Raw genomic sequence first — 52,524 nt, forward strand, 5'->3', positions numbered from 1 at the left:
TATATATATATACACATATATATATATTGACCTATATGCAACATTATTTGTATGCAAAAAGCCTAGACGGAGGTTGACATAGTTGTAACTATAATTTTTACAGAGGGTTGGAACCATGTAAAATTGAGGGAATTAACAAAAAATTAAATATGTCATGTCTTAATAAACGTTTTTAATGATGATTCTTGTTTAGGTTAGGGGTTACAGCAGACAAGCAACAATTCCCATGGAAATCTAACCAGACAAATACAAACAATACACATGCAGCTCAACAGTTTAAAAGCAAATTCACTCACCCACAGCCAACATCAGCCACCACTGCTGCAGGATCATGGTCACGGAGTCAGGACCGGCCAAGCAAGGAGTGAGTATTTATCAGTCCTGGGAATGTGAGAGGAGTTTCCCACGTTCCCAAGCATCACTCCCACTGCCACACACCTGCGTGTAAAACATATCCCTCTGCCACACAAAGGGCTCTGGGAATACAGGACCTTTATCAACATAATCATCTGCCACTGTAAAGCAACAGCACTCAAGGGGGCTGTTGCCTGCAGCTGTGAGGTGTCGTCAGCATCATTTTGTCAGGGTCCCTTAAAATACTTAGAAGCCAAATTATAAGGGAAAAGAACAGAATAGCTTACATATTAGAAACAAGTCAGAATCATGATATATTATGCCATAATCAGGATGAATTTATTAAATCATGACAAACTAAATTGAAATTAGGATTTTTCAATCTAAATAATGCAGATTGCCAAATCAAAAATTATGAAAATGTACAATATTTTGGTTGATGATCAAATAACTGATGCCATTCCAATTTGCTGAAGAAAATGCAAAGCACACACACTTACACAAGTTATTATGTTTAACAGAACAATAAATACTTTTAGTAAAGAAGCAACCTACAGCTGTGATGTTTTTTTGTTTGCTTTGTTAGTAATATCATGCTAACATGATGTAAGATAGGGCATGTGCAGCATTGTTGTTGTGAGAATGATGATAGTTAGCTCTCAAAAGGTTAAAATGACCACTTAGAATCTACTGGTTTTGATTTACATTTCGTTTTGTGAGTATTTGTTATCTTTGAAGATGGGTCTCCTTGAACACAGCTTTGCTTACACACCATTAATGTAAAGTTCTACCCTTGTATATTCTGTCTATGTTTCCTCTACTGACACACACACACACACTTACCTTTGCTGTGACTCAATTCATGCCAGGTCTTTTTATGAATATATTTTTCAATTTGCTTGGAAAAACTCCTTTTTGCGTTCATTTTATCACGACAATATTCGATAGTACAACTTTTTGAAAGTTATCAGTCACTCAGGCAAAACATTTGTGTCTTGAAAGGGCGCACGTTTTCATCATAATCTCCTCCCTTTAGGGCGGAGTTAATAAGTGATAAGGTTCGATACTTCATTCTGTGCATCCGTGTTGCTCTGAGCTTCAAAACAAGCATCTCTAGTTTTCAATCAGATTAATGAAACTGGTACCTGCGCGGCGGGCGGGCCTAGCTAAACTTCAGGAGCTAGTGGGTCACGGTTTTCAAGAATAGATATGGTAAAGTAACTTATTATTATCACGTTAAATACAAACTATACATGGTTTTATAAATTGTTAACAACGACATTTGTTGTGATATTTTTGCATCAGACAGGCACTTTTGGGATGAAGGCCGTCACAAAAATACTAGCGTTAACCGATGTTTTCGAGGAGGACTCAGAAAATGAGAGAACATTTTACGGCTATTCTGATTCTGACAGTGAAATCGACGTAAAAGACTATTAGTGACTTTTCCTAAATATACTGCAAGATCCAGCATCAGATTGAAAACAATAAATAGATTTAGTAAAGGCAATTATTGGTTGTTTAACGCTGGCAAATTAGGAATATTGTCGTACGATAATGTTACCCTGTTTGAAAACAGAAATGCAGCAGTTCTACTTGTCTTTAACGAGAGGTTGTTAAAATCAGATCAATTTAACTTTGAAAACTTTGGTGTAAGAGATGTATCAGCCAAAAAGAAATTCCATTGGATTTTAATTTGTTTTCCATCAGGATTCACATTTGGAAGATGAAGACCAGCCTGACCTTTCACCCAAGAAGCAGAGGGCCACATCTAAACCATTTTCTGGGCCCCAAAAATTCCAGTTGAGAGTGGCACTTCGCTCCACTCCCTCTACCCAGCAGTCCACTGATGAAGAGCAGGCAGAAGATGAAGAGAAGATGACCAAGAAAAGATTGCTAAAGCGGGCAGGAAAGACCACTCCGGCAAAGAAGAGGAAACGTGTTTCATGTGAAGATGTAGAGACAGCCGTAGAGACAGCCGTAGAGACAACCCTAGAGACAGCCCTAGAGACAGCCCTAGAGACAGCCGTAGAGACAGCCCTAGAGACAGCCGTAGATCCTGAGAAAGATCAAGGATCCGATTCAGCAGAAGATGTACCTGGCTCCTTCCTGGACAAGAGAGAACGGACCATCAAGGCCAACAAAGCAATGGTAAACCAGAAACTATTTACAGTATTGTACTATTTGAAAACTGCTTGATTTAACAGTGGTTCCCAAAGTAGTGGCTAAGTTAATAATACGAAACAGATAATAAAGGTAGAGCTGTTGGGCCAGGGCCTGGATATCATTTAAGTATATGTCCTTAGATTTGACTAATGAATGAAAGTTCATGAAAATGTAATAATATTTGAATGTAGTAAAAACTGTATTAGTTTTTAGTGCTATAAAAATATCCCTGCTACACTGACTTGAGAAACTTCTAATTTGACCTTGTCTATAATTGTTCACTTCATGTTTTCTAACAGTTGGCTCAGCTGATGTCGGACCTGAAGAAGATGCCAGGAGGTGCAGGGATTCTGAAAAACCAAGCCGGCCCAGAGATGAAGAAAGAGAAAAATTCTGTGAGCTAATTTAAGAAAAAGTATCTCACAATAGAGATGTTTTTGCAGTTTTTAATAGAAAGAAAAGAGGAGGTGGAAATACAGTTAGAGCATTCATATCTTGCTTGAAAGTGTAAACTATAGGAGAAATATATTTAGATACAGATAGATGGCTACATTTTTTAAACTGAGAATTGAGAAGATCTCTGTTTTTAATAGTTTTGTTCCGAGTTGATTTTATTAACCATCTGCTGCAGCGTCCCCCTCGCTCTGCTGCAGCTGCAGGAGAGACCAGGAGGAACCCAGAGCGGGTGTCTCGCAGACAGACTCGCTCTATGGGGGGATTTGAGGGACCTTTATCCCCTAAGAAAGAAGAAGTGGAGTGGAGCTTGGAGGAGGAGCTGCTGGAGGTCAGCAGCACATTCATTTATCAAGGACAAGTGGAAAATGTTTAGAAACACATTGTACTACAGCACTGGATGTGTCGTGCTGTAGGAGGAGTGTGGGTTTGTTTAAAACTACATGAGTGTTGTATCACCCTTCAGCAACATTATACAAGCGTGGACATGCTACATTCCATTTGATCTTTGTAATATGTACTGTAAAGTGGTTAAATAGCTGAGCAGGTGTTGGTCTTTTTGTAGGGCTAGCTAACCTATTTGGTGTCTTGTCATTTTCTGGGTTAAACTTAAAGGTGTCCTATTATACTATTTTTAGGCATATATTATAGGTCTCAGAACCTGTTTTGCTCAAAATACCAAACGGATCACCCATTCTAGCATTCCTCATACCCCTCTATCCCAGCCCTGTTAGAGAAGTGCTGATTCTGGGTCCGTAGCTTTAAAAAGAAAAAAAGAGGAGAGCTCATGCAGGAGGATTCTACCCAGATACTCAGCTAAATACTGCCATGATTAAACGCCATATTATGCTCCAAACCACATCAAGGATTATTTCTGAAACAGTTTGGAGCTCAAATGTTTTCTCTCTCACAAGTTTGCCACAAGGTGGGTACCTTTTTATATCCGTTTTTTTTACACATACTCTCTCCAGTACAGCATTAGCTCTCAGTGTTAACGATGCTTGCTAATGTAAACACAGACCATGGCCGTTTCTCAATTTTGAGTACACATGCTGCAGAGCCACTATTTCAGGTAGACTACGTCATAGAGTGACGCAGAATGCTGGGCATTTAAACAGTCCTTCGGCGCCACTCGATGACGTAGTATACTTGAAATAGTGGCTCTGCAGTATGTGTACTCGACATTGAGAAACGGCCCATTTAACTTCCAAAACACGTCGTGCATTGTTTCTGATAGGGCCGCGGGCGTAAAGCCAGCCCACATTTCCGATATGTCGTCACGACCGCAGCAAATCTGGATCAGCTCCGTTGTTCCCCCGTTTTTAGAGATGTGGGTAAGGAGGAAAAGAGAGGGTTGTGTTTTCGGACACTTTGTGAGTCTCCTGACACACCGGGGACACATATTTATGTAAAAAAGACATTAAAAAGTGAATTTTGCATGATGGGTGACCTTTTTAAAGCTTAATAACTTATAATCGTCTTTTTTTCAGGTACGTCAAGCCCCACGGCGTCGTGCCCCGCGGCCTACTGCGTGCAAGCCTCATTGTATCCGTCCTGTGGAGGACATCACAGAGGAAGAGATTGAGCTGGTGGCAGACATCATGACTGAAAAAGTCTACAACAGAGACACAGTGAGTTTCCCAGCTCTACTCTACCTGACATGCTCTTTTTTTAAATATGTGTGCCCACATCATGTGAGGTTGTAGCCAAAGCTAAAGACAATGCATGACATGTTGTAGAATGTCAGCGTACCTGTCGACTTGTTTGTGTGTTTTCAGGGCACGACATGTCATCAGTGCCGTCAGAAAACAGTTGACACCAAGACGTGCTGCCGCAGTGAGGACTGCAGAGGGATTGTGGGTCAGTTCTGTGGGCCGTGTCTGAAAAACAGATACGGAGAGGATGTAAAGAAGGCTCTGCGCGATCCAGTGAGGCTGCTAACACACTAATACACACTTTACACTGTTGTAGATGCACCAAAGATAATCTCAGTTTTTAAAATGGGGAAATTGTTATTTACCAAAAATATCAAGTGAGATTTTGAGGCACGTTTTATACACATTTAAAATGGCTGTTTTTACAAGTGCATGCCGATTTTAAAATCCTGGTGTGGACATTATTGGTCAGTTAAAATAAAGTCCCAAGTATATTAGACTTTTTAACAATTGGATCACATGGGTAACAACTCTGTATATTTACACGGCCTGAAAAAGGCATTTACTGTGACTAATTGTATTTAAGGGCAAAGTAAATAAACTAACTTCCCTTCCAGATTTGTGGCATAATGTGAGCCTTATTATTTCTTTGAATTACAAATGTTTTTGTGGCATTCAGACTATGTTTTAAATATGGACATTTGTGTTAGTGTACCCTTTCCCCCTATAGTAGCTCTACACTTCTAGGAACCCTCCATTAATTAAGTGGCAAGACAAAAAATAAACAATATCTATCAGCCTGCTTCTAAACACCGGGTTGTTCACAGGCCACGTCTCTCTGATGTTCATTTGCAGCCCCTGCAGGCACCTCAAAGTATTGGCAGACTAGTGTTGTCATTAAATACTGATATATTTGTACATTTGTTACTTTCTCTCATTCTTAACCCAGTCATTTAAATGTTTTACTATCTGGTTATTTTCCCAGGATTGGAAGTGTCCTCCCTGTCGTGGCATTTGCAACTGCAGCTTCTGCCGGAAGCGTGAGGGCCGCTGCCCGACCGGCATCCTCTTCCCTCTTGCCAAGTACCACGGCTTCTCTGACGTCCACTCCTACCTCAGCAGGTGGGGAACTAATCGAGATTTCATTTGATACGTTTTAGTGATCTCAAGTTGCTGATCAATGTGAAAGAAACATCCCTTTTTTATGAAAGTGTTTATCTGGAATCTGATTTTTATATTGCTTTTCCATCTTAATAGTTACAGTGGGGCAAAAAAGTATTTAGTCAGCCACCAATTGTGCAAGTTCTCCCACTTAAAAAGATGAGGCCTGTAATTTTCATCCTAGGTATAACTCAACTATGAGAGACAAATGAGAAAAACAAATCCAGAAAATCACATTGTCTGATTTTTAAGAATTTATTTGCAAATTATGGTGGAAAATAAGTATTTGGTCAATTACAAAAGTTCATCTCAATACTTTGTTATATACCCTTTGTTGGCAATGACAGAGGTCAAACGTTTTCTGTAAGTCTTCACAAGGTTTTCACACACTGTTGCTGGTATTTTGGCCCATTCCTCCATGCAGATCTCCTCTAGAGCAGTGATGTTTTGGGGCTGTCGCTGGGCAACACGACTTTCAACTCCCTCCAAAGATTTTCTATGGGGTTGAGATCTGGAGACTGGCTAGGCCACTCCAGGACCTTGAAATGCTTCTTACGAAGCCACTCCTTCGTTGCCCGGGCGGTGTGTTTGGGATCATTGTCATGCTGAAAGACCCAGCCACGTTTCATCTTCAATGCCCTGGCTGATGGAAGGAGGTTTTCACTCAAAATCTCACGATACATGGCCCCATTCATTCTTTCCTTTACACGGATCAGTCGTCCTGGTCCCTTTGCAGAAAAACAGCCCCAAAGCATAATGTTTCCACCCCCATGTTTCACAGTAGGTATGGTGTTCTTTGGATGCAACTCAGCATTCTTTCTCCTCCAAACACGTCTAGTCGAGTTTTTACCAAAAAGTTCTATTTTGGTTTCATCTGACCATATGACATTCTCCCAATCCTCTTCTGGATCATCTAAATGCTCTCTAGCAAACTTCAGACGGTCCTGGACATGTACTGGCTTAAGCAGGGGGACACGTCTGGTACTGCAGGATTTGAGTCCCTGGCGGCGTAGTGTGTTACTGATGGTAGCCTTTGTTACTTTGGTCCCAGCTCTCTGCAGGTCATTGACTAGGTCCCCCCGTGTGGTTCTGGCATTTTTGCTCACCGTTCTTGTGATCATTTTGACCCCACGGGGTGAGATCTTGCGTGGAGCCCCAGATCGAGGGAGATTATCAGTGGTCTTGTATGTCTTCCATTTTCTAATAATTGCTCCCACAGTTGATTTCTTCATACCAAGCTGCTTACCTGTTGCAGATTTAGTCTTCCCAGCCTGGTGCAGGTCTACAATTTTGTTTCTGGTGTCCTTTGACAGCTCTTTGTTCTTGGCNTGAGCGGAGCAAAACACACACTTCAAGTTGGAACAAAAATCCCTCATCATGAAATGAAAGCTTTATTGTTTTCTGAGGTCAGCTAATCTATCTATGTACAGTGGGGCAAAAAAGTATTTAGTCAGCCACCAATTGTGCAAGTTCTCCCACTTAGAAAGATGAGAGAGGCCTGTAATTTTCATCCTAGGTATACCTCAACTATGAGAGACAAAATGAGAAAAAGAAATCCAGAAAATCACATTGTCTGATTTTTAAAGAATTTATTTGCAAATTATGGTGGAAAATAAGTATTTGGTCAATAACAAAAGTTCATCTCAATACTTTGTTATATACCCTTTGTTGGCAATGACAGAGGTCAAACGTTTTCTGTAAGTCTTCACAAGGTTTTCACACACTGTTGCTGGTATTTTGGCCCATGCAGATCTCCTCTAGAGCAGTGATGTTTTGGGGCTGTCGCTGGGCAACACGGACTTTCAACTCCCTCCAAAGATTTTCTATGGGGTTGATATCTGGAGACTGGCTAGGCCACTCCAGGACCTTGAAATGCTTCTTACGAAGCCACTCCTTCGTTGCCCGGGCGGTGTGTTTGGGATCATTGTCATGCTGAAAGACCCAGCCACGTTTCATCTTCAATGCCCTTGCTGATGGAAGGAGGTTGTCACTCAAAATCTCACGATACATGGCCCCATTCATTCTTTCCTTTACACGGATCAGTCGTCCTGGCCCTTTGCAGAAAAACAGCCCCAAAGCATCGATGTTTTCCACCCCAATGTTTCACAGGTGTTCTTTGGATGCAACTCAGCATTATTTCTCCTCCAAACACGTCTAGTTGAGTTTTTACCAAAAAGTTCTATTTTGGTTTCATCTGACCATATGACATTCTCCCAATCCCTCTTCTGGATCATCTAAATGCTCTCTAGCAAACTTCAGACGGGCCTGGACATGTACTGGCTTAAGCAGGGGGACACGTCTGGCACTGCAGGATTTGAGTCCCTGGCGGCGTAGTGTTACTGATGGTAGCCTTTGTTACTTTGGTCCCAGCTCTCTGCAGGTCATTGACTAGATCCCCCCGTGTGGTTCTGGGATTTTTGCTCACCGTTCTTGTGATCATTTTGACCCCACGGGGTGAGATCTTGCGTGGAGCCCCAGATCGAGGGAGATTATCAGTGGTCTTGTATGTCTTCCATTTTCTAATAATTGCTCCCACAGTTGATTTCTTCATACCAAGCTGCTTACCTATTGCAGATTCAGTCTTCCCAGCCTGGTGCAGGTCTACAATGTTGTTTCTGGTGTCCTTTGACAACTCTTTGGTCTTGGTCTTAGTGGAGTTTGGAGTGTGACTGTTTGAGGTTGTGGACAGGTGTCTTTTATACTGATAACGAGTTCAAACAGGTGCCATTAATACAGTTAACGAGTGGAGGACAGAGGAGGCTCTTAAAGAAAAAGTTACAGGTCTGTGAGAGCCAGAAATCTTTGTTTGTAGGTGACCAAATACTTATTTTCCACCATAATTTGCAAATAAATTCTTTAAAAATCAGACAGTGATTTGTTTTTCTCATTTTGTCTCACATAGTTGAGGTATACCTAGGATGAAAATTACAGGCCTCATCTTTTTAAGTGGGAGAACTTGCACAATTGGTGGCTGACTAAATACTTTTTTGCCCTACTGTACATGAAGTGATGGCGCTGACCTCTGCATTGTTTTATTTCTCTCCTTCCAGCCTCCGGAGTAAACTGAAGAATGAGGACAACGATGTAGAGATGTGATAACACTAGGTGGAGTGTTTGTTCAGTTTTATGGTTCAGTCTGTTTTAATACAAATAAATCATAACAAAGCTGTGATTTTAAATGAATAAAGTATTTTATAATCAGCTGATTGTTGTGCATGTTTCATTGAGACAAGATGGAAAAAAAGACAAAATATATTCATAATTTTAATCCAGCTGTTGGCATTTGCAGTAGTTGTTTACATACAATATAAAATCCAATATTAAAACGGGGCTGAAAAATAAGGGCACTTGTTTATACTTTGTTTATAGAGTTTCAAAGGAAAGTTATAAACATACAATTCCTGTCATAATAGAAGGATATTATTTTTCCAATAAAGCAGATTCCTGAAACAATGAAACGGGTGAGAATGATCTTTTCAGAAAAAATGTTGACCCTTGTATAATTACATTGCAACATTTTTTTTTTAATTCCTTAACCAAGGGATTTGTGTCTGGTGCTGTGCCTCAAGCTGGATAGTTTCCAGTTAGACCTTTAACATCTGCATACCACAAGGACAAAGTATTAGAAAGTTGACGGACCAAAGAAGGATTCCCTAGTTTTGCTTATTAAATGAGTATGAACCTTTGGTTTTGAGCTTACATATTTATGCTGTCTGGACATAACAAAATACTTCACTCCAGATATGACTAAAAAGAAACAGTTTTCCATCGAAAGAAAACAAACTGACACGACTGCAAGGCAAAGATGATGAGTATACCACAGGGGAAATCTCTTGGAAGATCTGTACTGTATAGAACACATTATTCTATGGCAGAAAGGCTCTTAAATTTAAACATGTAATCTACATATATATATAAAAGTAATAACAGAAGATTAAGATTTGATTGTGCATGAGGAGTTCATACAACGGAGAGGCAATCTCCTGCAATCATGCAAAGATGATCCGGCCCAAGCTGAGAAATTCTGTAGCCTTTACATTTCCAAAAGATATATACATAAAAAAAATCAAAATGTTTTGCTATGATAAACATGTCAAAGCTTGATGGCTTGAATAGGTACCTACAAAAGAGGTTAAAGAGTTATTCTCAGGATTTCAGTGCCCTGACACACCTACATCCTCACATGATCATAGCACTCCTGGCTCTGACCTGCACTCCTCCTAAAACGCTTTCCATATTAGCCCCAAGACACTGATCGTTAGTTTGAACCCAGAAATGTGAGAGAAAAAACAAAATGTTTATTGTTCTAAATTGTTAGGATTTTTAGGGATGAATTTAGCATTATGGGCTTTCAAGCCAAATACAGCAGCCCCGTCTGTCGGCTGGAACCACCTGATGTTTAGGAGGGCAGGCAGCTAAGCCCACAGCCTTGGAAACAAGTGAGAGTCCCTTAGTAGTGTTTCTCCTTCCTAAAGAAGCTCGTGGAGAGGGTATTACCAGCTGCCAATTTAATATCAAGCGTGCCAGTGTGTGTTACTGCAGTCCCACTATCAAGCAGGACTGAGTGCGTGTGGGTCAAATCTTGGTGTAGTGACATGTCATTTTAGGGGAAATACAATTTCATGATGATTTCTTAAACCAAACATTTTCATCCAACTCTGACCCTTAAACGCTACAGGTATCTAAATACAAGATGGAGCTTATTATTCCTGCCTCAATTGTCATAATCAATAGTGTCCGTGTGTTGCATTTGAGACCGCCTCTCCCGCCGGACAGGTTCCGTGTCTGCAGTCCCACATGCCCTTTTTTACCCCAAATGTCCAAAATGCATCATCCACTAGCGCCTGTCCTCCTGCTCCAACACAGTCCTTAGTAGCTGTTTCCGTTCATATGGTGAAGGTCCACCTGCATCATGCTGATCCCGCTGCTGGCTAATCGAGCTATGCTTTCTGCGGATAAGGTCTCCATGGTGACAATGGTGTGCTGTTCACCAGATGACACGGTGCCTGTGATGACTTTTGTTCCTGTAGGGGATGCTGGGTCGGTGGAGACCGTGCTGCTGCTGGTGGGGACTGCTTTCTTGTTCAAGTGGGTCTTGATGTGCTTGGAGAGGTGATCGCTGCGCATGAAGCGTTTGGGACACTCCGTGCAAACAAACCTTTTTTCACCTGAAAGAAGGGAGGAACAAAAGTCAATATATAAAAATACTGCAGCGGGTATTACCAGACTACAACAGACCATTTAAGAATGTTATACAATTTTGTATCTAAATCTAAATATTCTAATGAGAAGATGCAAGATAAGATGATATTATGCAAGATTGAAGTGGATCAGAATTGCATTATCCATTTTTATGTGATTTATTATCTTTAGTAATTTTCTGGCCTTTAAAATGTCAGATATCAGAAATCTCCCAAAGCACCAAGATGACACACTGAACTAGGGATGCACCGAATATTCGGCCGCCGAAAATTATCGGCCGAAAATGGTCAAAAAGGCCCTTTCGGCCGAAAGGGTTTTAGCACCGAAAAAATATCACCGAATGTCAGGGAACAGGGTTACGTTGGTAAGCTAACGTGTTGTTGTGATGACGTAATCAAAACGCGGCGACAAGCACGGCGCGCGACCATGCTCGCGGCTGGCTCACAGCTTGATTACGTCATCACAACAACACGTTAGCTTACCAACGTAACCCTGTTCNAAGGATTCTCTCTGCTTGTGTATTTATTGCTCTTTTAGATGGTGTGTGTGTGTTGGTGTGTGTGATGTCTGTGTGATGTTGGGTGGTCTGTGTGAGCATTAATTTAAAGGATTTGACAATTCATGTGCACGGTGGATTTTTGGTTTGTTGTTGAATTTTCTGAAGATGCAGGTTTATCTTGTGACCTCTTAAACTGGAGCGTTGACAGTTTAATCATTTGGATATCATTCATGACCTTTTTTTACTGAGAGTCAGATTTTCTTTGTTTGTTTTTGTGTTGTACTTTGCTCGTTAAGATTGATATTCCATCACTTAGGTGTTAAAGGAAGGCCAATAAACTACACTTACACAGGGTAACAAAACAAATGTCTAATTTAGGAAAAGGAAAATGAAACACACACAATTTATCCCAGAAAACGGGCTATGAATATGAATGTTGCTGTTTGAGCAACATGTCCCGTCTCAGTCTGATGAGGATTTCCATTTCACACATCTCAGTTTTTAATCATGCAATGCAATTTCACCCAAGCATGCCCAACAAAAACAAAATATGAAATTTGTCAAAATTGTCCTATGAGTTAATTAGGGGAAGAGAAATATTGATTCTTATCATATAAATACAATAGAGTTCTGTTTGTGTTAAAAGCCAAGTGCAGCATTAAATGTAAAAAATCCTACCTTTTTATTTTAGGATTCTGGTTGCTCTCATCACCACTGTGTTCAAAAACAAAAAGTAACATTTAACAATGTATTGGATAAAAAAAGAATGTCTATTTTCCATAGCTAGAATCAAAGCTTAAGTGACCCTTTCATGCGGTTTGTAAATCCAATGTTTGGTTATTTTGCGTGCCTTTAGCATTATTACTGCCACTGGCCCGAGTCTGACCATTTTTCAAAGCGTTGCAAGCTATTTTTCTGATGAATAATGTATTCATAGTCTGGAGCTGCAGACACGTCTCACTGTGTGTTCAGAGCCGCTTGACTTTCACACGTCTCTGCTGAAACGAGGCTGAATCAAGAGCCTGTCTCAGAGATCAACAGATGTGGGGAATATCCTGCTATGATTTCAAGAAACAGAAACTATCTGTGATGTTGAGATATTTCTAAGGCTACACGAGGAGGCTTTGTAATGGCTAGACTTACATATTTTCATGTGTGCGTTTAAATCATGAATTTTCATTTTATAAATATAAATGGAGTGTTCTTGTGTTTGCATAGCAAGTAGACTAAAATTAGTTGAAAATGTGGTGATTGACAATATTATCTCACTATATAAAGCAATACAATACACTAGTTTAAAGTTAAAGCTTTCCATTTTGTTCATCTGTGTCAGAGGAATGTTACATTAAATCTATAGCAATTTTTATGCCGTATTTCTTGTTCTTTTTAAATAAAGACACTATGAGTTAGAGGAAATCGACCAACAATTATCAGAAAATAAATTATAAGTAAGGCAAGGCAAGGCAAGTTTATTTATATAGCACTTTTCAACACAAGGCAATTCAAAGTGCTTTACAAAAAATGAAAGACACTAAGAAAATGGCATTTAAAATCAGTCATTAAAAAGAAAAGTTAATAAAATAAACATTAAAAGAAAAAATACATGGATAAAAGTTACAGTGCAGTCTAAGATATGAATAGTTCAATTAAAAGCAAAGACTTCAGAACAGGAGTGATGTGATCCACTTTCTTAGTGTTAGTGAGGACTCGAGCAGCGGCGTTCTGAATCAGCTGCAGCTTTCTAATATATTTTTTAGTGAGACCTGTGAAGACACCATTACAATAGTCCAGTCTACTGAAGATAAAAGCATGGACAAGTTTTTCCAAATCCTGCTGTGACATTAGTCACACATTTAATCCTAGATATGTTCTTTAGGTGATAGTAAGCTGATTTAGTAACTGTTTTAATGTGACTGTTGAAACTCAGGTCAGAGTCCATGACTACTCCAACATTTCTGGCTTTATCTGTTGTTTTGAATATTGCAGACTGAAGCTCAGCGCTAACTTTTATACGTTCTGCCTTGGCTCCAAAAACCATTACCTCAGTTTTATCTTTGTTTAATTGGAGAAAGTTCTGACATATCCAGTCATTGATTTGTTCAATGCACTTACTCAGTGCTTGAATTGGAGCATAGTCTCCTGGTGAAATTGTTACGTAAATCTGTGTGTCATCTGCATAGCTATGGTAACTTATTTTGTTATTCTTCATTATCTGAGCCAGTGGTAGCATGTAGNACACAAGCAGAGAGAATCCTTGCTCTGGTTCCTTTACAAACTGTGTGTCATGCTGTTTATCTCACTACAGAGTATGATACAGTAACATAAACCAGATAAACAGTTATTTAAATACACCAGTACAATTTTATAACAGCCACAAAATGAATTGCATCCTTGTAAAGCTTAAATGGTTCGGTTTTGGGGAAACTGTCACGGAAGTATCGGTTCATTTGTAATTTCCTTGCATTATATTGTACTAGTTAATATTTGTCCACCACTATTTATACACATTAAAAAAAAAAAAAACCGGCAAGTCAGATAACACACAGTTGTGATGTCTAGTAAGTATTTATCCTGTAAAACATTTGATGTTAACTGTCTTCTAAGATAAACAGATCATGAAAATCAAATCAAATTCTTGAGTGTGTGCCGTGTGTTTGCCAAGGTTCTCCGAGCGGTTATATAAAGAGGATTATTACACAGAAACTCAAACACGACCCTGCCTCAGCGCCATAAATCCAGGTGGCCTGTCAGGCGGTCGCAGCAGGAACGTGACGGACTGAGCGCTGCACACCGGCGTGTCTGCGGCAAAGTGATCATGACCACTTTAATAACTATCAGGAAGATTTGTACTTGTCACAGGCTCCTTAGATATAACATCCCATTCTCCGTGCTCATAAGCTGGGAAATAAATCTTTCACTCCCCGGCCTACTACAATAACAGCAATATATCAAAACAGAAACGACCTGTGGGACTGAAATTGATTTCCTTTTTTTTCTAGTGCTCGTTTAAATTCAATCAACTTTGGATGTCAAAATGCAATATCTACCACAGATTATTAAAATCCATTAGAAGTCAGAGCGCTATCTGGACCTAAAAAAACAGTATTAACTGTATTGCTGTTTATGCCAACATTGTAATTCCCCAAAATGTAGATCATTTATTTGTTTGCCTATGAAGCTCCACCTTCATATTGCTTCTTTAAGAAGGGTGATGTTTTGGTTCCAACTGACAATGGCTATCAGGAAAATTACCCTTTATTTTTTTTTTTATTCAAAATAACAAGATGTCAACATTCAAAAACCAACGACACCAAAAGCAACAGCAAAAATGGCCAATATCGAGGTTTCAAAACTGTGTTCCACAAACCAACGAGTCACAAAACAGTTGCTTCATCCACTTACTTTATCCATTATAAACTTCCAACTCTCTCATCGGATTAAAAAACTTTACAGGACACAGGGAGCTGTCAAATGTGGACAAATAGTCAGATTTTACAAATCTTTATCAGTACATAATTAATATAGTATGGGCTTGTTGAAAAAAGTGTTTCTTGTATTAGTCAGTAAAGCATTAGAAGTTGACAGCATGTCTCCTAGCAACACCGGGCCTCAGATGTCAGTCAACTGAAAACCCGCTCCCAAAGGCCTGAACTTAAACATTTTTACAACAAATATGTCTGAAATCGGTTTCAGCCTCTTATATGCAACTTCATTGTAGATCCTACACCAAAAGTGAGAAGAATTTAGATCTCTCTTCATCTTGAAAACGACAACACAGTTGTGATTTTCGTGTATAAATGTACAGTTACATTTAAATGTCATACTATCCCATCTAAACTAGAATGTAAACAACAATGTAAACAGTACACATGGACTCATATTTACCCATGGCCCTGTGCCAAAGTGTAAATTATGAATTAAACATCCTGATGTAAATCTAAGCTGTTTTTAAACCAAGCCAAATGTGTAGAGCGGGATGGGGCGTGCTGGAATATGCTTACACTGACTGAAATTGTACTGAAATGTACAACTGGCCGACGCAATTCAACTTCATCATAGCTGTCAACAGAGATAAGCAGTTCTTTCATGTCCGCTCAAATGTAGATTTTCTTCCACCTCGAACACACGCAAATCCAATTATGATCTAATTGAGTGTTACAAGGCTCATTGATTATGACAGAGGCAGTGCAGCAGACTGAGCCGGAGAAAAATATCCACAGTAATTAGCCCCCTGCACCCAGGAGGCCTTCAGCAGGCATGATTTAATAGTACTGAGGCAATAGTTCTCGATATTACTCAATTTGAATTGACTTGACCAACAATGAAATGCCAGGATTTCAAAGCAGATACACTTCCATCTTAAATCAAAGCTTGACTGCTTTTTGAAAACTATTACAAGCTCTGAAGTATAGTTCTAATAATGTCTATTAGACTATTTCATTGTTCTCTGAATAAAGAAAGCTGTGTTGGCGGATTGCTAACTCAGTTTTCAAAAGAGAAACCGGAGTCAGCTGGTTAATAACAATGATGATGTGTTTTTCCTCATGGTACTTAGCTTCCTCAAGAGTTATGTTGAGTCCATATACCGAAATGCTGGGAAACAGCAATAGGATGTACTCACTTAAGTAAGTCATGAGAAGGTGATCTTTGGTTGCTGTGTGGAGGAACTCTTGATAACGGATAAAAGCTTGCACTTGAGATTCCTACTCCAGTGTCCCTGGCAGGAAGCTAGAAAAAGAGAAGAATAACAAACAGGTCTTAGATTCAAACTATTGGACACACCAGCTCTGTAACCCCTAAGGGTAAATCCTAAAATACAAATTGTTGTGTTACGATGAACGTAAACAGAATCTAATTTGAATAGAGACACTGTTGCACTAATGAGACAGTATAAAATGCTATTGCAGGAGACCAATGTGAACAAATTGTTGATATAATGATGTCAATTTTAAGAGCGACATTTTTACTGCTCACTATTACTGGAACTGGATTTGAGGGAATGAGATTGTGAGTTTTGTTGTGAAACTCACAGCTGTGTTTTAGCTGTGTCTTAATGTTATTTGTTAACAGCTTAATAGACAGTTGCAGTAAAGCCAAAATAGTTTTCTCACCAGCTCGAACATCGACCTCTTGATCTGATCCCCTCACAAGCACAGCTTCTGCATTCAGATGATGATTCCTCTTCTTACAGAACAGAAGAAACACAAACACATGTAAATAAAGGAATCTTAAAATCAAAGAAATTATGATAAAGATAAGGACAAATCAGTTTTTTGTGATGGTGCAAACCTAACCCATGCTGGTCTGCACAATGATGTTCAGTGCATCAAGAATTGGGCTTAAAGAAGTCTCCACCAGAAGGTTGCACAGTGTGTACCAGAAATGTTCCATTGTTGAACTTTAGAGTCACGTTCTCAGCCTTCTTATATTCCACCATGGTGCGAATCCCTTGTTGTAAAAAAACTCCAGTAAAATCAGAATTATGTGTCAGTATATAAAGTCAATGTTTTCTTTGTCGATGCAATTATGGCAGGAACAATCCCCTCTTTGACCTGAAATGTCAACAGAGCAATAAAAACCAGCAGGTTGTCACAAAGTTCATCGAGTACAAATAATATTCACAGCATAACTTGATAGATGATTTCACAAGCCTATAATATTTGTCATACAAAAAAAAAGTTTTGCTTAAAATCTCATAAATCATGCATTACAAAAATCCAGTTTTCTTAGTCTTGCATAAAACTTGAACCCATTAGTCACCTCTACATGTTTCACAACACTGATTCCTCAGTTAGCTTGCAGCAGAACGGTTATGGTTCATAAACAACAAGATAGAGATGGGTCAAAGTCCCAACCATACTGCATTTGAAGTGTCCGAAAAAAAAGAGAAGTTGCACTTGAGATTGTTGTTTCTATATGGGAATATTGATCTCCTCTGAGGTGGATGTAAAGTGGAAAGAGATTTAAACTCAACTCATTTTAAGTTCCCCAAGCCAGGAGAGCACAAGGTAAGATGTTCAACTATAGAGCATCTTGTATGCTTTAGTGTGCATGTTTGGGGTAGTTAGTTTTAGAAATGGTCAAGTAGGCCTGAAATGCAGCCTTGACTCAGTATTTTAGTTTTGGCGCTTGATAAAACGAACTGCTGGTGCTTGCAGTCCTGCTTTGACTTCACTCCACCTTGCACGCCCACATGGCGCTGCAGCACACCTGCAGGCGGTCGGTAAGTAGCCTAGCATCACAAAGTGCAGAAAACTGATTAGCCTGTGGTGCTCATATTAAAAATAAACTTACAGTAAAACATCCATGCTGTATGTTTCCCTCCGGAAGTGCGCGTCGGTCAATCATATAGCTACGCGTAAAATACACATTTAATTCGCAGCGTCCTATAGTCCTGCAGGCCTCCACGAGAAACAGAGGCACAGGTGACTCAGTTACCTGCCGTGGCTCTCAGGCTGAAAGTCTCTTTGTTGTCAGAAGATCAAACTCAGCTTCAAAGAGAGGAAATGTGTCCACGATTTCTGTGTGAAACAAAATCCAGAGGACCCAGCTGCAGCTGCCTCCACAGAGACAGCATGCTCAGCTGTGGGAAGTAAAATAATGTCTGCGAATAAAATTAAGTGGCATTTAATTCAATCATTTAACAGACAACTGTTTCAATGTATGACAAAAAGGGATTTCCCTAAGAAGCGTTTGCGTTCCTCACAGTGAATTAAAGTCAGTATGAAAAGAGCGAATCTACCGAAAATGTAGTTGTTTTAGCAGTAGGCCTACTAATAGTCATGGAGGGGTGGGATAAAACCTTTTAGGGAGAGTTAGCATTTTTTATATCTGCATTATATTTGATATTGTCTTAATATATTTGTTAAGCACTGAGGTATGTCTTAACTGGGTCTCTTAAACTTTTATCTTCTTTGTGTGTGCTTGACTTGTCACCGTTGATGGTGTTTCTGTTTGAATAGTTAGCAATGGATTAGTAAATCAATTATATTTGTTTTCACAAGGCTCATGCTTAATATATTTCCAACCAGAAGGCTTTAAAGCCGACTTCCTAAACCTGAGACAAGTAAACTGTCTGGTTAAATCAAAGTGCGGCTCTCTGATGTAATTATAACTGTTCAAAGCATTCTTTGTTCAGTGACCCTTTTTTTTGCAGGGCTGCTTTTTCTTTGGGAACACATTTGATTTGGTGGCTTACTATGCTTGAGAAACTGTTTTCTCAGGAGTGTTAGGAGGAAAGTTGTGTTGTTTTTTTAAAGTTGTGTGACTGTAATCCCGGCATAATGAGTGTATGCTGACATGGAGGCAGTGTTGCAAAACGGATTTAGTCTCACCCGGCTGCAGCTGAATGCAGGAATCTCTGCAGACTTATTATAGATATGTACAGCCCTCTGTGTATATATTTGTGCATATAAAAACATAGGAATGTCATTGCATTGGCTGATGCCTTATTTAACTTGTTGCTTATAGAAAATTACTTGAGCTACTGTAGGTGTTGCAATGACCCTTGACCTCATCCTGTCTGATTAGCACTCACATTCTTGTGCTTTACTAACGTTGGAGGCTCTTTGTGATAATCTTGCCAGACTTTATGACTGTTTCATCTCATACATTTTCTTGGGTTCAATAGGAAAATAACTGCTTATCAAAAATATGTAAAATTAACCCAAGAAAAAAAAAAATGTTGGTGAACAATGTGCTGCTGGACTGTGATTAATAATATAACAGAGATTTGTCATGACTCAAGAGCTGGGTTTCTGCTCAGGCCAAGATCCAAGGATGAGAACAGCTGGGTCACACTGACATAAGACATGTTAACAAACTCCAATAATTTGTAACTGTTGAAACCAAAAAGGTTGCAAAATCTGCAAATCCTCATAAACTGGAATCTTAGGACATTTGGATTGTTTATCTTTACATGATAATGAATGAATTACATTTATTATGATTGAGACAGCTGCAATGATTAAATACTGTAGTCATCATACTCCTTTTTAGGTCCATACAATGGAGAGTTGTCGATGATTATTGTGGGATATTGTTTGTGTTTTATAAGCTGACACCACAGGAATGGGGAAAAAAAGGCTTGGTTGACATTTCTTCCCTCGGGGCATTGTGACTGCACCTATTGTTAAATCCAGCTCATTCACATATCATGTCCTCATATCCGCATAGAAATTTAGATTTACAGTTCTCATTATCTGTGTATGATCTTTATCAGTTGTTCACAGGATTACTTGTGTTGCTATCTGGAAATCACCTGTTGTCACATTTCGGATAAGGACCCTAACATATGAAAAAAAAGAAAAATGAACATAAAAGATCTGGTTTTAAAAACTATTTTCACGTGAACATGCCCTTGAACATCTTTATCTTAATTGACCTGCTATAGACAAAATACTGGGTTGAATAAACCCTTCCTTGATCCTTATCAGTCTGAAGATACAGAGTTGTGTTGAAGTGTCACTGCCTGTCCTTTAAACTTCTTCCATTGTTTGGCTCCATTTGGCCTTTCACAAAAAGTGATCCATGACTATGAGGAACATCATGAGATTTCCCTGTTATCACCGGAACACCGGCCCGATGGAAAAGGCCCATCACTCCCAGCTTCCCACACAACCCTAGCTGGAGTTTTATAACTGCACGTCTGACCCCTTCCGCCATCAGCCACAGGTCCAATAACACAACCCCAAAAGTAGATGTAATCCCAGTAAGCCGCAGGTGGCCCTCCAGATTGGCTGCCCAGATCTCAACATTTTCCCTCCTTTCACACACTGCCCCCCTCTCACTCTCTCCCCAGGATCCCAGTGTGTTGGTTACCCTCAGCTGAAAAAGGGCCTTTGCAGGGTTGTGGCAGCACGCTGCAGCAAGGACCTGTCACATTACTCTCAGCTCCACCGTGGGACGAGGGCACCTGAAAACCGCCTGTGAGGGAGAGTAACAGAGCCAGAGTGAGACGACACCAAACACAGGGAAGCAAGGAAGCCTCTGTTGCAACGACAGAGTCCGACGTGGGACTCGGGACATTTTATCTCTCCATTCAAGGGGATCTTAGCGGTGTGTCGCCTGAGATATCCTGGTTAACAGGTCTTCAACCTCCCTTTTAAGACTTTAGACCTGTTTAAAAAAGAGAAACAATGGATAAGAATGAATTCCTGGACTATGAGTACCCAGACTTGGGTCCTGTGCCATCCAAAATTGAAGCAGAGTGAGTACTTTCTTATAGTCTTTCAGTAGACTTATGATTAATGCTTTTAGAAAGAAATATCCACTTAGTTTTGTACGCTTTAGTTGTTTGTCTACAACTTACTATCATGTAAAAATCAGTGTGTCCATATTTAGGTTTTTCTCAAAAGTTTCAAAGTCTTACCAACTTAACAGCTCTCATTGGGATAGAAGATGGCAACTTGGCACACAGTACCAGCGTGTCTCATTATGATGCCTCAAGAATGCACTTTATGTCAGTTTTTTCCCCAAAAAGTTAGACAGTATAAACAAAATAAGTGTTTTCAACCCAAAACAACTCACTTTTTATAAATGTTTTACTGCATTTTTTTCACCCACAAAAATTAAAGATGTGGTACAACAGCATAATGGGACATAAAACCCAAAGCTGATGCAGGCATCATCCTTTGCTCGTGGCCCATCCCACAATGCAACAGGGCAGTATTTCTAGTTATTTTTAGGGTGTTTCTTACACCTACATTGCATTACTATATATACAATGGCACAGACTGTTAAATAGAAAGAATATTAGTACTCAATAATGGCCTCAGATGAGTAATATGACACAAGTATGACCGATCTAACACGTGTAATTTATCATTAGCCTCCATGTTGAGCTAATAAATATCTGCCTGTAAATGAAAAGACTGTTGAGTTTTGGTTGAAAAGCTTTCATGTTGCCACTACTGTAGCACACTTTATTTTAGCTAGCTGATTTTTTATATCCTGCTCTGATTCCTCAACAGTTGGCTCTGACTCAAGAAATCTTGACATTTCCTTAATTCATTTACAAACAATCTGCTCTCTGAGCTACAATTTCACACATCGGTTGGACAGGTAAAATACTGAAGAAAAGCAACTGGTATTATCAGGAACCATACACTGTATATAGTTTTATGTATTAATACTCTAAGTCCCCCAGCTTTGAAAAGCCTCCTCTGATTTTCAGATTTGTAATTACTACCCCATGACCAGGCATTCCAGCTCTTCTAGTGTACAGGAAGAACGTGAACATTGGCATTTGTTGTTTTCCTGTGTCACGCTGATACAAATCCGTTTAAATGCAAATCTCTGCTGAAGGATTTCAGCCACAAAGTTTCCAGCCGCAAATAGTCCTCACAGTGACGTGTGCAAGGTTTAGTGAGGTGTGGGTCTGCTCAGTGACTCAAATCCTCAAATCTAAAGTTTGATTGTTTTCATCATGTGTGAGTTTTTTGTTCCTTTTTTTAGAATAATCCCTCCATGTGACCCTACTGCTGATGACAGGCTCTACCACATTTGCATCACTGCGATATCTGTAAGTCTGATTTCCTGTTGCAACCTCACACTCATTCCTTCACAGTGTGATTAATATTATATTACACCTTGACAGACATAAAACATGTTTTATGAGAGATGATTGTTTTCTTTCCTGTAACAAAGCTATGCAAGGTTTGGCTGTCATAGTCAATCCTGTCTAATGTTGTCAGTTCTCAAAGTTTGCTTGGCTAATAGTTAGCTAGATATCTCTAAAAAAATATTATATAATTCAATGAATTGAAGGGCTCTTGTTCAGGGGTTTTGATCCAGATTCAGGTGTAGATTGAAATCGAAATAATTGAATATGTCTATCCTCTTTAATGCAGACTATTATATATGCAGTATAATAAAGTTGCTCTCCAAGTCATTTAGAGTTATATCATAGACATCAATTAATACATCTCAAATATGAATGTATAATATAATTAAGCGATATATGTAGCTCTATGGCCATAATGGTACATTTTCCTCACTCACTCACCATTATGAGTTCTACTAATGTTCCTTATCGTAACCATTTTGCTTAGCATTACAAATAATCAAGCCGTGTTTCCTAATGATGTTTCTTGGTATGCACTTCCTTCCTTCACTTCCTTCTTCTGATGTCTGTTTCAAAGATGGTCCAATTTAGAGCACGGGGGTCTTCCTATCCTTGTGTTTCCTGAATATGTCACAGGTCACGATAGGTCATTGAGCTCTCCCTGGTCAGTGATCCTGACTGATGACAATTCATTCAGACCACATCCATGGGGAGCACTAATGAGACATTGGAGTTTGGCCTTTTGTGGCATCAACTCATTTTGAGTGAGAAGCAGAGTGATGCTTGCCCCCTGCGGAGCCCACCGCTGCATGCTACTCTGCACATAATGCTAACTGATGTATCTTCTCCTCTTAGCTCGTGGTCATGCTGATCCTAGCAATCTTAGCCAGACACCGGAAAGTGGGCGACAGACAGAAAGGACTCCCAGGTTTACTCAGGTGAGGCTCTATATCTCTTTGTTCTTTAATGACAATGAACACCATGGTTAAATGTGAGTAAACATTCAGAATAAAGAATGAATACTGTTGAAGCTATAGCATTTACATCAGAAGAGAAACAATATAGAAACATAGATGTTGCAATAAGAACCATTAGCTTTTCCCAAAAAACCTTTAACACAACAGCAAGGAAAACATTTCAAAGCATTGGGGCCCTTCTTAAATCTTTTGACTGGCTGGTACAACCTCCAGGAATTACCCCTTTAATCTGCTCAGTGGCCAAAAGATAAAACAGTGGTCATAAAGGGTCACTTCTAGGTGTGAATGTGTAAATTGTGTTTTTTGGAGGTGGGCGCTGATGAGATCATTCATCTGTGAACCTTTCTTGGATTAGTTGAGGTGGAAAACTCTGATGTATTTTCCTATCTCAAGCAAGTCATGTAGTTAATTTCACTTTAATGACATTAACGGATGTCAAGAACAACCTGGAAGGTAGAAAATCTTTAAGTCAGGATGTTAGTTTGCCGTTTCTAATCTCAAACTTTTTTGAAATGTGTTTCATCTCTGTTCAGTAACCGTTTCATCCAAATGTGAGGCGGGTAACGTGTGGGCTCTAAATACCTGCCGCTTGATTTCACAGTCCGGTCAACTTCCTGGATCATACGCAGCACAAGGGCCTTGCAGTGGCTGTGTTTGGAGTGCTGCTGTGCAAACTGTGGGGCCTGATCATATCGCCAAACCCCCTCCCCTTCACAACAGACACGGAGAATAAACGTGAGGAGGTTCTTCTCTAGCATCAGCCTTTCTTTATTCACTTTTTACACAGACTGTAAATCTTCTATAGCCACTTTTTAATGTTTACCTTAGTAGTTATGATGATGCACTGCCCTTATTTTACTCAAGTAGATAAAAGAAAGGGTCTGTTATAATATTAGACCCTCAAATGCGTACACATTTTTGGTTATTTTGTAAAATATCTGTTATGTAATTGGATTAGTTTGTTTCCACGTGACCCTGTTGTTTTTAACTTAGCTCCAGAGGCTTTTTTTCTGAATTGACATTACATAAGAATTGACTAGAAAGAGTTTGTTCCTTTCTACTTTACACAATCCCCAAACAGTACAAGGTTCAGCAGAGTTAGATCTTAATTCTTATCTCAATCTTATAGTCACTACCACACACATTTCTAAGAAAAGGTTTATTAATCTTAACAGCGAAGCAGAATTATTTGTCAAAGTTTCAATCTTGTGTCCCTTGTTTTAGTAAATACCAAATCAGTTATATTGCTTTGATGCTGTGTGTCTTCACACACCTTTTGTTCTGTTTGCAGAGAACTGGGTGATCCTGGGAATCTTCTACTACCCCGCACTATACTACCCTCTCCTGGCATGTGGCACTTTGCATAATAAAGTTGGCTATGTTCTTGGTAGCCTCTTGTCCTGGACGCACTTTGGTGTTCTGGTCTGGCAGAAAATAGACTGTCCGAGAACACCTCTGGTAAGCATGAGACAGCGAGAGATTCATGAGGATTTTCTACATTGTCATTGGATTAATCGTCATTTTTTTGTCATCTGTATGAGTTGTTTCCTTGTCTCATTAATTAAAGCTGGTCTGAAGTAAGAGATGTGATTTGAAAAGATGAATATCAGGCTTTACACAGGAATTCGTGGATTCATGGTTAACCTTACCCTATCCCAGATTAAGTGCAAGATCCACATTGTTTAGGTTTTCTGTGCATGAATGTTTACGACTCTAAACAATTTGTTCCCCTGTCTGTTGGACTTAATCTAGAAGCTTTGTCACAGTTAATCAGTTTAGTGTGTGTCAGTAAAAGAGACATCCAGTCTTTTGCTAAACAGTGACGATGAGCCCACCGTAGCTGGAACACATCATCAGCATCTGAGCTGATCTGCATGACTAAGCTTGACATACAGACAAAAGAATATATTTTAATTAACGTTATATATATATAATAACATATAATATACCTTTCTTAACATGAAGAAAATGTGCCTGCTAGTAGATGACATTATTTTCTATGGCCCTAAACCATAATGAATAGATCAATAAAGTTTTCAGATGTGTGTGTTGTTGTTGGGATCCCATTTGGCCAATATGCAGACTCCCACCACAACAAACAAAGCCATGTGTTCCCCTGTCTTAGTCAATCCAACATGTAGTTTTACTGTGTCACTGCGAAACTCTCAAAACAAGTTGCTTGGTGATTTAAAGTCGTCTTTTATTCCTTTGCAGATACACAAACACTACTCCCTGTTCTCCAGCCTGCCCCAGATTGCTTGCCTGGCATTCCTTAGTTTCCAGTATCCCCTTTTCCTATTCAAGGGCTTGCAGGGCACGGAAAAGAACAACGCAACAGAGGTAAGTTTGCCATGCCTGCTTCACATTGGTTGAACAGCCCTTATGGCACTAATTGTTTGGCCTGTGTCTACGTTGATTCATAAGTAGTCAACTTCCACGTAGGCCTGAACTATTAAAAAACCCTCCCTGTGACGCACATTTCTTCTGAATCTGTGCACGTGTGGAACTTATGAAAGCCGCCTGTTAATCAAGGGGCTTACTGTGCTCATGCAGTCTAGGCTGAGGGAAAATGTGAAGTCCAACGCAGCATGCAAGTATAATCATTTTAGGTACATTTGATGTAATTGGTTTACGTTATTTTCTTGATCAGATTATGAAAAGGCTGCCTTGTTGTCTCACAAGGCAAAAACAATGCTGTGTTTATTTGATGCTAATCTCTGTATGGGTGGGAAGAGGGGGTGAGGCGATTGCCTCGAGTTTAACAGACTCCCCCCTCTTTCTCTGCTACACCCCACACCCCACACCAACGTACCTGACACCATAAATCTGCACAGACACAGACACTTATCTTAAAGAGGCTTAGTTTGTTAGCAATGCTTTTTCCTCATGTTAAATTCAAAAGTTATGTTTAGGTTTGTACAGTGCCAAATGCCTTATATGTTCAAAGGAGTTTAACAGTTTGAAGCAATCCTAACCCAAATACACTATGCTTTGCCCAACTAACTTAACCTTCTTACTATTTACTTTAATTGTTTTTTAACATGGTTTCCATTTCTTAGGATCTCAGCAGCAGTTACTATAACGACTATGTGAAGAAAATCCTTAAGAAGAAGCCTACCAAAATCAGGTGAGAATTTTTTATCTGTTTTCAGTGACGCATATTATTATTATGTTATGTTATGTTTATCCTTCGACTAAACATTTTTGTAAATACATCGAGCCTTTAATCACAGCAGCAGTGGCAACTATTTTCCTAAAACTAAAGACTCGGATGAACAGAACTTGTTTAGCTGCATGTTACTTTTTAATGAATCTGGAAGCTTGAGAGATTAAGGGCACGTTTGTCACGGCTCTGGTAGACATTGTTTCTAGTGCAGATTTCTAATAGCAAGAGGCAAGCCTACTAAACACCTATAAATGTGCTCAAATCCTTGTTACAACCAACATGTATTATATTGTTTCAAACCCATGTTAGCAGTTTGAAGGGTGTGAAATAATATCATTTTAAAGAGGATGAAATAACTCCCTGCCTTTATTGTAGCCCATCCTTCTGTAATGAATTTTTAGTGATCCAAGTGAACACATTTCTTAGAAAATGAAATGCGAACTATATTTATTACAATAGAATGATCAATGATAGTGTGGAAGGAAGACTATCCACAGGAAATAGATGGCTGTCCTGTTTGTAAAACAAATTGTTTCCTCACATAGTCAATGCAAATGACCAATGTGTCATGCTGAGATTTATGATGAATTAAATCCAAATAAATTATCAATTTTTCCTCCATTTGTTAAGAATGCTTGCTTCTTCTTTTTAAAATATATATTTTATGTATTTGAGCTTGGTGGATAAACCGTCTCGTTTATTCGCTAGTTTCTTAATCCCATGAATTCATTGCAGTTTAGTGTAAATGTGTTTCTCTGTCTACCTTTCACCTCAGCACATCCAGCACTGAAACGCCAAAGCTCCATCAAAGGATAATTGATGCCGTGAAGTCATACATTTATACACCAGAGGAAGGTAAGCATGTCATTTTGCTCTTGTGTTACGGCTGGTCATGTTCAAGGTCTTATGTCTTGTGAAATGTAAAGAAAAAACTTTTTTTCTTTTCCAAACAGCTTTCCGTTTTCCTCTGAAGTTGGCTATATCTTGCGTGGTGTCATTTATTACCCTGTATCAGGTAAGTGCAATATCTACAATTATCATAAAGAAAGTCTGTCAGTAGACACCTTTAGCTACACACTGTATTCACCTGCTTGTCAGCTAATCAGCAGGTGATGATCCAAATAATAATATAATTTCCATTTGTTAATTAATTACTTTTTTTGCTTTTTTTGTAGGTGGGTCTTCTTCTGATCTCGGCCGTGGTGCCTCCTCTCCAGACCGCCCGCTCAGGAATCGATGAAGACATCGCCAACGTTTTAGCTGGCTTCAAGATTATGCTGTCTCCAGACAAACTTGAAGTGGTTAGAATAGTTACACATTACATGTGGTGTGTAGAAGGTGAGTGAAACCAGACACACCCAATTAGTCGTATGAAATATCCAGAATATACACAAGCTTGTATAGTCACGCTGAATGGTTTGGGACCACAATACATGGGTACACATTATTACCAGTGTAAGAACAAAAGATGTAAATGTAGCTTTGAGTGTTTATGCTCTGCAGATCTGGAACAAACTTCCAGATCTGCTGAAGTCTGCCCTAACCCTTTAGACATTACTCTTTATATATCGAAGCTAAAAACCTTTCTTTTTACCATAGGGTCATTTAACAACATCTCATTTTTACACTTCTGCACGTCTTGCAGCTTCAACTGTATTTACAACTCTATTGAACTACCTTTTATCTCTTTATGAAGTGTCTTAACGTTTTGCTTATTTTATTGTGTGTTAATGCTTATGTAAAACACTTTGAAATGGTTTGTATCTGTAATGTGCTAAACAAATAATGAACCTTACTGTTAACCTAACGCCACATTAGTGTCTCGTAACATTAACATAATCGTTCTCTAATGCTTGTTGCACATATATTTGCCATGCTAATTGTCAATTAATGACTTCCTCCCACACTTAACAACCTGTTCGTTGTGTGCTCTCTGTCCTGCAGTGTGCTTTATCTCGGCGATGACCCTCTCCGGCTTGGTGAGCCTGGCCATGCTCATGCGGTCCATGGTCCTGCATCGGTAGGTGTGAGAAAAGGACAATGATTGTGTTTTTCTTATGTTTTCTATTCTCTTCCCAAAACGTCCAAGCATCATGAGCATGATTCTCATTCTGGTTCCTTCATGACAACATTATGGTTCACAGAGGAGTTATTAAAACATAATAGAGTACTAATCATCCAGAGAGACAGACTAGCATTCACTCAGTGTTAACTGCCGCTAGAATTGAAAATGGCTATTAAGATAAGAAATGAAATACTGTGCCATTACCATAAATTACGCCGTATTAAAATAAATGGGTTTCCATGTCGAGTATTGAATTGGATTTCGGCTGCATCCCATGCTAAATTACCTCCTCAATTTACTACTCAATTTGTGCATTTATTGATTTATTTATTTATTGAGTGTTTTGCATAGTGTTTCATTGTCTTGATTGTGTCTTTGCGTCTGTAGGTCGAACCTGAAGGGGCTGTACAGAGGAGATATCTACAATGTTTACAACTGCCAGAGAAGCATCAGGGCTTCACGGCCAGCGCTGGTCTGTTGGATGGGATACACCAGCTTCACTGCAGCTCACGTTTTCCTCGGTACAGTTACACATGTATTAGTATAGATAACATAAGATAAGTAATCCTTTATTAGCCCCACTGCGGGGAGAGTGTTAGTGTTACAGAAGCGAAAGAGATGCAATATCAAATAGCATCAGTAAACGGTTAAAGGCAAAAATAAAATGAGTATATATTATAAGCAAAGAAATAAATGATAGAGATTGTGATGAGGATTTCAAAAGATATTTCCAGCATTTTTTTTTTTTTTTAAATGTTGTTTTGCTTTTAAACCTTAGATCTCTTTTTGTACTCTACTTTACATATTAACCACTAAACAGAGAAGATATTTTTTAAATGATTCACTTTGGTCAGGTAGCCTCAGCCAGTCCATTTTAAAAACATCATGACATTAATATCACTCAGTTATCAGGTCACAAATCAGTACCATCAACATAAACTAAGCTTTGAATATTTTTAGGATTTTATTTGTGGTTAATGAATGGATACTTCTCAATATCTGTTCTTGAGGTTTCCAAGAGAAATTATTATTATTATTATTATTATTGCCCACCCCTCCTTTCGCAGTGATATGGGGGTGAAGGGGTATGCAGTGTAGATCTGTTGGATGCTGGACAGGGTGTAAGCGTTGAGGCCATAAAGCTCTGATCTCCTCTCTGCAGGCATGATCATCCAAACCATGGTGTTCTTCCTCTGCCTTCTGGTCGCCGTCTTCCTCATCATCATGCCGATACTGCACGGAGAGAATCTGATCCTTTTTCAGATCCTGTTGAGCATGTGGTGAGTGTCGTCACATTTCTCACTCTCTGTCCACCGACTGCATGACTAAGGTAGTACAACACGCTGTTGTCAAATTATTTCAGTTTCAGTTCTATTTGACTTAACCTAAAAAATGCATGTTGGTTAATGCTAGTTAGTTCTTGAACATTTGAAACCTAAAACTGTTTAAATCAACAACAATAACATGATACCTGTATGGTGCACAGAAAAGGCTTTTAGTCATATATTGTTCTGTGGGTTGAAAAACGTTTTTTAACCTACAATAACATCGTTATTTATTAAGAGATGTCTAATGGTTGATTTGTCTCCCTTTAGGCCCTTTTGGCTGATGATTGTCTTGGCTGTGCTGATTCAACATCTCACTGGCAGGTTTTGCTTCATCAAAAAAATTGCAGGCACACGAGACTTACACAACCGGTGAGTCACTATACTTGTTGTTGCTGCTATGTATTCTCTCTTGTTCAGTTGTTTTATGGTTTTTAATTGCAGTCTGGTCCGGTATGTTTAACCTATCCTGTGTTACAGGGGCAATTTGTTCCTGCTGACGTACCTGCTGTTTCCTGTCAATGTTCTGATCGGGGTGCTGCTGGCAGTGTGGCGCATCATCATCACAGCCCTGTTCAACATCGTACACATGGGGCGCATGGATATCAGTCTCCTTAACCGCAACGTGGAGGCGTTTGACCCAGGTGAGAGGGACACTGCCAAGGTACAGATGGTCATCATGATGTCACTGTCTGGTTAGCTGACCAGGTCAAAGTGTCACATTTAATATCATCTGCATTCAAATCGGTTTTATTGTTTATGTTCCTACATGTTTCCTTTTTACTCTCAGACACACGATGTTAACATATTCACTGGTATTAGCATTATGCTTTTACCCTTGTATATGCCACTGTGGTTGTTTCTCACTGTGGAGGCTTAAAGAGAAGCAATTTACTATGAGCAAATGCACTTTCACTGATCCCACTTACAGGCCAGAAATGCGTATCCTTTCCACTTTCCCCTTCCAGCAGCTCACTGCAGCTTGTATGATATCTGTGTGCAGTGCACGGGACTGTAATTGCACACCGATCTCTGAAATGGCTGCAGATTTAAGACATCTGTTGTCAGGAAAAGCAGGTGGTTTAAAAAGAAAAAAAGGTGTGATTCTATGGCCTATTATGTGTGATTGCCTCAAAGCCTACATGGGGTGCAGTCCCATGTGTTTATTGCTTTTGCCCAGTCAGAGTAACCGCCCCCCCCTCCCTCCTGTGTCTGTCCACAGCCTACCGCTGCTATGCTCATTATCTGAAGATAGAGGTGAGCCAGTCCCACCCGGTGATGAAGGCCTTCTGCGGGATGCTGCTGCAGGCCGGGGGCCAGGAGAGTAGTTCTCCACAGAGGGCACGGGACGCTGAAGAGGGTCTGTAGCACCAAACCATACAGACTTTTCCTGAGTGCTAATGATTCGAATCACAATGCATTCAGTGTATTCATAACTTAAGATAATAATAATTGAGTTGTTCTTATTATCAACGAAACCCATGAATAGACCAAAAGCAACGTTCCTAAAAAAACTGGTCACACATACTGTATATCGTTTTTTTTAAAAAGGGTTGGTTTCCAAAACAGTTGTGGTTTTAAGCAGACGTTCCTGCAACATATGTAAATAGTGCATTTGTTTGAAAATATTTTCAATTGGTATTAACATTTGGTGCTTTAATGCCTATAAACAGCAGCAGGAAGCTTCACGGGGAGTTCATTTTAAATATACTACAGTGTCGATGTTTATTGTTCTAAAAGAACACACAGGCAATTCTTGTTGAAGGATAACCTCATTGTTGGATTTGGTCTTCTTCATGACAAATACTCAAATTTAGAATATTGCCAGCCCTTTGCTTTGGAGATAAACGGTAGATTTACATTGATATTAAGGTTTTAATTTCTCCAGAGAGGTTTAGAATTCAGTGGCAGGTCACTGTAACACATAATCAGATCATCACACTGTTTTGCACGCACAGAAGAAATGAAAGCTTAGCCGTTGTGATTTAATATGTCAGGAGCAAATTGAGTCTTGTGTGGAATAATTTACAGTCCTGCTGCTGGTCTCAATCAGATCTGTCATAAACTAATCAGCTGTCCTTCACAGCGTGCCCACACTCACTGAGCCCTTGGCCTCTGTCTACAAGAGACAGTAGAGTCCTATAGGTCCCCATTATACATGATAATCCCCCAATGTATCATTTATGTAATTTATACACAAATATAAATAGCTACATTAAGGCTGGTTGCTGATCTTCAGTGATGGTATGGGCTCAAACAGGAAGTGATAGTCGCCTACACGTGTGGTGACGAGAAGACATACATTATAGTGACCAATTAGCAGGAAAATGCATCAGCCTTCATTTGTTGTTGTGGAATTCAGCTCTACACAGCTGAGTCCAATTACACATGTGCAGTGGAGTTGTTGTTTGCATCCAAAGAACAATGCATTATCAGAAATAATCTATTGTATTACAGACATTAGTTCTCGCGTAGCTGATTACACAGATGAGCTATGATAATTGCCTGTTTCGTATTCATGTGGCCCAAGGGGCTTAAGCTTTCAGTGTTAATGGCATGCCCATATGCTCCCACTATGCTTAGAGGATTAGAATATGATTGCTTTCTATTATTACTCTCTCTGTAGTTTCTAGTTGGTCCTTGGTGGCCTCCAAGTACTGTTCCATTTTAGAAAAGATAAAAACAAATCTTATAGGGCTTATACGTGACATACCATAGGTGCTATCATGATGTTTAAATATCCTCAGGGATCCAGCTGGTCAATCAGGAGAAGAAACAGCACAAAGTGTCCACTGCAAAGAGGGCCCGCAGGCACTGGCAGCTCCTCTACACACTGGTCAACAACCCCTCCCTGGTGGGCACCAGGAAGCACTTCCAGCGTCAGACCACTGAGAGCTTTCTGAATGGGAGCCTCAACCGCAGTGCCAAGGACGGGAGCAAAAAGGAGGCAGCAGCCAAGGAGACGGAGGCGGCTGCCAGCAACTAAACACAAATGTGACCCTAAGGATAGGTACCAAGTCTTCTGGTTTTTGGGCTAATTCGACACCGAAATAAGTGCACTTATTACAATTCAGCGCCACATTTAGAGAAATCAATCAAGCCTTTCCTGTCTGGAGATTGTGTTTCCACTTTGTGCTCTTCATGTTCCCCTGATGTGTATGTCTCTCCAGTCTGATAGGAAAGCCTGTGTGGCTGACTGATCTCGTCCAAACACACTCATTATGTGCCATTCTCAACACGTTTGTGTGCTTATTTTGGGAGAGCACTTGTTTGCTTTGTGTTTCAACCTGTAGGTTAATCACATAATTCCGGTTTTATCATATACTGCAGATAATTCAGATTTGTAGTCGCCCAGACTGAACACACAGACATGCATTTCAATGAAGCGTCCCTTTTTTCAGAGAGTATTAATATGTAGAACATTTAACTATTTATGAATTTACATAATGAGCTCTTTTCAAAACAGGGTAATACATTCCTTTGTTTCCCAATTGTACACATTTGGTGCAATTAAATAACCTGTGGAATAGGAACTACCAGACTAATTAAAGTGTTTGTTTTTCTGTTTTATTTGTAGATATTTAAATCCAAATCCACTTGCTGCTAACAGCGTTTTCTTATTGTTGTCTTTTATGGTTTCTGATATTCTACAACTTTACATCGTTATTTCTCTACATCTAAATATAAAACGGCGACTGAAAATACGAACAGCCGAATTGTCCTTCTGATTACTGTGAAAATAAATGCCAAACAAAAGGTTCTCTTTTTATTGAAATATGTGTTTCTGGCAGGTTGATTTAAATGCATGGTGTACGGATGATGCTTTGTGTTGCGAAATGAACTGTACAGGGCCAAAGTGAAGACAAAGGGAGGCTTTGTGTTGATCTCCGATTTCAAACGCAGCAGTTTTTCTTTTTACCTCTTTCTTCAACACTCTTCAAAAGCCTGTCTATTGTTTTATATTTGATCAAACAAATATGACAGACCTGAAACCAGATCGTATGATTTAAAAAAAAAAGCACGAAAGAAAAAACGCACAACAATTCAATTAACCGGGCTGAATCGTTTTTAAATCTAACTGCTGGTATAGATTGTATTTTTTTTAAAACAATTATTATTTCAGAAAGGCCTACATTAAATAATAGATTATTTATTTCTTGAAATAATCCGCAAGGTCCAAGACAAATCAGGAAAATAGTCGGTATAGTTTCATGTTTTATTAATTCCACTTACATAAAATGATATCAAAAAATCTTGAAAGGTCACGGATTTTGTTTTTAGTTTCGTTTTACAACAGTTCACAAAAACTCACTATATCCAATTACAAGACAGTCAGTGCGCCCTTTCGTTGAGGCTTCATAGAAACTTACCGTAAAAAAAATAATAATTTAAATTCACATGGCTTTACATCACAGTTAGACAGTAACATCTAAAGTCCTCTACACTACACTAATAAAAACCACACAAGGAAATACGTGTGACATGCCATGGACACGTTAATTGTAAAAAGCGAGAGGATAGCAAGCACCCGTGGATGAAGAGGTTAAAGTCGCACATTTTTAAAGCCTTACATTACGTCAAACAACATTTTGTTGGTATATAACATGGGATTTCCCGTGAAGCACAACACAGTTAAGAGTGATATTTTCATTTTTGGACTCACATGATAGTGGGCAAATCAGCACCGACACCCATGTGTGAGCTAGCATCATTTAATGAAACATCTTCATCCAAATCTGCGACTGGATGCGTAAAGCGGAGCCGGAGTGGCGACACCTGAGGAGATGGTAACTATGAGATTTCTTTCTCATCCACATCAGACCCAGTTAAGAAAGAGCAATTGGCCCCAGGTGTGAGTTTTTTTTAAATCGCTTTAAAACATATGGCACTTTTTGTTTTTGTAATCTCCAAAACGGTGATTCAATATCTGTTTCTCCTTTCAGTTACGCGTAACTCCGGCAAACTCCGCACCTCGACGTGTGCACAATATTGCCCGTGTGTCACTGTCCTGCAGAAAGAGAACATTTTTGCTGCTTTCCTGTCAGTTTCAAGATCTTATAAACTGTAGAAATATGTGCTTGTATTGTAAACGTGTTGCTTATTTTAACCGTACAGTAGACTACAAATGCCACATGAATCAAATCACAATCTCAGGTGATCGACGGACTACTTTCTGAGGTAAATTTTTTTACAAGATCCACCTTTTTTATGCATGATAAGCCATCGTTGTTCACGTGAATAAATGGTGGGTGAGTTACCTGCTTGGATGTAAGGCTACTTAAAGTAAAATATGTTACAGTGTACTCGCAGAGCTCAGCGGCTGGGCTGCTTGTAGTTCCCGTTGATCTCCTCCGAGATGTTGACTGCCTCTGCCCCCAGCGGTAACCTGTCACTGTACTCCGAGCCCACCTCAAACTCCTCCGGGTTGGTTTTGGATGAGGATCCGGGGATGGACGTCACCACGCTCCCATCAGCCTCTCCGTCTCCGTCCTCCCCATCGGCCTCCCCCTCCCCCTCTCCTAACTCGCTGGGGTCGAAGGTTTTCTCTGACTCCACAAAAGACGCCCTGGGATCAAAATCTCCAGTCATTTGTTTCTCCATCTGGTCCGGATTCTGAGCCTTCATGATCAGCTTGTAGGTCTTCCCTTGGTATTTGTACAACAAATGGCAGCAGGTGGCCCCCAGTAACGGAACAGTGGCCAGGCCCAGTAGGAAAATGCTGACAACCACAATGATGAGCAGGGAGGGGATCTTCTTCCTGGTTGTGAACACTACTTGGACTTGGCAGTCCTGTCCCCCATAAGTCAGACAAAGTGTGTAATTGGTGCCAGGCTGTAAACCATGGAAGCGGTAGGCGTTAACCCCCTCCTCTATATTGGACCACTGAACCATGGAGTGTCCATTGCCTGTATTTACACAGAGGTACAGCATGTCCAGTGTGGTTTTACTGGTCGAGGACTGTAACAGCCCGATGGCTTCTTTATTGACTGTTTCCTGGTTTTCAGTGTGGCTCAGATGAAGGTTAGATTTGCTGCTGGGAAGCTGCAGGGGATTCAGCTGCACTTTGGCCTCTGTCTCCGACACTTCTAATGCAATAACACCAAAATCAAACGTGTACTGCTTCAGGTCATCCAAGCTCAGGTTGAAGGCGTGGTTAGTGATGTATTCACTGCTTTCTCTCACGCCACACTTGCTTGCAAAGTTGGGGTTCTTTGAGCCATCGCCCTGCCCCGTCACAGCATTTTTGTCTGATGAGTCAGCACCGCCCTTTGTCTTTTCGTCAGGCTTGGTCCAGTTTATGTCATTAGTTTTGGACATCTTGGGCTCTGGCTTTTTTACAGATGGACGGATCTTGTCCACCGTTGAATCGCTGCCACTTTTCGGGGTGCCTGTCATAGCCAGTTTAACACCGCTCTCTGCCTTACCTAAATCATTCACCGCAGAGCAGCTGTAATTCCCATCTTCTTTTTTGCTCATGTGAGGGATGATGAGAGAGCCGTTTCTAAAGATGAGGAAACGATTGTTGGTCGTTTTATCATTAATTGGCACATCATTTGCCTCTCCAGTAGAGGGCAAGGGGAACAAATTATTCTGATTTCCTGCAGTGACCTCCCAGCTGACCTGTGGTGTGGGGCTGCCTAGTGCCTCACAATTTAAGATAACCATTGAACCCTCGTAGAGCTCAGTGTTCTCAATGTTGGGCTCGTAGGAGATTTTGACAGTGGGGGCTTTGCAATCCAGTTTGGGAATCAATGTAACCATTGTGCCCTTCAGGTGTTCAGGGGCCTCGCATGAAACTAAATTTGGCTCTGGGACAGAAATCTTTGTTGTCAGAATCCAATCCCTCAGCCACTCCAGGCTGCAGGAGCATGTGAAGGGGTTGTTAAAAATCTGAAGGTGTGACATGGAGGTGAGAGCATGAAAGGTGCCCTGCACGATGGTGGTGAACTTGTTGTTGTTGATGCGCAGCGACCTCAGGTCTTTGAGAGTGGAGAAGGCGTCCTTAGGAAGGCTCAGCATCTCATTGTTGTTCATTTTGAGAAGCTGCAGGGCTGTAAGGTTGAGCAGATCCTGCCACGGAAAGTTCACAATTTTGTTGTAGCTGATGTCCAGGTTGCGGAGCTGGACGAGGGCGGCCAAGGTGTCCGTTTCTATGGTAACTATCTCATTGTGGGCCAGCCAGAGAGAGGTGACCTGCGTGATATTGATGAAGCTTTTACTTTTCAGTATTTTGATTTTATTGGCAGAAAGGCTCACGGTGGTAACGTTGGAGGGCAGACCCAGGGGGACCACCAGCAGGTCTTTGTAAGCACAGTCAGCAAACTGGTGGGCAAATTTATCCTGGCAGCTGCAGAGCTCTGGACAGCACTGCACAACGCCGACCACTATAGTCCACAAGGCGAGGAGCTGAAGGAGCCGTCCCGCCATTTTCTGCACCTGCAAGCATCAATTATCACACATTAGGCACATTTTTAGAAGGCAAGAACATAAGCTCCATTATGTCCATTACACCAGCGGACATGCAATGGGAAAGCATTTATATCTAATATCCATCTGACACTGAAAACAAAAACAACCAAAGACAAATAAACTGCTGATGTCTTACAATCTGATACTGATGATCACATGCAAAGTTTATTTTTTAAATTACAGGGCACCATGCATTGCAAAAAAACGGCATGTTCACTTTTTAAAGCACACATGCACATATGCTGTGTATCATGTTTGCAGCAATTTCAGGGAAAGGTGTTCTCTCAGCGCGCCTTCACCATCCGTTGCGGATATACTGGCAATATTAATGGTGATAAAACATTGAATTTTTGCATTGAATCAAAACCATTTGACTTTAAGAAATTAAAGTTAAATTGCTAAATTAACATTATCAATCTGCACAGCTGGTATTTTGCTCTCATTATCACAAGGGCATCTGTCCTTGTGATTCTGTCATGGTTTTGGATTTATGTTTTCATTTTCCACCTTTTAAAAAAAAATGTTTTCCTCTTTGTGTCTTGTCTGGTCCTACTTCCTGTGTTTGCCTTCCTGTCTTAAAGGTCCCATGTCATGGCCATTTCCACTGATCATAATTCCATTGTTGAGGTCTACTAGAATAGATTTATATTGTGCAATTTTGCAAACTCACATGCAGGCGTCGACAGCAATGATGAAGGGCGGTGGAGGGAACATTTTCCCGGTGAGTAGCTTTTTCGGTCCGTCGCTTTTTTCCTCTCCAGCGAGTGTGAGATCCACTGCGCGTTCTCGATGCCGTGGAGCGAGAAAAAGAAACCGTGCACGCGCAGCCTCTCCCATCTCTCTCCTCACTATTAAAGATACAGAAGCTCCGGGTCCTCCACCCTCAAAGAAAATTCATAATTCAGGATCCTATGTTTTATTTATTACCCCGACCCAAGCCTAATCTTTGACCTCATTCGGTGTGGCTGCAGACTATTGTTTTTAATTAAAGGACAGGACAGCAGCTTCCATAAGACAGGATTTAAGTTGAGTTGTGTTGAGAGTGCCAGGCTTACATTTCCAGCATTGCTCGAATATAAATACAACGACAACAAAAGCCAACAAACAAACAAACAAACAAGCAAACAAACAAACAAAAAAGACCATAGGCTGAATTCAGAGGAAACGTATAGAGAAAAGACCCATAATCTTCACATCACATCAGATAAAGATAAATTGATTGCATTTAATTATATTATGTGACACTAGCCAAAGTCAAGCTTTAGTGAATGGTACAACTGGATGTGGCATAAAAACTAATAGTAACGTCTTTATGGAATTGTTATTCTCAAATGTTGTCAATCGCAAACATAAAGCTCTATATTTATTTTAAGCTCAGTCACTGGTCTATTTGTAATGTATATGGTCACTTATGTCTACTTTATTATCTTTACAAAAAAAAAAATACAAGTCATAATTGTTGCTCAAATGTTTATATCCTGAGGATTAGTATCCGAGGGCATTTGTTTTCTTGCTCAAATACTGCCATCGTGTGGTGTACTGTGGTATGCACACAGCTAGTTTAAACAACAAACCACTAAGCCTAAAGTGCCCAGTGCAAAACACTAATTCAATGATTAGTAAGAGAATATTTTCATGAATCTATTCTTTGAGTCACACTTGCTTAACTTGAAGAGTTAAGCAAGTGTGAATCTATTCTTTGAGTCACACTTGCTTAACTTGAAGAGTTAAGCAAGTGTGACTCAAAAGCAATAAGGTTGAATCCTTAGTTCATAGCTTTGTCTGAACTTTTGGAGATATCAGTTTCTGATTGCGAGTTGCATATAAGAACTGGTAAAATAGCAGGGTTTCCCACACATAGACTTTACTTGGGCGGGCCGCCCAGGTATATTAACGGCCACCAAAGTATAATTCGCGAGCCATTTAGGTTGAATTGTTTTAATTCGTCCGCGTGCACGACGGCATAGTGATCTCTCGCTCTACCCCTCGCTATCCCAGTAGGGCCTGGCTAATTTCGTGGCATCTGCAGGCAGTGGCAAGTACTTCCGGCATCTGCCACAGAGGCCGCTACTCCGTGGTATCTGTGGCAAGTATATGCCACAGATGTGGTATCTGTGGCAAGTATATGCCACAGATGCCACAACTTGCCGTGGCAAGTATATGCCACAACCATGCCACAACTTGCCGTGGCAAGTAGGCCTATATGCCACAACTTGCCGTGGCAAGTAAATGTCACAAGTTAAGAGAAGGTTTATGGTAGCTGCCACTCGCCTTCCGTGGCAAATGCTGATATTTAAACCCGTAGCCTATTTATCGCGTAAAATGTTGCTGTTTTGGCATGACTTTATCCGACTGATTTGTACACAAGACTGATGATCTGTTACTGATGGTCCGATCTCTATTTTTCAAAAAGATTAAACATTATATGTTCTATAGAATTTACTTGGAGAACGTGGTTTGTTAAAATAAATAAACGTGCTATTTTTATGATAATACTCAAGATATATTATTAGTAAGTTGACATAAAGATCTAACATTGTTGACCAGAGGTGGGAAATAGGCTAACTTGTATACTCAAGTACTGTACTTGTGATTTAGAAATAGCCTACTTGTGCTTTAGTTGAGTATGTAAATGGTATGTTACGTAGTCTTACCCCACTACAATTCAGAGGTAAATTGTGTAATTGTAGCCTACTCCCCTACATTTATTTAATACGCTACCTTTAGTTACTTACTACAGATTCTGATTAATGATGATACATATAATCAAGTCTTAAATCAGACTTTATAGTTACTCCTGGAGTAAATTCACAAGATACCCTACTACAGTATACAAAGTCATTAAAACTAGCTGCACCTTTACCAGCTTTGANGAAAAAAAGGACTTGAAGTCCTTAGAGAAATGTGTCTCCCTGGTCGTACCACTACATCTTCTCTGTACTTCTTCTCCTGTGTACCACTACAATCTCTCTTTGTACTTTCTTTTCTTCCCTTAAAAACGTATCCACTGAAATTTTACCCTATCCATTAAAACCTCTTGGTCGAGCTCACGCGATCTTAAGCTTTTTGTGTCGGCTTTTTTTAGACGGTGGAGGAATGTCTCGGGGAGGAGGTTGTGTGTGTTGCGCGTTTACTGGTTACTCCCGTGCTCTATTCAAAACACGTGTCTACCTTCCCGCTGTCCGTTCCATCCGGGTAGGTCAATAAAATCGCGCCCGCCGAGTCTACTAACCAGCACGAAAAATGTCATGAGTCGCCGATGGTGTCTAGCTTCAACAAAAATACATAACTGAACAGTTTCGTAAATTTAAATAATAACGATAGCCTACATTCTCCGGTAAGGTATTTTATTGTGTTTTCACAAAGACTCACTTATCGGATCGGATCGAAATTCCAGCACAATTGTGTCCACTTCTGTAAAATTTACAGACACATTACTATGAAAATTTCGTATTCGTGTCTTTGTAGATGGCGGAATCGAACCGCCACGTTTCAATTTGACTTTCGGAACATTGCTCTACATCAACAAATTATCAAAATCGAAATGAAGCCTTCTTAACGAAATGGTATTACCACGTATTAGTATTTGTATCCAACCCGGTGCTCAAAAACGCTTAAGCGTTGACTACGTTTGTTTAGTGTAACCAAAAACTGTTCCCAGCGGGCATCATGACATTTCTTCGTGCTGGTTAGTAGACTTCGGCCGGGCCGATTTTATTGACCTACCGGATGGACGGACAGTCGGAATGGAGACACGTAGTATTGAATAGAGCACGGGAGTAACCAGGTAAACGCGCAAGACCCACAACCTCCTCCCCGAGACATTCCTTCACCGTCTAAAAAAGGCGACACATAAAAAGCTAAGATCGCGTGAGCTCGACCAAAGAGGTTTTAATGGAATAGGTAGAAATTCTGGGATAATAGTTTTAGGAGAAGAAGTACAAAGAGATGTAGTGGTACACAGGGTAGAAGAGTACAGAGAAGATGTAGTGGTTTACCACAGGGGAGACACATTTCTCTAAGACTTTCAAAGTCCTTTGTTCCTAAGAGAGAGGAAGAAACAGGCACTAGGTAAGTATATTTGTGGACAGACTTTTACTCGACTAGTCTAAAACCTGGAAATACTCCAGTCTTTCAAAAAAACGCTGAACACATTGTTAATCGGTTAGTCGTCGGTTTTCATAATAATTCATCGGAATAAGCGAGCCCTGCGGGACTTGAGCTCGGCTCCCGCAGGTTTTTATAATTATTAAGCTTCTCTTCTAGCTCTCAACAAATAGTGAACTTATCTGCTTTTCCTTTGCCCTGTGCCTGTAGGAGACAACCTCCCCGGTTTCAGACCACCCTAAGAAAAAGCCTCATAACTTCTAGCAAAGGGGCTGTAGCTTCCACGATGTCCGCTGTTGTGCCTTGTACGGCGCTAAACCTGCCGCTACTCGCCCACCAAAATCACCTCGTGCGCGCACTCGACGCTCGCGGCCCGGGCGTTGCCGCTATGACTCCGAGGCACCATTTGACACCATTGTTACTTCTCGGCAAACCCTCGGCTGTTGTGCGGCCGCGAAATTCTCTCGGTTCGGTTTACTAGGCGAGTGATTGCATTTTGCTGTCATAGATCATTCCCTGCCGAGTTCAGTTTTAAAGTTTTTTGTTGGGGGGGGCGGAGAGCCCACCTGGCCGGGGAGTCGGACCCAGGACGCGCCGTTTGTGACCAAAGGCAATAGGCTAGTTAATGACCGTTAAAAAATTCGTACTTTTAGACAATTTACGTGGTAAAATATAGGGAGGGCGAGGTATTACAGGCTAAACAATATGTAATTTTGTACTACGTCTCCCCTACACGACTCCTAATATATAAAGATGACCGAAGTGTATTGTGTGTCGTAACCGCAACACACTCAGTCGTTCCGCCACTCGAAAAACAGGAACCCTAACACACCTAACAAACAAGGCAAAAACCTGGCTTCATCCGTCGCGACATTTTGAGAAAAGTCTATCAAACACGCTTTTTGTCCTGATCCATTTATATAAAAACCTGTCTGAAAATGAGCTGATCAGATTTTGGACACTTTATGAGGTCAGAAAGTTTTTTTGACTTGTGTAACCATTAGCCAATCAGCAGCCAAAGTATTATTAAGTAGCCTTATTCAGCTCGGGACGCCCTGAACGTGAGCCGAGGGCGTCCGAAAATATTAATAATTCGAGAGAAGATCGAGAGTTTTTATCACTTGAACTGACGAAAAGGAAACAGGACAAGGACATCCCTCTGTTGGAGGGGCAAAGGAGTCTGGTGGGATTCTTTTCGGAGTATTGAAGATCGTTTCCCCGACATCGAAGGTGCTACAGGACAACACGGAACGTGCGCGATTTGGACGCGATGAGCGGGGTGGTTTTAGTGGAGCACGCGCGTGAGCTGCGAGCGCCGGGGCCTCGCAACGGCGATACTGAGGCTCCGTGGTAAACTGTGGTAACATGAAGAGCCGTTTGGGAGCCGAAACAGCCGGCGCTTTAAGAGAGCCAAGCCAAATGATCCGGCTCACTAACGTAAAAAGACAGTATCTATAAGGGACGGCTCAAGTCAAAATTCAAAAAACAACCCCCCCCGCTCTCGGGGTGGACGGCCTCTCAGCCCTGGTCTGGCGGAAACACTGGTTTCCGTTATCCGATAATTACTGGCAATTTTTTAGCATGAAAATCTGTTAAATGCACACATATTTATATCCCTCCGCTCATAATGTCCGCTTTGGTATACATTAAAAACCTGATGCAGAGGGGATGTGCTGAGGATTATATATTTCTACTGGCTTCACAAACACACAGCATTGGGTTGTGTGAGTCACAGGCGGTGAGCTTTTTGTCTTGGGATTGTGTGGGATTGTTTGTTCCGTTTTTGGACCGAGTACAGCGCTGTAAAACTTTTTCAGATAGTTTGTGTAATATGGGTTGGACTGCAATTGGATTTGTAAGGGATAAAGTTTCTTAGCAACTGCCAGCTGGTACTGGTAAGATAAATGCAGGGAGAAAAACCAGACTGCCAATATTTGCAGTCAATAATTATTATTTGTATTCATATAAACGAAAGACTGGATTGTTTGTAGAGCAGATCTCAGTGGCGCAAACCTACCACTTGCGTTGCGTTGTGATAAAAGAATGATGATGTCATTCTTCCTATGCCTGCTGATCAGTTGGTTTAGGTCAATAAACACACATCATATTTGAGCAGAATATTCACCATGTGTCAGATTATTAAAATCTTCCAGGAACCAATTAGTTTCTAATGCATACACCCCGCTCTGTTAAGCTTCCTTTGAAAACCAAATTGAGGTCAAGGGTTGTTGTTGCTGGTAGAATGGACTGTTCATTGTGGGCTGAGTGTATGTTTAGGCAGCATAAATCAGTGTGTGTTTTCTCTCCGTTTGCTCCAGCAATCAGAAAATCGAGGAGAAGCGCAGCGGCAGCGGCTCGCACAACTGGGGCGCCGTGAAGGATGAACCGAGGTGAGGTTGAAGAACGGACACACGGCCTGTTTGTCTGTTCTGTCTGCAGGATGATAATGCACATGGGATATGTGTTCATATGATGCTTGCTGCGCGTTTCAAATAATCCAGTTTTAACGGGTGCATTATTTACTTTTGGGTCAATGCATATGTGATCATTCTATAAAGTTCACAATGAGTTTTAACTTCAGTAACTATTGTAAGTGTTTAATACAATTTGATCAAATATGTTCATCACTAGGGTTGCAATCCAAATATCCAAGGTGGGAACTTTCCATGGAAAATAAAAGGGTTATCTGCTCGGGCTGTATTTATATAATGTGACGAGCTATGTGGTGAGTTAGCCATTTAGCAAGCTAAAGTAGCCATAGACACATTTATTGCTCTGTCATTATGAAGTCAATGTTATGGCTGAGTAATAATAACACTGTAAGGGTTTAGATTGGTTCCCCATTAGCCCCTTGTTGTTGAAAAGTTGCCTTTTAAACTTTAACTAATCGTAAAAAGTTATTTGAAAATGTAAGATTACAAAAACTGAGGCCATGTTTAAACTTAAAGTTTAAAAGTGAACAACTTTAACAATAAATAATGAAGGGGAAATGTTTGAAACTCCTCGGTTGGTTACATCCCTCGTAGTAACAGCTTGCTTGATAAACTAGCAGAAGGTGTAAACAGGTTATAAACGGTGTACTTTGCTTTAGGCTACTTTTTAATGCAGACTGAATAACAATAAATATTAAAAAGATATTCACTCCAGCTTTACGGTCAAAACTAACAGGAAACATTTAGTGTTGTGGCTCAGGGAGTTAATGTGCTGATCTAGCAATCAGAGGTTCAGAGGGTTGAGGGTTGATCCCCCCCCGTAAGATATCGACCCCCAAACTGCTCCTGTAGTCATATCCAGTGGTGTAGTGGGCGTTGGATAAGTGGGGGTACGCCGTACCCCCACTTATTTGGAGCATGATCTTTTTAGTCTAATAAATATAAAAGCATTGCCAGTGTTATCAGTTGCAAGTGTGTATTTGTTATAATAATGACAAAAACATAATACATTTCACTGTAATTATAATAAAAAATAAAAACGATTTCCTTAAAAAAATTATGATTCGTCATCACGCTCGTGACCCCGCGGCGAGCTGGGGGTGTGTCAGCCGATTTTGCGGCAGCTCTTTCCCTCAAGAACGCTAACGAAAAAGCTCTATAATGGCAGGCAAACATTTTTTACTTGACTTATTTTCCAAAAAGAATATAATTCACAAGAAGAAAGAGGCTAGCAGCACCGAAGCTACAAGTGAAGCTGCTACTAGCACTACTGCACGATTAATCGTAAAAGATCGTGATCTCGATTCAGACACCTATGCTATCTCATTTCGAAATTACGGGGATCCTATGACGTCATGCTGATTTTTTTTCAAATTTTTAAATGTTTTATTATTTTGCTTCTGAATAATACCAACTTGCAATGTCAATCATACTGAAACGATGTAAAGCAAACATACTCTATACATTTAACTAGGGTTGCCAGAAACTGACCATGATCAAAATCGATTATTCGGCAGCCCTGGCGAATAATAATCGATTATTCGAAAAAAGAAAAAAAACTCAGACAAAAGGAATTCCGTTGTTTTCTTTACTGGAACATGTTTAACAGTACAAACAAAATAAACGACAAATAAACCAACATCAACATGATGTTGGTTTATTTTTTTGTTATTTTTAAAGTGCCTGCCATTGCCTTTACTTGGAGATGCGCTATGCGCAGCAGTGCTGCGTCTTTCTCTGTAACCTCTTTGGCGTGCTTTGGCTCAAATGCGAACGCATTGTTTAGGTTGAGCTGTGATAGACCAACGTCTTTTCGCAGAGCTTGCATTTAACTTCCTTTGGACTTGTAAGTTCGAAGTACGTTGGTCTATCACAGCTCAACCTAAACAATGCGTTCGCATTTGAGCCANACTTATTCCGGTGTGAACGCGATCTGTACTTAGTTCATCAGAACTAAAGAGTTCTGATGAACTAAGTTCTCATGAACCTTTGTGGGAAAAGTACTGCGGTGTGAATGTGCCTAATGGTGCTCTATGAGGAGATTCAGGTGATAAGGTGAGGGGGGGGGTTACCTTGGTTGGTTATTGGCTAATGGTTACACAAGCCAACAAATCGCTATGACATCATAAAGTGGCCAAAATCTGATCAGCTCATGTTCAGACAGGTTTTTATTTAATGGATCAGGACAAAAAGTGAGCAAATCTTTTTTCCTGAAACTTTCAAAATCTCTTTACACAGAGGAGACACACAGTTATGTTTAAAAGACATAATAGGTAACCTTTAAGTTGATAGGTTTAAAGCATTAAAAACAAGCTTGTTTTACGACAGCCAAAATAGCACCCCAATTCATTTCAAAGTTAGCGTGAAATAAAAATGATAATAAATAATGTAGCTTTAATCCTACATTTCATAAATATGAAATGATTTGTGCAGTGTGTCACTATATTACATTTGGTGATATCTACAATACAATCCTATTCTGGCTAATTTCATCTGGATCTAAATGATGTTGGAATACGCCAGTCTATCTTGCTCGGTGCCATATGCATATTGTTCACAAATCAATTTTCCAAATCAATTTTTCAGTAATGAAGCCTAGCTGTATTCATTTTCCGCTGCATGGATCAAAATGAGGTGCAAAAGATCTTTGTGTTTGACGGAATAAGGAAGCTAAGCAGAGCTCGTGTAATGAGTGCACATGCATTCACACACATTGCATCTTTTACAAATTAAACATTACATAAAGCCACAGCATTAGGGTTCAGAATCAGACGTTTTTGGCTAAATCTGTCCTGACTGTGTGGTGCTATGAAAGCCCAGTTTCAGAGGTTCCTAGCGCTTCGGAGCCAAGAAAAAGTCCTTTGGTTAGACAAGCAGATTAGCAGCAGACTTTACTGTCAGGGAGTATCAGTGTCCGTGTCCTTTGACTCTATGGTTATGTAAACAGCATTTATAGGTTTTATAGAAACACCCGTGTAATACTGGGGGTTGTAGGAACAGTTAATGGTGTAGGTGACAGTTTGTTTCCCTTTCATAATGGGCTCTGAGCGGGCCAGGTAATTACAACAGGCAGTCTCTTGGGCTGCACAGGGATGTATGTTCACTAGCCTGGGAAAAAGCAAGTGTTGCAGCCTTAAAATATCCCTTGTATTAGTGACTAACATCCTAATGAGTATCTATCCTTACCTCTATTACCATCTTCTGTCTTTTTTATTTCTGTCCCATCTCCCTCCTTCTTTTTCAGTAGCCCCCCTCTATCTGTCCCCTCTTTTCCCATGGGTCAGCATTATTCATGTATGCCAGTGTGCTGCTTATGTCTCTACAGTGAGGAAACACGATACTGTAATTATTTCATAAATCAAGAGGACTGTTGAGGACATGTTTTCTGTGGCTGTCCACATGTTTTTGGGTCAATATAATTTTCCACACAAGCCTGTCTGAAGAAACCAGTGCACAGATAGACAGACAAAATATCGAGGCAAATAAATGCTTTATTGTGTTGATGTAATACATTTTCCTTTAAAGCTGGGCCATAGTCAGACCTGTGATTTAAAGCTTGGATTTGTAACTACAGTTTACAATCTTAAATGGGTCATTCTTATTTTCTGCTGAGTTTTAATATGTTTTCATCAGCCTTGGCTAAGCGACATAAAACCTTTTATATACAGTCCTGATTTGAAAATGTTGTGGAAACCTTGACTTTATGAAGCACTCTGCTTAAAAACGTAGCAACAAGTCACAATATTTTCCCCTGTCTGCAACACAACTCCTGCTGATGAGTGAGAGTAGCAATCTGGATGACTTGGTTTCCAGTATCGATTATATTATAATTATATTATATTATCTCTTCATTTCATGCAGAACATGAAGTGGTAAAAGTTGTGTGTAGTTGTTGAAGAAAAGTTCACCTGCAGAAAGTAAAGTGTTTTGCTAATAATATAATTTCCTAATACATTCTACCCTTGAAATATTAGCCAAAGTATACGCAGACATCTGCTAAGGCCAAATGCCCAATCTCCCAGTGTTAATGAAACAAAAAACGAACAGATTTACATACACAATCATTGGAAAAGGACCAGCTGCCATTTGGGAAGTCTATAAGATCTATATGACAATGTTATGCCATAGAGCCAGCAGCATGTCAGCAGAGAAGGACTTTAGTGAACATCTTGCTGATGTAAAGTGTGTTTTCACATCGAAACTGGATTATTTATTTTTTTGGATTTCTTTCTATTTATCGTGTTGGTTTTGTGCTATCTTGATGACAACTTTGGTCTATAATAATGACTGGCACTATGCTTTCTTATTTTGACACCTTTTACTTTATGAGACAGTGTTTTGAGCAAGAAGCATAGAAGTGAGCAATAAAGAAAGAGAAAAAGGGGCTGAAATGGGAAAGAGAGAAACAACTGTGGACACAGCAAATGTATTCCTGATAGACTATGACAAGGACCGTTTTTAGTGCCGCGGTTTGGTTTTGAGCGTGTAGACAGTCCAGGAAAAGAGATCATTGTCTCGTGAGGATATATGGAGCCTATGTGTGTTGGAGATGGCCACCATAAACCTAGGTCACGTTTCTCTATGAGTTCAACATTTGATATGAAGGTTTCGGCAGCTTTTTTCTCCCTCTGTCCTTTTCTCTCATGATGTGAGGGGATTTCACAACAAGATTGTGGGGTTTTCTCTAAGTGGAGTTTCCGTTGTTAAACAGACTGTTCAGAATCAGCGCTGCCTTTCTCCTCTCTTTCTTTCACTCCACTTTTTTGTCCATTTTGTGTCAACAGCACACTTAAAGAGAATAGTAATGAAGCATCATCATTTTAATCACGCTTTTAATAGGTCCTCTCTTTTTTACACACCAAGGATGTTTTAACACCCCACCTCCCCTTCTTCTCCATCCTTCTCCCCCCTCCCCCTCGGACTTAAGGCCCTGACACACCAAGCAGTCACCAGAGAACTCGCCGATGCCGACGCCGACTGTTGCGTCAGCGTGTTGTCCTGCGTCTTGGCCATGTGTCGCACTGGAACACACCGCAAAGACTTCAGTCGAGCACGTACGAACTGCGCATGCGTGAGTGGCAATAACTCTCCTTACCAGCAGGCAGCGGTAGTGTGTATTCGTCATTCAAAAGAGGCAACAACCGGAAGACAGAGAAGAAGAACAGACAACGTGATTTAAACAAATAGCGTGTGCGTTCCATTTTCACTCTACAACAAGAAGCTCATGGGGCTTTCCCGAACCTTTGTCGAGAGCTGGAGTTCAATGAAATCTCAGATTTGCCTTCTTAATAGTTTGTTTGGGTCCCTCACTTCCGTTTCGCTTCTCATGCATTGATTCGCTAAGCTGAACAGCCGATCAGAGTGATTTATTTTGCCGACTGCCTTTGGCCGACTGCCCGCCGATTGTTGAATCGGCAGGTTTTCGGCAGAAAAGGCGTCGGCCCGGCTGATCTGAGTAGGGCGTGTCGACGCTCATCGTCGGCCTGACGCCCACCGACGCCGATAATCGGCCTGGTTTGTCCGGGCCTTTAAGGTCCTGACACACCGAGCCGATTTTCGGCATCGATAGATGTCGATAGATGTCAGGCCGTCGATGAGCGTCGTGTCGCCTTACTCAGATTGGTGTGACTGCACCGTTGTGTCTTTTCGGCCGTGTCGACACCTTCCGCCGCCGATTCGACATGCACGGAAGTGAGAGAGCCAAACAAACTATTAAGAAGGCAAATCTGAGATTTCATTGAACTCCAGCTCTCGACACAGGTTCGGGAAAGCCCCATGAGCTTCTCGCTGTAGAGTGAAAATGGAACACACACGCTATTTTTTGTTTGTTTATATCACATAGTCTGTTCTTCTTCTCTTCTGTCTTCCGGTTGTTGACTCTTTTGAATGACGAATACAAACTACCGCCGCCTGCTGGTAAGGAGAGTTGCCACTCACGCAGTTCCTACCTGCGTCTTGGCCGTCGGCTGAAGTCTTTGCGATGTGTTCCAGTGCGACACATGGCCAAAACGCAGAGACGCGAGGCGACGCAAATGTCGGGTCCGTCTGTGTCAGTTCTTTGTGGTCAGATTGGTGTGTCCGGGCCTTTAGAGGCTTACACCTCTCTTCCCTTGTTGAATGCATTCATGCATGATGGTCTGAACTTGATACACGTTCTTGTATGTGTGCATGTGTGTGAATAATGGATAGAGTAGCCTATGTGTGGTCCCCCTTATTTGGGTTTCAAATGTGTTTTCCATCTTTTTTTTCTTTTCTTTTTTACATATCGTTTTCTACACCTATATATCAACCCAGCTCTCAGATCTCGCTCGCTTTCATCTCCAGCTTTCTTTTTATCATCTACGGCAAGGAATTTGTTAGCCTGTGATGTGGATGCCAAAATATGACGACTCTATTCGGGCTAACTATCAGACGTTAGCTCTAGTTGGATTCAAGCGAGTAATGGTAAAAGAGCAAAGAGGAGATTGTGAGATGCAGAGAGAGAAAAGTGAAGGAGATTTTGGGTGTCTGAGCCTGTCAATGCCTAATAAAAGTTTGCTCGGTTTTCCTGGGAAAGGGGGAGGTAAGAATGAAAGACAAGCCAAGGGAGGGGCGGGTTGGGTAATTTCGGCAGAGGGATTTTAATGAGGGGAGATCTCTGCAGGTAACTTCCTCTGCCCTCCTCTCCCCCATCTTCCCCCAGTGTAGGGGGAGAAGCCCATCTGGTTGGACTAAACAGCAGATTAGCACATTAGCACTGGAAGACGGGCAGGCAGGCTGCACGGGAAAGACCCAAGCTAGCATATGACATCGGCGCACATGGTGTACGACTCATTAAAAGCAGACATAAAAGTTGCACTAAATTAAAGGCAAGCTGCATCCGTCTTCATTAACAGATTGTAAAAGTTTGACTCATGATTGCAGCTTTTATACTTGGCACACAAGCATCCTTATTATGCAGCACACATCTGAAGAGGCTGTTTTGATGAAGTACTATAAGGATAGCCAATATCCAACCTAATTTGAGCAATTCTCCAGCGATAATCGTTTAATATATAAAACCTTTAATACCTTTTTTAGGTGAAAGAAAATTGCACATGTAGCGGAAGAAATTAGATTAACTGGGATATCAACCAGTGAGTTATTTTCAGCCATTTTTAAACAATCAAACTATATTAGATTTTAATTTAGGTGGGAATTGATAGAATATAATTGAAAAGCTGAACAGATCACTTTTCAGAAAAAGCAGCAGCCCTGTTTTCCTGTTTTGTAACTTTCTGCGTCTTAATTAGCCTGGATAATTAGCTCCTAAAAAGCACACCGATTAGAGTTGGTTAAACTAAAATATTCAAGACTTTCTGTTTTCTCACCTCCCTTTCTGTTTAAAGGGCAGCAAATTATTGTAGCATGTCACAGGTATCCAGATTAGATTCTTCTGGACTCGTTTTTTTTTATGATTCCAGGGAACAGAGCTGTGAGAAACTACAAAGTTGCCAGGCATGACTGGGAGGGGTGCTGCGTGAACATTTGTGTGTGTGTGTGTTGTAATAAAGTGTAACCCGTTGCGAGGTGTGGAGTTAGGAGCTGCTAAAACGGCCACATCTGAGATTGCAGCTGTGTGAACACATCATCATGTGTGCTCCTGGTGATAGGCAGGATCGGAGAAAAACTATTCCCGCCCTCCGCATACCTGCTACCATGTTTAAGTTTAAGCTGCTCTCATCACAGTTGTTTTTATATTCACAATATGCCATATGAATATGTCAATTGTGAAAGGGGGTCCTTCCTAGTGCTGAATCCACAGATGTGTACCCGGCTCAGCGGCTCTGCGGTCTTCAGATCTAAAGACAGTTTTAGCGATCTACAATCTTTTAATTTGACCAACTTCAATCTTTTGGTTCACTCTTGTTTCCAGACACAGCAGGCAACTGTTTTTGCTCATAAATCCTTCTGTACTCTACCTGCCCAGATCAAAATCACAGACAGACTCACGTTAGGGACTAGCTGGTCTTTTAGCATTTTTTTCTGCTTTCAGAAGATAAGCCCCTAAACTGAGCTAAAAGTAAATATGTTATTGACATATATTGCCAATACATTCAAATATCACTCCATGTCTATGGGTATGTAAACAGGTATTTGATTGCTGAAGCGTTTGCCATATCAACTTGATAGGTGATAATGTAAGTAGTTGTGTTAGCCACACTGCCCCCAAGTGGCCAACAAGGGATCAATATTAATGCAACCACATTTATTATCTTGACTTGTCACTGTGTGTTCCTTTACATATGATAAGTTATGATCCATAATTCGTTAATAAACCACCTGATAAATGTGTATGAAAGTAATGATACCGAATTGTGAGCCAGGGCGTGAGAAGCAACTAGGAAGTAATGTGACGAAGTGTTTAGGGTGACAAAGTCCGCTTGAGAAGGTCAGGGTGGATTGATCGGTCAAAAAACAATGCAGACATTGTTAGAATATGACATAGATATATGTATATTGTATATGACTTATATTATTACTGTGCACCACATTGTCTATGTAAGTAGCTGCGACTACTAACTGTGTTCATTGGTTAGCTGCTGTACCACATGATTGATGATGTCACTACCTAGGGTATAAGACCGTTGGAAGTCACGCCCCTTCTCTGTCTGTCCTCAAGCCTCTTGAGATGTGTGCCTAAAATAAATAACGCCGTGATGAATGGCTAAACTTGAACGACTGAGATTATTCACCTTTCTGCTGCAGGAGACAAAAGGTTTAAGTCTAAATCTGCTAACAGGTTATGGGCCCAGATAACGACGAATGATTCTCAAGTTCGGGAGTACGCGCTAAGAGTGCTAGTTAGCAGCCGCGTGTTAAAGCTAAGTTTAGCAGGGAAGCTAAAGCTAAGCTAACAGGGCGCTAAGCTGAGCTACCGGGAGCGACAACACAGAAAGACATGGCAAA

The 52,524-nt window shown here is 40.4% G+C and overlaps 3 protein-coding genes across 5 annotated transcripts; 2 read left to right on the top strand and 1 right to left on the bottom strand.

The window, feature by feature from the left end:
- Positions 1-1,429: 1,429 nt before the first annotated feature.
- On the top strand, positions 1,430-10,956 carry LOC104966918 (cell division cycle-associated protein 7-like). Of its 2 annotated transcripts, XM_010796265.1 has the most exons (8): positions 1,430-1,566; positions 2,065-2,505; positions 2,820-2,915; positions 3,152-3,304; positions 4,464-4,604; positions 4,752-4,901; positions 5,614-5,750; positions 8,840-10,956. In XM_010796265.1, exons 1-8 carry the CDS (start codon positions 1,564-1,566, stop codon positions 8,883-8,885), a joined length of 1,167 nt encoding a protein of 388 aa, XP_010794567.1. In that variant the 5' UTR covers positions 1,430-1,563; the 3' UTR covers positions 8,886-10,956. The 2 variants fall into 2 exon arrangements, with proteins under 2 accessions (XP_010794567.1, XP_010794568.1); XM_010796266.1 differs by lacking the exon at positions 3,152-3,304 and having other exon boundaries at positions 1,446-1,566.
- A 6,670-nt stretch (positions 10,957-17,626) lies between these two features.
- stra6 (signaling receptor and transporter of retinol STRA6) lies at positions 17,627-33,346 on the top strand. The gene is made up of 18 exons (XM_010796267.1): positions 17,627-17,713; positions 20,291-20,698; positions 21,946-22,012; positions 22,910-22,992; positions 23,633-23,766; positions 24,323-24,489; positions 25,246-25,371; positions 26,091-26,158; positions 26,973-27,052; positions 27,151-27,212; positions 27,373-27,535; positions 28,142-28,217; positions 28,650-28,783; positions 29,425-29,542; positions 29,858-29,959; positions 30,068-30,231; positions 30,810-30,947; positions 32,335-33,346. The coding sequence occupies exons 2-18, from the start codon at positions 20,628-20,630 to the stop codon at positions 32,571-32,573; spliced, it is 1,992 nt and encodes a 663-aa protein (XP_010794569.1). The 5' UTR covers positions 17,627-17,713; positions 20,291-20,627; the 3' UTR covers positions 32,574-33,346.
- Positions 33,347-33,791: 445 nt separating this feature from the next.
- islr2 (immunoglobulin superfamily containing leucine-rich repeat 2) lies at positions 33,792-37,024 on the bottom strand. 2 transcript variants are annotated; one of them, XM_010796269.1, is made up of 2 exons: positions 36,190-37,024; positions 33,792-36,045 (listed from the first exon to the last, which is right to left on the bottom strand). In XM_010796269.1, the coding sequence occupies exons 1-2, from the start codon at positions 37,013-37,015 to the stop codon at positions 34,901-34,903; spliced, it is 1,971 nt and encodes a 656-aa protein (XP_010794571.1). In that variant the 5' UTR covers positions 37,016-37,024; the 3' UTR covers positions 33,792-34,900. The 2 variants fall into 2 exon arrangements, with proteins under 2 accessions (XP_010794571.1, XP_010794570.1); XM_010796268.1 differs by having other exon boundaries at positions 33,792-37,024.
- Positions 37,025-52,524: the final 15,500 nt, after the last annotated feature.

The sequence above is a fragment of the Notothenia coriiceps genome, unplaced genomic scaffold, assembly GCF_000735185.1.
Source record: "Notothenia coriiceps isolate Sejong01 unplaced genomic scaffold, NC01 NC01_scaffold00037250, whole genome shotgun sequence".
Taxonomy (NCBI): Eukaryota; Metazoa; Chordata; class Actinopteri; order Perciformes; family Nototheniidae; genus Notothenia; species Notothenia coriiceps.

What these genes read in the sequence shown, in the direction of transcription:
- LOC104966918 (XM_010796265.1), top strand. An exon ending in TCAAGGCCAACAAAGCAATG is followed by an intron (nt 2,506 to 2,819) that starts GTAAACCAGAAA and finishes GTTTTCTAACAG; the next exon opens with TTGGCTCAGCTGATGTCGGA. An exon ending in TGAAGAAAGAGAAAAATTCT is followed by an intron (nt 2,916 to 3,151) that starts GTGAGCTAATTT and finishes CATCTGCTGCAG; the next exon opens with CGTCCCCCTCGCTCTGCTGC.
- islr2 (XM_010796268.1), bottom strand. Translation starts at nt 37,015, where the DNA reads ATGGCGGGACGGCTCCTTCAGCTCCTCGCCTTGTGGACTATAGTGGTC.
- stra6 (XM_010796267.1), top strand. Translation starts at nt 20,628, where the DNA reads ATGGATAAGAATGAATTCCTGGACTATGAGTACCCAGACTTGGGTCCT. An exon ending in CCATCCAAAATTGAAGCAGA is followed by an intron (nt 20,699 to 21,945) that starts GTGAGTACTTTC and finishes TCCTTTTTTTAG; the next exon opens with AATAATCCCTCCATGTGACC. An exon ending in CGGTCCATGGTCCTGCATCG is followed by an intron (nt 28,218 to 28,649) that starts GTAGGTGTGAGA and finishes TTGCGTCTGTAG; the next exon opens with GTCGAACCTGAAGGGGCTGT.